At 38.8% G+C, this 72,089-nt stretch overlaps 2 protein-coding genes across 2 annotated transcripts in view; one reads left to right on the top strand and one right to left on the bottom strand.

Annotated features, from left to right (window-relative positions):
* Positions 1-33,183: 33,183 nt before the first annotated feature.
* CTSO (cathepsin O) lies at positions 33,184-62,750 on the top strand. The gene is made up of 8 exons (XM_002815244.6): positions 33,184-33,416; positions 43,802-43,910; positions 44,612-44,751; positions 47,472-47,639; positions 49,524-49,645; positions 57,174-57,337; positions 58,452-58,544; positions 60,797-62,750. The coding sequence occupies exons 1-8, from the start codon at positions 33,282-33,284 to the stop codon at positions 60,829-60,831; spliced, it is 966 nt and encodes a 321-aa protein (XP_002815290.4). The 5' UTR covers positions 33,184-33,281; the 3' UTR covers positions 60,832-62,750.
* Positions 62,751-66,452: 3,702 nt separating this feature from the next.
* TDO2 (tryptophan 2,3-dioxygenase) overlaps positions 66,453-72,089 on the bottom strand; it is a 16,545-nt gene continuing 10,908 nt past the window's right edge. Inside the window, exons 9-12 of the mRNA XM_024246341.2 lie at positions 70,752-70,809; positions 69,472-69,551; positions 68,707-68,797; positions 66,453-67,007 (exon numbers count right to left, since the gene is read on the bottom strand). Of these exons, the coding sequence (XP_024102109.2) occupies positions 66,854-67,007; positions 68,707-68,797; positions 69,472-69,551; positions 70,752-70,809 (383 nt within the window). The 3' untranslated portion in view covers positions 66,453-66,853. The remainder of the gene's footprint in view (positions 67,008-68,706; positions 68,798-69,471; positions 69,552-70,751; positions 70,810-72,089) is intronic.

Genomic DNA, 72,089 nt, shown 5'->3' with positions numbered 1-72,089 from the left:
ACTTCCTCCTGCCTCTCTTCTCCAAGGCTAGTCCTGCTCTTAAAAACCACTCCCTGTCCCTGGTGCTCTTCTAGTTTCTCCTATAAGAATGATTTCTAGTACAAATTTCAGGACTCTGTTCCTTTCTTTAGGCACCCATCTCACCAATCAGAAAGCCATAATTTTTGCCCAAAGCCCCATCAGTGGGGGACTATCTGGAATTTTAGGATCCCTCTTCAGACTAGCAGGCCTATCAAAAGCTATTCCTGAAGCTAAGATATGGCAAGCCTCAGAAATTATATTCTGTTAGTATGAGTAGTACAAAAAACGTCACTCTTCCAACCCTGGAGATACCTTCCCTCCCTCAGGGTATGGACCTGCACTCCATTTTGAGGCATATCATCTTTATAGAACAAGAGTAAGGTCCCAATACCAACAGGATAAAATGCTTAGGACTCTAACTAACAGGTTTTTGAGCATGTGTCAGTAAGGGCCACTAAATCTGACCTTCCTCAGTTCTCTTTGTGGTCTAGGAGGAAAACTAGTGTTTCTGCTGCTGCTTTGATGAGTGCAACTATTCCAAACAGCAGGGTCCAGGGACCATTGAGGGTTCTTGGGCAGTGAAAAAGCAAACAAACCAAAACTGGGTGGTTTTTTCTTTGAGATGGGAAGCACTCAGGCATCAACAGGCTCACCCTTGAAATGCATCCTAAGCCATTGGGACAAATTTGACCCACAAACCCTGAAAAGAAGTGGCTTATATTTTTCTGCACTATGGCCTTTCCCTAATATTCTTTCTCTGATAGGGAAAAATGGCCACCTGAGGGAAGTATAAATTACAATACTATCATGCAGCTTGACCTTTTCTGTAAGAGTCAAGGCAAATGGAGTTAAATATCTTATGTCCAAGCTTTGTTTTCATTGAAGGATAATCCACAACTATGCAAAGCTTACAATCTACATTCCACAGGAGGATGTCTCAGCTTACCTCCATATCCTACCCTCCCTACAGCTCCCTTTCTTATTAATGATGAATCTCCCCCACCAAGAAGGAAAGAAGCAAAGAAATCTCCAAGGGACCACAAAACCCTCTGGCTATCATTTATGTCCGCTTCAAGCTGTAGGGTGAGGGGAATTTGGCCCAACCCAGGTACATGCCCCTTCTCCCTCTGTGATTTAAAGCAGATCAAGGTAGACCTGGGGAAGTTTTCAAATGATCCTGATAGGTATATAGAATATAGATGTCCTACTAGGTCTAGGGTAAACCTTTGACCTCACTTGGAGCGATGTCATGCTATTGTTAGATCAAACCCTGGCCTTTAATGAAAAGAATGTGGGTTTAGCTGCAGCCCGAGAGTTTGGAGAAACCTGGTATCTTAGTCAAGTAAATGATAGAATGACAGCTGAAGAAAGGGACAAATTCCCTACCGGTCAGCAAGCCATCTCCACTATGGATCCCAACTGGGACGTAGACTCAGATCATGGGGACTGGAGTCACAAAAATCTGTTGACCTGTGTTCTAGAAGGACTAAGGAGAATTAGGAAAAAGCCCATGAATTATTCTATGATGTCAACCATAACTCAGGGAAAAGAAGAAAATCCTTCCACCTTCCTCTAGTGGTTATGGGAGAACTTAAGAAAATATACTCCCCTGTCACCCGACTCCCTTGAGGGTTAATTAATCCTAAAAGATAAGTTTATTACCAAATCAGCAGCAGATATCAGGAGAAAGATCCAAAAGTGAGCCCTAAGCCCTGAACAAAATCTGGAGGCATTATTAAACCTGGCATTATTAAACCTCATTATTAATTATTAATAATGCCTGGCATTATTAAACCTCAGTGTTCTATAATACCGACCAAGAGGAATAGGCCAAAAAGGAAAAGTGAGATCAGAGAAAGGCAGCAGCCTTAGTCATGGCCCTCAGACAAACAAATGTTGGTGGTTCAGAGAGGACCAAAAATGGAGCAGGCCAATCACCCAGTAGGGCTTGTTATCTGTGTGGTTTGCAAGGACACTTTAAAAAAGATTGTCCAATGAAAAACAAGCTGCCCCCTCGCCCATGTCCACTATGCTGAGGTAATCACTGGAAGGCACACTGCCCCAGAGAACAAAGGTTCTCTGGGCCAGAAGCCCCCAACCAGATGATCCAACAACAGGACTGAGGGTGCCTGGGGCAAGCACCACCTCACGTCATCACCCTCACTGAGCCCTGAGTAACCTTAACCATTGAGGGCCAGGAAATTGACTTCCTCCTGGACACTGGTGTGGCTTTCTCAGTGTTAATCTCCTGCCCCAGATGGCTGTCTTCAAGGTCCATTACCATCCAAGGAATCCTGGGACACCCTGTAACCTGGTATTTTTCCCACCTCCTCAGTTGTAATTGGGAGACTTTGCTCTTTTCACATGCCTTTCTTGTTAGGCCTGAAAGTCCCACACCCTTATTAGAGAGGGACATATTGGCCAAAGCTGGAGCTATTATCTATATGAATATGGGGAACAAGTTACCCATTTGTTGTCCCCTACTTGAGAAGGGAATCAACCCTGAAGTCTGGGCATTGGAAGGACAATTCAGAAGGGCAAAAAATGCTCTCCCAGTCCAAATCAGGCTAAAAGACCCCACCATTTTTCCTTATCAAAGGCAATATCCCTTAAAGCCAGAAGCTCATAAAGGATTACAGGATATTGTTAGACATTTAAAAGCTCAAGGCTTAGTAAGAAAATGCTACAGTCCCTGCAACACCCCAATTCTAGGAGTACAAAAACCGCATGGTCAGTGGAGACTAGTGCAAGATCTTAGACTCATCAATGAGGCAGTAATTCCTCTGTATCCAGTTGTATGCAGCCCCCATACCCTGCTCTCCAAATACCAGAGGAAGCAGAATGGTTCACTGTTCTGGACCTCAAGGATGCCTTCTTCTGCATTCCCCTGCACTCTGACTCCCAGTTTCTCTTTGCCTTTGAGGATCCCACAGACCACATGTCCCAACTAATGTGGATGGTCTTTCCTCAATGGTTTAGGGATAGCCCTCATCTGTTTGGTCAGGCACTGGCCCAAGATCTAGGCCACTTCTCAAGTCCAGGCACTCTGGTCCATCAGTATGTGGATGATTTACTTTTGGCTACCAGTTTGGAAGCCTCATGCCAGCAGGTTACTCTAGATCTCTTGAACTTTCTAGCTAATCAAAGGTACAAGGCATCTAAATTGAAGGCCCAGCTCTGCCTACAACAAGTCAAATATCTAGCCCTAATCTTAGCCAGAGGAACCAGGGCCCTCAGTAAGGAAGGAATACAGCCTATACTGGCTTATCCTCACCCTAAGACATTAAAACGGTTGTGGGAGTCCCTTGGAATCACCAGCTTTTGCCAATTATGGATCCCCGGATACAGCGAGATGGCCAGGCCACTCTATAATCAAGGAGAGCCAGAGGTCAAATACTCATCTAGTAGAATGGGAACCAGAGGCAGAAACAGCCTTCAAAACCTTAAAGCAGGCCCTAGTACAAGCTCCAGGCTTAAGCCTTCCCACAGGAGAAAACTTCTCTCTATATGTCACAGAGAGAATGGGAATAGCTCTTGGAGTCCTTACTCAGACTCATAGGACAACCCCACAACCAGTGGCATACCTAAGTAAGGAAATTGATGTAGTAGCAAAAGGCTGGCCTCACTGTTTATGGGTAGTTGCAGCGGTGGCCATCTTAGTATCAGAGGCTATCAAAATAATACAAGGAAAGGATCTCACCATCTGGACTACTCATGATGTAAATGGCATACTAGGTGCCAAAGGAACTCCATGGCTATCAGACAACCACCTACGTAGATACCAGGCACTACTCCTTGAGGGACCAGTGCTTCAAATAAGCATGTGTGCAGCCCTCAACCCTGCCACTTTTCTCCCAGAGGATGGAGAACCAATCGAGCATGACTGCCAACAAATTGTAGCCCAGACTTATGCCACCCGAGAGTATCTCTTAGAAGTCCCCTTAGCTAATCCTGACCTTAACCTATATACTGATGGAAGTTCATTTGCAGAGAATGGGATACGAAGGGCATGTTATGCCATAGCTAGTGATGTAACAGTACTTGAAAGCAAGCCTCTTCCCCTAGGGACTAGTGCTCAGTTAGCAGAACTAGTGGTGCTTACCCGAGCCTTAGAACTGGGAAAGGAAAAAAGAAAAAATGCGTATACAGATAGCAAGTATGCTTATCTAATCATACATGCCCATGCTGCAATATGGAAAGAAAGGGATTTCCTAACCTCTGGGGGAACCCCCATTAAATACCACAAGGAAATCATGGAGTTATTGCATGCAGTGCAAAAAACCCAAGGAGGTGGCAGTCTTACACTGCCAAAGCCATCAAAAAGGTGATGGAGAAAAGGCAGAAGGAAACCATCAGGTAGACACTGAGGCCAAAATTGCTGCTAGGCACAACCTCCCATTAGAAATACCTATGGAAGTACCCTTGGTATGGAACAACTCTCTCCAAAAGATTAAGCCCCAGTATTCCCCGACCAAAACAGAATGGGGACTTTCATGGGAGCATAGTTTTCTCCCTTTGGGGTGGTTAACGACAGATGAGTGAAAGGTACTCATACACAAAGCCAGCCAGTGGAAAATACTTAAGACCCTCCACCAAACTCTTCATATGGGTATCGAGAACACTCATGAAATGACCAAATCCCTATTTACAGGGCCAAATCTCCTCCAGACCATCCGACAAGTAGTCAAAGCCTGTGAGGTGTGCCAAAGGAATAATCCCTTGGTCCATTGTAAGGCCCCTCTGGAAGAACAAAGAATCAGACACTATCCCAGAGAGGAATGGCAGTTAGACTTCACCTATATGTCTAAGTCAAAGGGATTTCAATATTTGTTGGTCTGTGTTGATACCTTTACAAATTGGATAGAAGCCTTCCCCTGCAAGACAGAGAAGACTCAGGAAGTGGTTAAAGTCCTAATTCATGAAATGATTCCTAGATTTGGGCTTCCACAAAGCTTACAAAGAATACCCTAACAGGATGCGCAATCCAGCTTTTATGCTTTTACATTTCCAATCTCACCTATTACACGAGCAATGAAAAACCCATACACAGCCCTGTGACTATGAATACTGTCTTAACTTTCCAAGACCCTTTATGCATCTAACACAACCTTTTATCAGGCCTGCCCCTGGGGCACCTACTATCCCATCAGTGTAATAACATCCTACAACTTCAAGCCCCAACTGATCATAGTAACTTCAGAGTCACCCAAACAGCTCCATTCAGATGGCTTGTCTGCTTCTCAGGGCCTGCAAAAATCATCACCTCCTCCCTGCTTAACAAACAGTCCAGGTTTTGTAATGGTACACATATTCCCTGCATGGCCATTCACCCCTGGTCCCCTGCAGCAGCACCACCACCACTAATGAATGGCTTCTCATCCCCTCTTTCGATTACTCTCTTGAATGGTTCCTAGTAGATACAAAATGGTTTTTTCTCCAATGGGAAAATGGAACACAGGGAGCCACTCAGTTTGCTCCAACACCCCTTTCCAGCCACTCACAGGAGCTACCTTTGCAAGTACACTAGGAGTATGAGAAAATGAAAACAACAAACTCACACACCTTTTTAATATACATAATCAGTTCTGTCTACCAAGCCAAGGCATATTCTTCTTATGTTCAACTTCAACCTATACCTGCTTCCCCACCAACTGGACAGGCACTTGCACCTTAGTCTTCCTAAGTCTCAACATTGACATTGCCCCAGGAAATCAGACCCTATCAGTGCCCCTCAAAGCTCAAGTCCATCAGCACAGGGCGATACAACTAATACCCTTACTTATAAGGTTAGGAATGGCTACTGCTACAGGAAGCAAAATAGCAGGTTTGTCCACTTCACTAGCCTACTACCACACATTCTCAAAGGATTTCTCAGACAGTTTGGGAGAATAACAAAATCTATCCTTACTCTCCAATCCCAAATAGACTCTTTGGCAGCAGTGACTCTCCAAAACCGCCGAGGCCTAGACCTCCTCACTGCTGAGAAAGGAGGAATTTGTACTTTCTTAGAGGAAGAGTGTTGTTTTTACACTAACCAGGGATAGTATGAGACACTGCCTGGTGTTTATAGGAAAAAGCTTCTTAAATCAGACAACACCTTTCAAATTCTTATACTAACCTCTGGAGTTGGGTGACATGGCTTCTCCCCTTTCTAGATCCCATGAGAGCCAACTTGCTATTACTTTCCTTCGGGTCCTGTATTTTTAACCTCCTTGTCAAATTTGTTTCCTCCAGGATCGAGGCCATCAAGCTACAGATGGTCTTATAAATGGAACCCCAAATGAGCTCAACTCACAACTTCTTCTGAGGACCCCTGGATTGACCCACTGGCTTTTTGACTGGCCTAGAGAGGTTCCCCTCCGGAGGACACTACAACTGCAGGGCCCCTTCTTTGCTGCTATCTAGCAGGAAGTAGCTAGAGCAGTCATCGCCCAATTCCCAACAGCAATTGGGGTGTCCTGTTTAGAGGGGGAATTGAGGTGAAGCCAGCTGGACTTCCAGGGTCGAGTGGGGACTTGGAGGACTTTTCTGTCTAGCAAGGGGGTTGTAAAATGCAACAATCAGCACTCTGTAGCTAGGATTGTAAAAACGCACCAATCAGCACTCTGTAGCTAGTAAGAGGATTGTAAAACACACCAATCAGCACTCTGTAGCTAGGATTGTAAAAATTCACCAATCAGTGCTCTAGAGCTAGCAAGAGGATTGTAAAATTTACCAATCAGCGCTCTGTAAAAAGCACCAATCAGCACTTTGTAATATGCACCAATCAACAGGACCCTAAAAGTAGCCAATTGCAGGGAGGATTGAAAAAAGGGCACTCTGATAGGACAAAAACAGAACATGGAGGGGACAAATAAGGGAATAAAAGCTGGCCACTCCAGCCAGCAGTGACAACCTGCTCGGGTCCCCTTCCAAGCTGTGAGAGCTTTGTTCTTTCACTCTTCACAATAAACCTTGCTACCACTCACTCTTTGGGTCCATGCCATCTTTAAGAACTGTAACACTCACCACAAAGGTCCGCGGCTTCATTCTTGAAGTCAGCAAGACCACAAACCCACTGGAAGGAACCAACTCCAGACAAACAAGGAAGTGCCACACTTAAAACCATTAGCTCTCCTGAGGACTCCCTCACTATTACAAGAACAGCATGGGGAAACCACCCCCATGATCCAATCGCCTCCCACCAGGACCCTCCCCTGACACATGGCGATTACAATTTGAGATGAGATTTGGGTGAGGACATAGAGCCAAACCATGTCACTAGCTACAGATTTCTTCTGGGTTTACAGCAGCAATATCATTAAAGAAAAAAAGAGAGAGAGAGAGATACACTTCTATATAGTGGACCACACTATTAATGTTTATAGATACCATAGAGAAGTAGCCTGAAAAAAATGTCTTCACCCTCCTATAATGTCAAAAAGACACTTCCAGCTAAATGACAATTTGTTTCTCCTTTAGTTTGAAAATGGGAAAGGTGACTTTGAAAGCAAATAAATGATCCATTTGTTCAGGATTGGATATCAATATATCCTCTTTGCATTTAGATTGCTTTTATTTGTGCAGACTTGGGAATAGGCATGTCACTGCAGCACTGAAAAGGAAGATACAGACATCATTTAAAATCATCTTATATTAAAAAGTTGTCTTGCATTCTTTGGCCATTTGCAAACTCCAGATCCTTCTTCTCACTTAAGTTGCTGTAGAAATTACTATCTCTAATCCTACCCTTGTACTTCTGCAAGGGAAGTGCAGATAGTTTCTATGGAAGATGGGGATAAATCTAACTAATGTACCCTAAGTATCAGAGATGACTCAAATACAAGCCTGGAGACAGCTACTGCATCATCTCCATGCTTCCCTGACTCAAAGAGAAGCAGTCTTACTGCTTCTGGCTTGCCCTTTGTCCTCCTGCCAACTGACAGCTGTGGTGAGAAAGATTCTGTACTGACCCTTCCTCCCACAGTCTCCCTAATCATTAGTACGAATTGTGAGAATATAAAAAACAAGAATCCCATTCCACAGTCTCAGTCATGTTAAGCAGCATTGTGTACGGAGAAGCAAAACAGAACTTCAACAAATAGTCCTTTACTAGGCAAAAGCTATCCTGAGGTAACCCTATTCTAAATTGCTCAGTTACACTAATACAGGAATTTAAGAGAAATGAAAACATTAACACTGATTACAGCATCTCTAGAATATGTAACAAATTGTATATTGAAGATCCCCTGAAGAATGCCATCTCTCTCATGGATACAGACGGGTCTGTAAAATAGCTGTGGCATTTTAATGCTAGTGCATTCTAAAGTTCCAGATGACAGCTGCATAGCCAACATTTTAAAGTGATCAGAAAATTCATGCTACACAATGGTCACAGCTGGACCCATCGATCAAATTGTTTTTGCTCAAATGACACTCAGTAGTTGTTAGATAATTAAACACTGCATGTTCTGGACTTCAAGATTTTCGTCATGGGAGCTAGATTTGGAAGGAAACAAAATATAAAGCTTTCCCTGTTGCTTTAGCCTGAGATAAAGATTCTTAAAGCCCTGCATGATTATAGGACATTTAACAGTGTCTCCTTGCAGAGCTGTGCCCCATAATTGTTATTGGCTATACTGGTCATTAAAATTGAGAACATTTAACTGTTGAGGATTGAATTAAAATACTAATATCCATTCTTGTGAAAGCAGAGTGTTCAGTATGATTAAGAGGTTTTTCTCCATTCTCATGGAGGCTCCAAACTGTGCAGAAAGAAGCTTGTGGCCCCAGTGGTCTCATATGTGATGAACACTGGTTCCACTACTTCCACATTTATGTGCAATATGTCAGTTAAGATGACTTTCACGGCTGGGCATGGTAGCTCCTTGTAATCCCAGCTCTTGGGGAGGCCATGGTGAGGGGATTGCCTGAGCTCAGGAGTTCTAGGCTGTAGTGAGCTATGATTGTGCCACTGCCCTCCAGCCTGAGCAACAGAGCAAGACTCTGTCTAAAAATAAATAAATAAAAAAGACTTTCACTGGAGGACACACAGAAAACTCTGATTTTAATGGCTTAAATGATGACAGTATAAATTTTTAAAATCTGATATAAAGGAATGGTCCCAAGTTCAGTACAATCAAGGTTCAGTTCTGCTTTCATGAGATTGTCTTGGCTCTGTCCTCCCACTATTTTGTTTTGTTTTTAGCTAATAATTATTAACACCATCTATGTGCCAGCCTTAGTTTAAGTGCCTCAGATATGTTTTAATTCATGTATTCTTCACAATAGTCCTATGAAGTTGACCCCTTATTTTTATTTTTACAAACGAAGGAACTTTAAATACATATTAACTCATGTATCCTCAAATATTCTCTGAAATAAGCACTAATATTATCCATTTTACAGAAAGGGGAAATAAGGCACAGAGAGATTAGCCAACTAATACAAGACCATGTAGCTAGCAAGGGGCGGTGTTGGAATTTGAAGCCAGATTTTGACTCCAAATCCAGTATTCTTCACTATTAGGCCATCTAACCTCACTGTCTCAAGATGTTACTGCAGCTGCAGGAATTCCTTTCATACCTGACCCTGTTGGTGCATAAGGGTGGAGGGGCTCACTCTCTTGTTTACATTTTTAAGAACAAAAAGACCTTTACCAGAGGGTGCCCTGCAGAACTTCACTCAGGTCTCAGTTGCCAGGACTGTGACACTTGCCCAACCTGAATGATCAGCAAGGGGGACAGACTGACTGTGATGGGCTCACGCTCTCTCCACTCACTACTGAAGCCTCCTGGAGAAGAAAAACCAGGGCAATATTAACGCTCTGCCAGCAAGAAAACAGGGCACAATGGATGCTTGCTTAACAAGCAAAGATGTTGCCTACAGGCATCCGCTGTAATGCTTAGGTTCAGGGAATATTGAAATGTGGGCTGAGTATATGAAATCAAACACTCCTTAGCTGCCCTTTCTTTGGAATTTCAAATCATGAAATCATTGTGCCAGACAAATACCAGGAAAGAGTAGTGCCTGGAGCAATTTTATTCTCCCTTGAATACTTGTTACACCAGAAATTCATTCTTTCCTTTAATACATGTTTGTTGAAAACCTTCTATGTGCCATTTTTATGGTACTAGAAATACAATGGTGAACAAGCAGATATAGTCAGCCTTTGCAGAGTTTACATTGTATTAGAAGAAAAACATTAAGTAAATATATAAATGAACACTGATTGCAATTGCAGAGTAAAGCATCAGAGAAATGGGAGTGAGGTTAGTCAAGCAATGCTCTGAGAAGGTAACCTTTGGATCAAGGCTTAAATGATATGAAGAGAAAAAATGAAGGTGGTAGCTTGAGTGTTGGGCTTCAGGGCTCTGAGCACCAGCTACATCAGTTCCAATCCCAGCTCCACAACCACTTGTGCATGACATCACAGCTCTGTACGTCAGGCTCCTCCACCAGAAAATAAAGATGACTCATCAATTTGTGGGGAGGATTAAATGAGTTAATACATTTTACAGTGTATGTGCTGTCTGGGTCCTGGGACATTGTGTGTCCTCAGCAAATATCAGCTGTTATTATTACCTCAGAAATAATAGTCCAGGCACAATGAGTCATCCTTAGTAAAGCTGTGCTTTAGAGGAAAGAAGCTGTTGGGCTAGAGGGAGTGGGGTCAGCAGATGGCAGGAGCTAAATGAACACAGAAGAATGTGATAGGAAATAAGACCTGAAAGGCAGGCCAGGGCCAGATCACTTTGATGAGTGAGTGTCAGCTCTGGTTCTATGTTAAGGGTTACCTTGGTTTGAAATAAATCAGAATCTCTGGGGATGAAGTTTAGGCATCAGATTCTGGAGTTCATGAGTTGGATTCTGACCTTCAGCCAAAGAGGAAAATCACTGACCTGGGCCTTGGATGCTAAAGAAAGGAGTTTGAATTTTATTCCAAGCCACTGGGATGTTTGTGGTGTCCCACCCACTTCCTTCCTCAACCTCATTTCTGTGTGTCAAATTCTTAACTATCTTTCGAATATGTTACACTCTCTTCAATTAGAAGAGTCCTGTGACAATCTCTCCCTCCCCTGCGCCCTCCCACACTCTCTTACCTCTTGATAACACAGTGCTGCACAGATTATGTTGGAGTGTATACATGCTTATTCCTCACTAGAAGATAAAATGCTCAAAAGTAGGAATCATTTATCCTCAAACAGTGTCTCGTCCATTAAGATAAAATGAAGTATTTTAAAGAATACATTTAAGGGCTTTGCTTAGAAACAATTGCTTAGACTAAAAGCTCATGTTATAACAAAGCCCCCATGCTTTAGTCAATCAAAGCACTCAATAAACACCCAAATGTTAGGCACTGAAAAATAAAGAGACAAAGATGGCTTCATCAGGTTACAGCTGTTTGTTCAAATTGGGAACACGTAGAATGTCATAATACAATTAGGAACAGGACAAAACAGGAATAGAAGCTTCATGTTTCAAATGTAATTTCTTCCCCCAAGTTATGAAGCCATGAAATTATTTTCTCTAGCAATAGATGAAGTAACACATATATAATCAAAATTCTAACTTTTATATTATCATGGTAGAAACAGTATCTAATAGTAATGGATTCAAATTTGGAACAATTTCAAAAGTATCAAGAAAAATCACTCAAAAATTATATCATTCATTTAAATGAATATAAAGCAGAACTCTTTGAAGCCTCAAGTGTACATGTACTTCATGGACAAAACTACACCTACTTTTATGTGCATAATTTATATGTATTCATCAAGTATCTGATTCTCATTGCTGTGATGGACATCTCATTTGTCATAAACTTACAAATGGACAAATAGTGAATGGAAAATAAGGCAAAATTACTTTCGTGGACTCCTAAAGTGTTTTGCAACGTAATAAAAAACAAAAAATTATATTGCCTAAGAAATAAAACTGAATTTCATGAAGAACAAAGGCAGTCACTTTACATAGGAACTTACCTTGAACAGCAGTCTACAAACAAACTAGAAGCTAAAAATGGCCTTGTGAGTTCAGGGCTGGTAAGCATTGAAATGTCTGGCCAACTCTAGTTCACATTGTGATATACAGTTCTATTGGGTATGGACTGTCAAAGTGAGTTAGTGTCAATGAAAGAAAATGGGAGATGGACTTTCAGATGTTCTCATTCAGCTGAAAAGAAAAAATACAGTTCAAAGAGCTTTTCCTCACTGAGCTTTTCAAATAACCACTCAGTAAGAAGGACACACTGTTTGGAAGGGGGAGCTCATAGGAATACTCAAAGAACTTGATAGCTACCATCATTTTTAAAGGTGAATCCAGGCGGTTGCTCCTGTCCTTTCACCTCAAAAAGAGTAAACAAGTGCTAAAGATAATATAATCACCCCTTTCACATTGTCACTTGACTGGTGATGTGAATTTAAATAGGTGCTTTTAAGCAGTTTCATCCAACCAACTATGCATTAACCAATTCACGATCTCCAGCTTCTTTTAATACACACCAGCCCACGATGGCCATAGCCTGCAGCCTTCTGCAGATATTAGGTCACGAATAGCACCACAAGTCGCCCTTAAAGTTGACAGCAGAGGCATTCAAGATCATCTAGGTGGGATATTTGTAACTTTTTTTCCTCTACACGTATCACCAAATCTAGACTTAATGTGGTAAAATGCAAATGTAAAATTTGGACTAAAATTTTCTGAAGTTCAACTTTCATACAAACTATACTTGTATATATTATGTATTGACAACTCTAAGTCACCTCCCATCTGTCAAATTCAGACATTATACAATACGTGGCATTCAATATTTTGAGCAATCTCATTTTGCATGGTCTTCTGACCAATGACTTCCTGTCGGAACGTCACCTTCTTTGTCAATAAAGCAGAGTCTGCGTCATTATTTGGATGATTTCCTTGTTCATTGGGTTTTATAAAGCATTTGTTCCTACACCATCATAAAGATAGAATGGAAAATAAAGATAGAAGTACCGATGCTTATAATAAGAAGGACAGCCACAAAAACAACAAGGACAGATAAGATTAAGCTGATCTCGGCCGGGTTCCGTGGCTCACGCCTGTAATACTGGTACTTCAAGAGGCCGAGGCAGGTGGATCATTTGAGGTCAGGAGTTTGAGATCAGCCAGGCCAACATAGTGAAACCTCGTCTCTACTAAAAACACAAAAAAAATTAGCCACTTGGTAGTGGCGCATACCTGTAATCCCAGCCACTTGGGAGGATGAGGCAGGAGAATCGTTTGAGCCTGGGAGGTGGAGGTTGCAGTGAGCCGAGATTGTGCCACTGCAATCCCATCTGGGTGAAAGAGTGAAACCCTGTCTCATAAATATATATATATTTATTTATTTATTTTTATTTATTTATATAATATACATTGTATTATATATTATCATATTCAATATATTTTATATATTATATTTAATATTACATAATAAATATATATCTTGTGTGTGTGTGTGTGTGTGTGTATATATATTTAAATATATTAAGCTGGTCTCCTGCCTCAATAAATCCACTCATCAGGCCTCCAGTTAGAGTTTAATTGTGAACACAGAATCAAAATGTAAGACTTGTATGGAATGCTAGAAGTATGCTAAAGTTTTAAGATAAAACTTTAGAAGTGCTAAAGTTTTATCTTAAAACTTCCAGGTATAATTACAGACTTTATTTACATTTCTTTCCCCCCTTTTATTAGTCTGAAGTACAGATGTGAGTTAATTCAACCTCTCAATTTCTAATACATTATTAATAAAGTCTATATTGACCCCTTCTTTTGTTTTATTCATTTTTTTCCTCTTCAACTCAGAGATGTCTTTCTGGGTGTTGATGAGAGACTACTGCTATGAGACCAGCTATTTACTGCTTGGAATGAATCCCAGGTCAAATAAAAGAATAAGGTCCAAATGAATATAAATGATATGAATAAGAGCATATGAGTTCTTAAGATATAAAACTACTGAATATCTGTAGTGTAAGAGAAAATGTCCTTGATTGGTTCCAAAGAGAAGGGTAATAAAATACGGAATGTAGAAGACGCATTTGAGACTTAGGTTCAACATGAATGCACTAGTAAGACTTAATCAGATATTGAGCACAGAGTCAAATATTCACTCTCAAAATTGGGCAATTATCAAATTTGAGGAAGCTAAGGGAGTAGATAAATATCAGAAAAATTGATCTGTGTTTTTAGGATCATGGAATTCTTCAGATGGGAATATCTGAATAAACCACTCACTCAATGTTTGCTGTCAGAATTGTTCTATTAAAAATCTCCAGCAGAAAAACATTTTTAAAAGGCCATCTTCTCTGCCCAACCTACATTCTGCCTCCTCCTTCTCCCACCATTCACTTTTCCAAATGGACATTGAAATATGACCTCCGAAATCTGAACCAGAAGCAAACAAAAAGGAAACTAGTCATTCAGAGTGAAAACGTGTCAGGAGAGAAGGTTTGAGTCAAATCCAGGTGGCGATGTGCCATGAAATACTAACAGAACTCTTCATTTTCCTGAGAGAGCAAGAACAGGCAGTGTTTATAATGACGCATTAACATCTGTCTGCGAATATCATCTCCATGGCACCAAAGTACACCACCCAAACAAAGGAAATTCACGGTAAAGGCAAAACTGTACCTTTTTGTTTTAAAAGAGGGAATTAGTATTTGAACTGACAAAGAATCATCATATACCATTGACAGGTTCAACTAAAGTATACTATTACCATAAAGTGTCTTTTCATACTAGATTAGACATAATTAAAGCAGACACAACGGAAGTTTTAGTATGAAAAATGTCTCACAGTCTGCCACAGTTGGTGGCAGTAGAGTACAAGTGGAATAAGTACTGCCTTTGACACTACATTTACCTATATTTAATATCAGATTTATCATTCATTAGCTTTGTGTTCCTGAGCAAGTTTTAATTTCTCACAGCTTCGGTTAAATTGAGGAGAGTAATACACTGTTCATTGTAGAAATTAAATGAGGTAATAGACATAGACCCCTTGCAAATTACTTACCTATTAATGTCTGTACAGTAAGTGTCAGCGTTCTTTCTGCTTTCCTTACAAAATCGTCTCCATTACTCTGATCTAACTTCATAATTCCACTTTCATTTTGAAAGCAGTTTTTTGAGCCTATAAAAATGAAATGGCTTTATATTTTTTTAGTCACTACTCTCAGCCCATATCACTTGAATTTCCTTTCCCATCCTTGAATGTCATCTTGGGCAGATATTAGAAATTTCTGAATATCTTTCTGTTTAGAATTAACAAATTAGAATTCAGTCCTGTGCATATTAAAATTCCAGTCTCATACCTAATTCAAAGCTTTCCCTTCTGCCATCTCCGGCTATGCTTGTGAAGTGAGCGAAGAAAAGGGACATGTTTTGCTCTTTCCCTATCTCCTCCATGCCCTTGACAACTTTGAGCCCTGGATAATCGTGAGCAGGAGGCTGGATTGTGGGGAGCAGGAGGATATCACTGTTTAACAGGACTCAGCTCCAGGGCTCCCAGGCTGGGTCGTTGTTGCCTCTCCAGCTCTCACTGACTGGCCGTCCAGACTTCTGCGAGGCAGACCCCTGTGCTGACCCTGTCCTTGAGCACATGTGTGTGGTCCATGGAACGCCCTCCATGGGCTCCTGGGGCACAGTTCTCTGAGATGAGAAACCTGGGTCTAGTCCAGTCTCCAGCCCTAGACCCTCATAGTCCACCCTGAGCCCGCTGCTACTGGGTTCCCCTCATGCAGTGGAAACTCCCTCTGGAGGGTTCCACTTGACTCATGAGAAACACGCTTTCTTGCCATGCCAGAGTTGTGGGTGCCCCCTGCCTTATTCCTCTCCCCTCTCTCCATCTCGCCTTTTCCCCTGTTCAGGAGGGCATAAGGAGAAAAGCAGGAGTGTGGCCTAACCAGACATCTAAATGCAAATCAGAACACGAGGCTTCCTTTTTTCCGTTTTTTGCAGACAATCCCCCCATCTTTCATTCCCTCCTCATGAATCTTCACTGCTACCAGTAAACCTGAGCATTGGGAAGGGAGTGCCTCTTCCTTAGATGAAGATGAGAGACTCAATACTCTCCACTAACACTGTAATTCCCAGACGACTGGCCACTTTTTCTTCCCCTCCTGGGGCACCTCCTAGTATAGTCTTGGAGGGGTTCCCCTTTTCATGGGGCTGACTCTGCAGGTGTCTGGTTGCAATGGTTCATGGTTGTCTTTACAATGTAGGGTAGGTGCTCTTGCTAGTTTTCAGGCATGAATTCAGGCTAACAGTTTTAGGGTAAAGGGAAAAGTTTTCATCAGTGCTGAGTTGCAAATGGGAAACAAAAGCCTGAGAAACAATGGAATTGAATAAATGGCAAGAAGCACAAACTTTACGTGTACGCAGATTCTGCTTTTTCCTCTGTGATGTGGTCACAAACTTACTCCAACTACAACTTTGTAACTAACCCAGTCTTCACACCTCCTACACAAGGCAGTAGAAAGGCTTCAGTCTATTATTTCTGCTCTCTAGCTCTCCGTCATGTTCCTCTCTAGACAGTGTTTGATGTGTGACAGCAAGGACAAGTATGGGATTGTGGGGAGGCACAGGGAATAGACCCTCAGGTCTGTCCTGTGTCCTTGAGGTCCATGCCAATCCTGGCTCTACATCTGATATTTCTTGGGGAGTATACAGCCCGGTTTCTTCTCTGGATCTTCTGATTAGCATCTGTGGCTGAATCAGCAGTTGACTAATGCACCGTGCTCTGCTCATTTAGGGCCAGCCACTTCTCCCTGCAGATCCACACTTTGCTTGGCTTGTGCAAGGCTAGACACACACTCTCTGTCAGGTACCTCACCCCGATAGCCTGTGAGGCATGTAATTCTGCCCTCTTAACGATGCAGTCTTCCCCGTCCTCTATGGAATTGTTTTAATAATAAGGTGTGTTTTTCTATCAATTCTCTATACTGATAAGTTTCCTTTGGAAATTTCCAATTAACTATGGGGCTAAGAGAGTGATCTATTAAATATTTAGTTCCCCGAGATGGTTCAGGACCGTCATCATCTCAAATGTAATTGATAGAAGAAAGAAGCCATTATTGTTTACTTTGTCATTTTCAATAGGCATTTTGTTACATTATTTGTTGCTTCAACTTTTTACAATTTTAATTTTAATTTCAATGGTGTTTGGAGTACAGGTTACATGGATAAATTCCAAGATTTTGGTGCACCTGTCACCTAAACAATGTACACTGTATCCAATGTGTAGTATTTTATCCCTCACTCCCCTCCCACCCTTCCCGCCGAGTCCCCAAAGTCCACTGTATCATTCTTCCACTTTGCATCCTCATAGCTTAGCTCCCACTTACAAGTGAGAACATACAATATTTGGTTTTCCAATCCTGAGTTACTTCACTTAGAATAATGGCCTCCAGTCCATCCAAGTTGCTACAAAAGACATTATTTCATTCCTTTTTATGGCTGATTAGTATTCCACAGTGTATATACACCACATTTTCTTTATCCACTCATTGGTTGATGGGCATTTAGGTTGGTTCCCTATCTTTGCAATTGCAAACTGTGCTGCGATAAACGTGTATGCATGTGGGTTTTTCATATTATGACTTATTTTCCTTTGGGTATGTACTCAGTAGTGAGACTGCTGGATCAAATGGTAGTTTACTTTCAGCTTTTTAAGAAATCTCCAGTTGGGCACAGTGGCTCACACCTGTAACCCCAGCACTTTGGGAGGCTGAGGCGGGTGGATCATGAGGTCAAGAGATTGAGACCATCCTGGCCAACAGGATGAAACCTTGTCTCTACTAAAAATACAAAAATTAGCTGGGCATGGTGGTGTGCGCCCGTAGTCCTGGCTACTTGAGAGGCTGAGGCAGGAGAATCACTTGAACCCAGGAGGCGGAGGTTGTGGTGAGCCGAGATCATACCACTGCACTCCAGCCTGGTGACAGGGCAAGATACTGTCTCAAAGAAAAGAAAAAAAAAAAAAGAAAAGAAAAAGGGATCTCCATACAGTTTTCCATAGTGGTTGTACTAACTTACATTCTCACCAGCACTGTAAAATATTCCCTTCTCATCACATCCATACCAACATCTACTGTTCTTTGACTTTTTAATAATGACCATTCTTGCAGGAGTAAGGTGGTATCACATTTGTTTTAATTTGCATTTGCCTGATAATTTGTGAGGTTGAGCATTTTTTTATATGTTTGTTGGCTGTATATATATCTTCTTCTGAGAATTGTTTATTCACATCCTTTGACCACTTTTTGATGGAATTATTTGTTTTTGTTTTTTTCTTGCTGATTTGTTTGAGTTTCCTGTAGATTCTGGATATTAGTTCTGTGTCGGATGCATAGTTTGCAAATATTTTCTCCCACTCTATTGGTTGTCTGTTTACCCTTCTGATTATTTATCTTGCTGTGCAGATGTTGCTTCAATTTAATATGAACAAAAATCTTACTACAATATGACAGTATTGCCCTCATTAAAATAGAGAAATTATTTTTTTAAGTTTTCAATAACTTTAAAGCTGGCAATTGTGTTAGCATTGTCTTGAAAGGTGTCTCTAATAGGTGTATATTATGGAAATCTATTATACAGAGAATAGAAGTGACACTTAAAAGTAATTTCAATCACTACAGAAACTAAATATCCCACCATAATACACAAAAGTTTATTCCTTTTTGGATTTTACAAATACATGATCTGTAATTTGATAGTTGAAAAAAATTTGCATTTAACATCTAGGAACTTATGCAGTTGAGTTGAAGGTTTTTTAAGAAATTATATTAATATCATAAAAATCAGCTTATAAAAAAACTAGTGCCATTATTCCCCTGGCCCCTTTAATTCATATTACAGCATGAACTGTATAGTGTATAACTTTGAAAAGCCTCAGAATCAATACTTCACAGTTGCAGGTGGGGCAGATTTTTAAAGTATTTATGTCTCAAACTATCTTTGAAAATGTGCCTATGTTTATTTAACTGGTTTATTTTTAGTGTTACTGAAATTTTCCGGGTTTGGGATAGTTATGCTACTTTAAAAAAACTGAAAGCATCACTTACTGATGTGTGAAATGATCATATAGATCAAGACAATCACATAAAAATGTTTTTGAAACTCCAGATTGTCTGAATTTTCAGAGGAGTAAAATAATTTGGCCTTTAGTTTACATTGTTTTAATGCATGTACTAACTACAGCTTTCCTTCAATGTGTGAGGCATACTTAGTGCTTGTTTTTAAGACCAAAATTCACCTCTTCCAAAAGGGTGATTATTAGCTTAGCTGGAAAAAAAGACAGGATTCATTTAAACAAAAAGTCTTTGGCCAGGTCTGTAATAGCAAAGTGTAGAAAAGAGGCAATCAGCAACAATGACTTAATACTCACTTTCCACAAACCTTTCTAGCATGTCCCATGGATAACTTTAAAGGCAGCAACAGTCTCTGCCTTCACCGTATCAAAAATTAAATAGGAAATCTAAAGAAAAGCATCAACACACATGAATAAAATGCCAGCAATTTGGAAACGTAAACAAATGCAGCCAACATAGCCTTTATTTGTGGCACGCATGCTTCCTTTTTTTTTTTTTTTTTTTTTTTTGAGACAGAGTCTCACTATGTCACCCAGGCTGGAATGCAGTGGCACGATCTCTACTCACTGCAACCTCCGCCTCCCGAGTTCTAGCGATTCTTCTGCCTTAGCCTCCTGAGTAGCTGGGATTACTGGCACCTGCCATCAAGCCCAGCTAATTTTTGTATTTTTAGCAGAGACGGGGTTATGCCACGTTGGCCAAGCTGGTCTCGAACTCCTGACCTCAGGTGATCAGCCTGCCTCAGACTCCCAAAGTGCTGGGATAACAGGCATGAGCCACTGCACCCAGCCAGCACACATGCTTTCAAAGATAAGAATATTGCTCTAATTCTTTACCTGTTTGGAAGAGATACAGTCTAATAAAGAAGAATGTAGTACAAAAAAAATCATAGGATTGATCTATTATAATACAGAGGAATAATGAGAGGCTTTCCACATTAGAAGAATCAACAGTTTCATACATAATTTTGTACATGGGACATGTACTATTCTAAAGAACTCAGTGGAAAAATCAAATTCTATGATCACAATGTTCAGGTACCAGTGTCCTGGTAAATTTTACTTCTCTACCCTTTCCTAAAACAGAATCTTACCACAGAATTGCTTTATGGCATTAAAAAAAAAATACAGTGGCTCAAAGACCAGAGTTGCCCCATCCAACCTGGTTGTTTTTAGATATTGTCACCAGTAAATTCTTAGAGTCATCCTATAGAGCTCTAGCACGCTATTTAAATAAATGCATAGTCATTACATCATTTTTGTCGATAATGTTCAATATTAATTCCTATAAGTACTCTTTCTATTAATCATTTTATCTTTTCTTCAATAAATTCACTATGTTATTCATGGTACTTTATCAGTTGGTGAATAAATTAGATTTCTTCTGAATTAATCAGGTTTCTTCTGTAATCAGATTTTTCCATAGGTTACATCAGGTAATGCCCACTGGTTATAAAAACAATCCTTTCGCCACACTCCTATGTTAGTGGGGGATCTGCCACTGGGCTCATCTCAATTGGGCTTGCCTAGGCTTTCAGCCCTAGTGTGGATCACAGACCTCAGATGGGTTTGGGTTTTCATTTCAGCACCCAGGCTGAGAAAACAATAATTTCCTGAGACTTGCTCCACTTGTGGCAAAGGGCAGATACCCCAGGAGCATTGGGGGTAACTTTATGTGTCTCTCAAGGCATCAGTTTGGTACAAGCACATAATCATTTCTGGTCACTATTTCATTAGCCAAAGGAATTATCACCTGGCCAAGCCCTAAGTCAATGGGGTAAGAAAACAGACTACACACAGGGAAGCTATGGAAGGTAGGGGAGAGAAGGGAAAATTAGGGACTCATAATACAATCTACCCCATGTATGTAAGTAAAGAGACAGAGAATAAAACCTAGTATCTCATAATAACTTATAAACACTACGCTAAGAAAATCATGATTGCAAAAAAGGTCAGGATGTGGCAATTTAAGCTGGTTAATAAGGATGACTCAGGCTCATCTGATCCAGGCCAGGGAAGCCCCATGACTGTTCAGTTATTTCTTTCAGGCACTGATAGGGATGCTTCCACGACTTGGTTACATAGCACACCCTCCTGGCCTTCATTTGGTTTGGTATTCTGGCAATGATTTACCAAACAGCAGCTTTTCTTCTGGGTTTAGCTCTGGCTCTCCCTCACATATTCACTCTTACCAAACCCTTTATTTTTACTCACTTAACCTGGGTCAGGTGTTCCCAATAGCCAAGCTCTCACCATAAGCATCTGGCACCAAGAACCTGACAACCATGACTACAGAGTGTTTCCTGCCTTTAAATTATCCAGCTTCTTATGGAGGATAGTGCTTATTCTCAAAATAGGAAAGTCATAAATCAGCAAAAATGTTATTAATCTAGACTACTTAAGCAATATACTTGAAAATATATGATCTGATTTTAAATACTACATTTTTATTTAAAACAAAGAGTGAGTGGCCGGGCGCGGTGGCTCATGCCTGTAATCCCAGCACTTTGGAAGGCCAAACACATACATATATTTTATTCATAAGGAATCCCAGTACCATAGACATACACCTCTTCTAATTTGAAAGTACAGAAATTCCATAAAAATTTAGCCAATAAATTTAAATAATGGCACTATCTGATTTAAAGAACATTTAGTTAAAGTTATACTTTTTAATTTAATCTTGAATCATTTTCAGATTAGCATCTCAAAGAAGTCTTATTCTCATGATTGTATTTTCATATAATTTGTTCATTGAATCAAAGGTCAGTCATTTCAGAGAACACTTATTGATCATCTACTATATATTAGGCATTGAGTACTCAAAATGTAAAGGCCAGCAGTAGAGACAGCTTCAGTCATCATGGACAATATAGTTTACAGATACTGTCTGCCAGTGATATCAACGGAAAGAGCAAACCAAATTAAAAAGAAAGGCTGGGTGCAGTGGCTTACACTTGTAATCCCAGCACTTTGGGAGGCTGAGATGGGTGGATTACTTGAGCCCAAGAGCTGGAGACCAGCCTGGGCAACATGGCAAAACCCAAGCTCCACAAGAAATACAAAAATTAGCTGAGGGTGGTGGCACATGCCTATAGACTTAGCAACCCAGGAGGCCGAGGTGGGAGGATAACCTGAGTCCAGGGAGGTGGGAGATGCAGTGAGCCTTAATCACACCACTGCTCTCCATCCTGGGTGACAGAGTGAGACCCTGTCTCAAAAAAGAAAAGAAAATATATTTTTGGATAAAGTTTTATGAAGAATATAAACTTGGAAACAGGATAGAAAATGACTCGCAAGATGTGCACCACTTGAGATAGGGAGGTCAAGGACGATATCTGAGTGAAATCTAAGGGAAAAATAAGAGAAGAAGCCAGCAATGTGTGATACTGCAAAAAGAGATTTCTAGGCTCTGCAGAAAAGAGGAAAGAGGCCGTCATGTGTGAATGAGCCTGTGCTGTTCAAGAGACATGGGGAAAAAAAGACTCTTGCCTGACACCCCCGGAGCAAGGGTGAGCGTGGTACTTGGGGGTTCAGGGGAGTGGGCAGGGGCCGGGTCCCTGAGGGAGTTTTGACATAGATGATGGTGACTTCCAGAGCAGTGTGCCCATGAAGAAACAGCAAATACTGGGTTTCTAAAAATCACTCCCCCACCGTTCAGTAACTATACATACCACAAGTAAACCACTCTTTGGTTCTCATTTTTATAACCTGTAAAAAATGGGAATCTTTACAGTCATAGTATCAATATAGATTTTAATAGATTTATTTAATCAAAAATCTCAAGATCTAACATATTGACTGAAAACTAACATATATTAAGCCTCTTTATTTTATGTTAATCATACTTGGAACTTGTTTTGTCCTTTGTCCTAAAACTATAATATACATACCTTTGTGGCTGGACAAAGTGGTTTCCTAGCAACAAAATGATTAGCACTTTCTTTGCAAGAAACTAATCACCTTAATATAGATGGAAGAAAAAACGCTGGCACTCCAGTAGAAGCAAAAATTCTTTCACAAGATAACTGATGGAATTTATGTATTCACCCATTCAACACATATTTATTAAATGCCCTACTAAACACCAAACACAATGATGACCATTGAGGACTAAAAGTTACTGCTTAGCATGATGTAGGGGTTCCATACTTAATAGATTACTTGTTGAATTAGTACATAATCCTACTTCATAAATTATTGTACAAATGGCTGTCTGGTTTCAAATGAAAATATATTGAAAACAGTATAACGGTCTGTATTAGGTTCTCCAGAGAAACAGGACCTATAAGATATATACATGTATATATAGAGGGAGATTAAAAGGAATTACCTCATGGAATTATGAAGATCTGGAGGGCACGTCAGCAAGCTGGAGGCCCAGGTGAGCTGATGGTTTAGTTCCAATCTTAGTCAGAAGGCCTGAGAACCAGGAGAGTCTACGGTAAAGCTCTAGTCCAAAGGCCAGCAGACTAGAGACTCGGAAAGAACTGATTTATCAGTTGGAGTGTGAAAGCAGGAAGAAAGCCTGTGTCCCAGTTAGAAGGCAGTCAGAGGGGAAGACTTCTCTCTCACTCAGGGAAGGTCAGCCTTTTGTCAGAGTCAAACCCTCAACCGATTAGATGAGGCTGCCCATATCACCTTGAATTCAAATGTTTCATTCAAAACCACCCTCACAGAAACACCTGGAATAATGTGTAATCAACTCTCTAAGCATCCGATGGCCCGGTCAAGTTGACACATAAACTACCCATCACAGTGTCCAATTTCTGAGGCTGATGAAATAATACAGATGAGTGATAATGATGGCAGTAGAAAGGAAAGATCTGCAAAGAATGAAAAGATATTAAGGAGGTAGAGAGAAATGGAGAGAGTGGTATTGTAGAGTAAGCATATTCTATGTATCCAGATCATCTGTTTATTTGAAGTTTGAGAAGGGATATGTACAAGAACAACTATAGTTGCAAAGTTAAAGCATCCCTCCTTCCAAAGCACTCCCACTGTGGTGTTGGTAGGGGAGAGTATGGATTTGTTTGCATGATTCTGGCTTTATATGTGTATGGATTTGTTTGACTATGGAACTGGGCTGGGAATGACAAGAAAAAGTAGGTGAAAGAAAGCTAGAAGATTTCTAGCCAAAACCAATAAGAACCCTTCTCGTTTGCTGCGGCTTCTTGGAGACAGTGCTGCACTTTCAAGGCAGCTCACAAACACACGGTTGTGAGCAAAATATTAATAACAACCTTGAAAAATCACGCAGTTAACTCTTCTGCCTTCAAGAACATATTTAAGTCCTTTTAGAAATAAGATTCTGTTTATTTTTCTCTTTCTTCAGAAAGGAACATTCCTCTTGCTAATTCATTATCAGAAACATTCGATTGCCTCTAAAGTATTGTCACACAAAATATTAGTGCTTAATAAAAAGTCTCTTAAAGTAACTAGGTGCTCCAATAATGCAATTATTATTGCTACTATTAATGTTGAATGGTTCTTTGCTCTACCTTCAAAACACATCAGTTGTGTGATTGGACTTGCTAATTGTCCTCCTTAGACCTCAGTTCTTTCAATTGTAAAATTAAAGTTTGGATAAGAAGATCATTATGGAGACTTCTAGTTTTAATTTTGTACCCATGATTTTTATAGCTTTAATACTAGATTTTTTTTTCCCCTCCACTTAGGCTACGCTCTTTGTCTTAAAAGGTACCATGCTGCCCTCATGTGGTCAGACTTGAAATAACACATAAACGATTACTAAAACTGGTAAGTGCATTTTCAAATTTTGTTTTAATGAATGATGAATGAAATCCTACATTTGAGCTTAAAATTCACAGCCAATACTCAAATCAATCTGAATCATCTATTTACAAAAGTGCCAAGCATTAACTCACTCATAGTGATGTAAAATTTTGATGTAGAAATAATATTACAAATATGAATACCAATATTAGTTAATTTTAATGAGCACTACTATGTGCTAGGCACCATAAATATTTTACATATCTCATCTCATTTGATTTTTCTAAGATAGGTTTTTTTAATCTATTATTTGTCAGATTAAGAAATTAAACCATTTTTGGGGAATGGGCCCAAGACATCACAAATAAAATGGTAAGGCCATTATCAAACTCAAGTTGTGTGACTCCATAGCCCAAACTCCTTCATCACTAGCTTCCCACTCAACCATTTTATATTTATAAGAGCTCGTTCCTGTTTCCAGGACATATTCACAAGGAAATGCACATAGAAAGCTTGAAATGTGATGAGGTAACATACATGAAAACTGCATTAACATAACGTCTGATATAGAATTAGGAGCTCACAGAATGTTCACGCTTTTTTTTATTTATTATTATTATACTTTAAGTTTTAGGGTACATGTGCACAATGTGCAGGTTAGTTACATATGTATACATGTGCCATGCTGGTGCACTGCACCCACTAACTCGTCATCTAGCATTAGGTATATCTCCCAGTGCTATCCCTCCCGCCTCCCCCCGCCCCACAACAGTCCCCAGAGTGTGATGTTCCCCTTCCTGTGTCCATGTGTTCACATGTTTTTAAATTATGTATGATACTCTTTCATTTAATAATTAATATTCACCTTGTTGGTCAGGCTGGTCTCAAACTCCTGACCTGAGGTGATCCACCCGCCGCAGCCTCCCAAAGTGCTAGGATTACAGGCATGAGCCACCTCACCCGGCCCTATATTCACTCTTAATCATGGCATGAATAAAGAGATAAAACATGTTGCCGTAACAAATGAGTACCAGTTTTCTAAGCAGTTCTAACTTTATCACTTGTGAGTGTGAATAGGTCTATGTGAAGTTTTGTAATTCAGGAAAACTTTTTCAAGTTTATAACTTTATGTATGACTTCCTGGGACGGATGAACAATGGCTGTGTTTTAAATTCCATAAAGGAAAATAAATGGAGTAAGTCTAGTTTTAAAAGTGAGAGGGGCTTATCCACTCAACAAGGCACCCTAAAATATCAGAAGGAGGTGGATGGTAGGACGCAGGATACTGTGTCAACCCCTGGCTCTCCAAGCGCCAGCTCTGTGATTTTAGGAGCATGTTCATCTTATTAGGAAACTTCTCATCTGCAAATTAAAGAGGCGGGCTATAGGATTTGGACATGCTCTGCTAGCCTCCACATTCCATTTTTCTAGTAATCCTAAAGGTCTTAGGTTCTGAGCCACTTTCTTTCCTTGGGCCACTTTGTTGAATTATGCTACAGTCACTCCCTGGCTGTGTGGATTAAGCCTCAGAAAGCCCCCATGGGAGGAGGACTTGTGCTTGGTTAGGCTTTGGTTAACTTACTTTCCTATTTCTTAACTACCTCTGTAAGACTTGAAGTTAATGGTCTTATCTCTGCCCATTATAACCGAATGCCAGAGCACGTGCCATTAGAGTCTCTTCTTAAAGCACTGCGCAGATACAGGAAGCTAGCAATTCCACTCCAGTTACTATTCTCTCTCCCCAAATTCCATGGCAGAAATCACACTTCCCTCTCTGCCATCCACATTACCTCTCTTTTCTATTCCAAACCCCCAAACCTTATTTCCCGAAACATCTCCAACCTTAGAAACATCACCTTAAACAAAAATTCTCTGAGTTTTCTGGATCAATGAGTTATCTAAAAAGAAATTATGGCTAGGGAGGAATTACTGTATTTATAAAACCTAAACAAGTAAAGTCATTAGAAAATTGCCATATTCCTCCAGTATTAATGATACCTACCTCTAATATGATATAATTATTAATACAATGTTGATGTTAGTAAAGAAAATCATTAAGCAGAATAGACAGGGAAGGGCGATGATCCTCAAATATAAAATTATTTTTGTCCAAGGACTTATCAATGAAGAGAGTAAAGTCTAATAATGTTGATCCTAAATCTTACCACAAAAGGAAACTTTATCGCCAGTTATAGCTGCCATTATGAATGAACACCTATGATCCAAGCATTCTGTATTCATTGTCTCTGACCTTCAGAACACCACCAGAACTAGAAATTATCATTTCCAATTTACAGGTAATGAAATAGAAGCTAAAGAAGGATAACTAACATTCCTAAGGTCACAAAAGCCAGTAAACAAACAAGAAGAAGAATCCATGTTAATTGGAATTCAAGAATGTGTTGTATCTACTATATTATATCATTTGACATTACCTGGGGTCTTAGCCCGAAGATTACCTTAGAGACTATGAGGTGGACCAATATGATATTTAAAATGAAGATCAAATAAAAATCATTTAAACCAAATAGTTCTTCAAAGCAATGAAACAAAATTTGACTTTTTTTTTTTTGACAAGATCTCACTCTGTTGCCCAGGCTGGAGTGCAGAGGTGCAATCTTGGCTTTCCTCAGCCGTGATCTCCTAGGATCAAGAGCTCCTTCCACCTCAGCCTTCCGAGTAGCTGGGACTAGAGGTGTGCACCACTATGCCCGAAACAAAATTTTTCTAGAGCTAACTGCCTCTGTGGCTGTCTTTCTCATATGCTGCCTGAGCTACAGGGTTTTCTATAATTGTTAGTTGGAAGGCAGGATTTACAATTAGGATGAGCCACCTTATTTTATATGAATTCAATCTAAAGACAGTTTTTTCTATGTGTATGTCTTCCCTGTGAGTCTTGCTTTCTCTTGCATCCCTTCTTTGGGATAATGTGATTTTTGCTCAGGCAATAGAAGTCAAAAGGTGTGTAATTCTTGCAGGCTCCATCTAACTTGAGGGAAATGGAGGGCTGTTAAAGCAGAATGGAGCATTAGCATTAATGACATGCATTAGTGTTAATGACACATTAAAGATACTGGAGTTATTTTCTTAGATCATGAAAATGACAAATTTTGGCTCTTTAAAATTTTTACATGAGTAGGAGAGCGAGTTTTTGGAGCCTACAAAATAGTAGTCGTGTCAAAAGTGTTGTTTTGCCTACTGATCCCAGATTTTTCAGAAGTACTTAAGACTGTGGAATAGTTTAAGTCTATGAGGGGAGAACTGATGCGATTTTGCTCTGAGTAGTTAATAATGGTTCTAAGATAAACCCATTAGCGCTGTCTCCACAGTGTGTGTAATGTGACTGAGCTAAAGCATGCGTCGGCTCACATTTATTCAAATGTCAGCAGAATAGAAATGGATTGAGGTTTCCATAGAAACTGCTCTTGAGTTCAGGTGTTTCTTGGGGCTTTTTGTTCCATTAACTGCTTGGAGAAAGAGGTATACATTATGGCTTTTCATTTATGCTATTTACTTTGTCGTTAGAAGTTGGCTGACGGAGTTACCACGTCTTCCTTTGTTTTACGGCATTTTTGCCAACCCCTCTTACAGCCTTTCCCCTCCAGCTGAGAAACGGGAATGAGCAATTTCTACGACCTGACAAATCCTGCCCGTTGGCTGTTCAGACAGCATTTCTTCAATTTCAGCCAGGAAGGAAGTTTGAACATCCCTTACCTAGAAATTTGTGTAACTCATTTTCTTATTCAAGATTTACATTATCCCTATGGAATGTCACCATTATAAGAAGTTAAGAACAAAGCAATGACTATGAACATAATTAACAACCACAATTAAAAAAGGATTTCCTGGCATTAGTAAAATATTCAGGTGTAAAATCTAAGATTAAAGATAATCAACTTTTTCAACTCACACACAAGCCAATTAGTTTCCTGGAGAAATAATGTCCCTTCCCATAATATAGAAAAAAAAAAATTAAAAAGGGGAAAAAAAAACCCGAACAATTCAACTCAGAGGGACTACAATGACTCATGTCCATTACTGAATGCCATGCTGGCCTGTAAGTTAAACTAGAACATAAAAAGCTCACAGTGTACTACCAAAGGTATGTTAATAAAGAAGAGCCAATATAAAATAGAAATAGTAATGACAAATAGCAAGATAGGCCTTGGACTTCCCGAGAGCAGGCTGGTGTAGAAGAAAACGCAGGCATGAGCTCTGAAGTCTGACAGCTCAATTTACATCTCACCATGGCCACTTACTACTTAGGATCTTGAATAAGTCCCTAATCGCTATACATGTCAGTTCCCTCATGTGTAAAGTGAGAACAATAATTTCTACCTTGCTGGGTTGTTGTAAGGATTAGCAGTAATAGACATGCTTCCTTCTTATCGGTGTATTAAATATCTGAAACCCTGCAATCATGAGGTTGCGGGGATGCAAAATTCTTCATATCGTGAAAAACTCACTAAATACCTCATCTCTTATACAATTAGTGTTCATTCCAATATTTTCCCCAGATTAACCCTAGCATTTTTCTCAGTTTATGTTTCAAATTATTTAATAATTTCTAGCTGATTATATGAGGTTTCCAATATCTCATGCAATTAGTACTTAACTTTTCTCTGCCTCAGTTTTCTCATCTATAAAATAGAAATGATGATAATACTACCTTCTGCAAGGGGGAATTAAGGTTAATATTTGCAAAATGCTTAGCACAGTGGTAAATCATAAAAACACATGAATGTGTTGTGTATCAAGCAAAAATAAAAACAAGGCTGGGTGCGGTGGCTCATGCCTGTAATCCTAACACTTTGGGAGGCTGAGGCGGGCAGATCACCTGAGGTCAGTTGTTTGAGACCAGCCTTGCCAACATGGTGAAACCTCGTCTCTACTAAAAATACAAAAAATTAGCTGGGCGTGGTGGCACTTGCCTGTAATCCCAGCTACCCAGGAGGCTGAGGCTGCAATGAGCCGAGAGCACGCCACTGCACTCCAGCCTGAGCAAGAGAGATACTCCGTCTCAAAAAACAAAAACACAAAAAACAGGCAAAAAAAAGAAACAAAGAAACAAAATAACTCCGTAGCAAAGTCACTGAAACATGAAGTAGCATGATTAAAAATGGAAGAAAACCCAGAAGGTGCATAACGGGATAAAAACAACAGTAAATATTGATTTGTGTATCATAAAGGTTAAGAGGTATTTGTGAAAATGGTTAGCTCTGGAGTATTTTCACACATAAAAAAATGACTGCATTTGTTACTGGGCTTATAATATCCAACATGAGGCTGTGGTAGCAGTCCTCCAAGATGGTACCTGATGACCCCACCTTATGTCAGCTCCACCTCCCACATCTTACCAGACTGGCTCTGTGTAACCAATGGCAGAAGAGATGATATGTTTCAAGATAAGGTTATAAAAAGACACTGCTGTTCCCACCTCAGTCATTCCCTGGTCCACTGTCTTAATTTCTCTAGTCACTCGTTCTGCAGGAACAAAGAGCAGGCAGGAAAAGCCCAGCCTTCTGATAAGGTTCTGAGGATTTTGTCCAAAGGCCTAAGAGGAGCTGAGGACTCTTGCTAACAGCCACATGAGCTTGAAATTGAATCCTTTAACCTTGGGAAACCTTCAGAAGATGGCAGCCATATGCAACAGCTTGTCTGCGACCTCATGAGACACTCTGAGCTGGAACCACCCAGATAAGCTGCTCCTGCCTGGTCCACAGAAACTGTATAAGGTAAGAAAAATTCGTATTTTTAAGATGCTAAGTTTGAGGGTTATATTTTATGTGGCAATAGATATCTAACACAGAGTTGAGGGAAGTTCCATGTGCTATTTTGCAAATTTGATGAAAAAAATACATCTCCACGTATACATGTAATTTGTAGTGTTTATTCTAAGAATTAGCAGATACTTGCCACCTTCACTTTTCAAGACACTTTTCAAAAAGTTTGTTTTACTACTTAATAGATGATTCTGATCTCCCTTTTAACTGACCCAAAATTCTTCGCAATCTGTGTGCTTCTTACTTATCTCATATTCTTCTCTCCCCCCACCCTTTTTTTTTTTTCCCTTTACTCCATCCATGCTGACTTCTTTTATGTTTCTGGAACATGCCAAGCAAACTTCCATCTCAAGGCCTTTGTGTTGACAGTTCTTTCTATCTTAGCTTCTCTTTCCCTGGATATCTGAATATCCATGTGGCTCACTTTCTTCTCCTTCAAATCTTTGCTCAAAAGTCTCCTCATCAGTGAGGACAGTATTGAACAGCTTATTTAAAATAGCAACACCACCCCTCACACTCATGACTCTCCTTATCTGGATTCATTGCCCTTTAACACGTGTACAGGTTGAGCATCTCTAATCCAAACACCCAAAATGCTCCAAAATCTAAAACTTATTGAGTATTGACATCATGCCACCACATCTAGAAAATTTCACACCTGACTTCATGTGGTGGGTCATAGTCAAAATGCATTCAAAGCCTTGTTTTATGCATAAAATTACCTAAAATAGTCAGTAAGATTACCTTCAGGATATGTGCATAAGTGAAACACAGATGAATTTTGTGTCTAGACTTGGGTCTCATCCCCAAGAGATCTCATTATGTATATGCAAATATTCCAAAATCTGGGGGAAAAAAATCTGAAATCTGAAACATTTCCAGACCCAGGCATTGTGGATAAGGGATCCTCAACCTGTACTAATTTTATTGCGTCTCTCCCCCTCACTGAAATACCAGCTCCAACAGGGTGGGGCTTTTCATTGCTTTAGTCACTTATGCACTTGATGTGTCCTGATGACCTAGAACAATGCCTGACACTTAGGAAGTACGCAATAAAATATTTGTTGATGTAAATCAATTGAAATATCAGTCCCATAGGGATAGGAATTTTCATCCCTTTAGTCACTTAGGCACTTACTTGATATATCCTCATTACCTAGAATAATGCCTGACACTTAGCAGGTACTCAATAAATACTTGATGTGAGCTCCTGAAATGAGTTTAGTTCAAGGGGCTTTTTTACAATACCAATTATCCTAAAGTAAAGATGACTGCGTATATTTAAATTTCCTGACTCAGTAGGTTGTCAATAAACAGGGACTATGATCTGAAAGCAAAGCTCAGTTTAAAAAGAAAAGTATGTTCTTGTATGAGTTACAAGAAAGGGCTAAGTACAAAAGAACTGCTGAGGTTAACATGAACATCTTTCTGTGAACTTATGATTTAAATAAAATCTTTATCACCACACTTGCCAAGAGCAATATATCTTATCATGAACGTACATAAAAAACTCTTGTGCCTTTCCTCTTAATATTCGGAATATTATTTTTATTTTTATTACCAAGTTTGCATTGGAGAATATTGTAACTCACTGCACCTAGTTTGTAAAAACTAAAGACATAAACCTGATGTTAGTTCTAAAAATCTACAAGGGTAATGATACGAACTTCACAGACATGGAAGCCTTGTTCAGAATAGATTATAATAGAAAGGCTCGGTAGAGCCAGGTTCATGAGTGTGTGACCTGTGCAGAAGTGGGTGCTTAGAAGGCCCATGGCTTGGGTTAATGCTCTGCTGTTGCCGTCTTGAAATTCTTCACAATTTATGAACAAGGGAACTTCATTTTCAGTTTACACAGAACCCTGCAAATTATGTACCTGGCTCTATCTTCCTTTGCAAACGTTGAAACAGGCTTCAAGAATTTTGAAACTGCCATAATAGATCCAAAAACTGTGTATGCTTTTCACATCTGTACAATTTTGTTACATATTTATAAACATCTGCTGAATGGATCACTCTACGTATTGGCCCACATCACTTCAGAACCAGGTCTTGAACTTAGGGATTGTGGCAAGAAGGAAAAAGGCAGGTTCTGGTGGCTCACAGGGCAGGCCAGGTGGCTCACACCTGTGAGCACTTTGGGAGGCCAAGGCAGGTGGATCACTAGAATCCAGGAGTTCGAGACCGGCCTGGGCAATATGGCAAGATCCTATCTCTACTAAAAATACAAAAATAGCCTGGCATGGTGGCACGTGCCTGTAGTCCCAGGTACTCTGGAGGCTGAGGCAGGAGGATCACTTGAACCTGAAGGTCGAGGCTGCAGTGAGCCCTGATCTCAACACACACACAAAAATAATGACTCTCAGGCTTCTTTTTTTCTAATGGATGGAAATGAAACCTCGAAAGCACATGGTCGAGTGCCTGACTCTTCCAAAACAAAAACAGAAACAAAAAACTAGCCTCAGTAACGAGGTCCATAGCCTCCAGCTGACCGGATTTTAGTCACAGAACACCGGGGACCTAAAAAAGGGTCAATCTCAGCACCATGCACTCAATCCGGCTCCTTCCGCCCCTCGAGCCCAGGATGGGAGGAGCCGAGGAACCGAAAGAGAAAACAGGCCGCGCGGGCGGCGGAGGAGCCGGGCGCCGCAATGGACCTGCGGGCGCTGCCGTGGCTGCTGTGGCTGCTGTGGCTGCTGTGCCGGGGCGGCGGCGATGCGGACTCCCGCGCCCCCTTCACCCCGACCTGGCCGCGGAGCCGCGAGCGTGAGGCCGCCGCCTTCCGGGTACCGAGCGCGCGCCTCCTTGGGTCTGTCCCGGCTCCCTCACTTCCTGTCCCGGGTCTGGGCTGCGGAAGAGGGCCCCCGAGAGCTGACCTTGCTCTTGGGCACCCGTGGCTCTGCGATGCGTCTGGGGCCCTGAGCTGCGGGTGCAAAAGCCAGCTTCTCTCTCCCCTCTCCTTTTGCCATGGTGTCACTCCCGCATGCCTTTGCTAACCAAAAGACTTGATTTTCCAGAAAAGATTTGTCGCTATGGATTTTTGGAACGCACCCAAATAAATCCATAGATAACGTCCAAAGTGTTCTTGGTGGGAAGAAGCACCCCCTTTTAGCAATCCCCTCGATCGTTGCCACTGGCTTCCAAAGCTCGTCTATTTCTCTTTTATGAGAACCAGAAACAGGGAGCAGCCTGTTAGTGGAAGAAACGTGTCGTGTTTTTTTTCCCGAGGAGGGCGCTAGTGATCAGAAGTTAGAGACAAAGAGCCTACCTTTAGCCAGATTAAAGAATCCTGATGGTTTATGATTCTCCTTAAACTGACGCACCACCTTGAAAGTTCTTCCTGCCTTGGCGGAGAGTGAGTTGAAGAAAAGAGAAACATTTAATTTCCTTTTCATATTATTATGAAAAAGTCTTTATAATAAATGCTTCGATTTGAGTCTAGCATGAAAACTCTGGAAGGGACCAGTTAGCTGAACACAAATAATGATTTTCCTGAAACCAAGGAAACTGCAAGGGATGCCGATTTAGTGTTCGCCTCACTATGTTCTAGATAGCTGATACTATTTAACAGATTTTTAAATTCATGAAAGATGCCATTATCATGATTTAATCTATTGGAAAAGAAAATTTTTTCATTCTGAATCAAACATAAGTCTGAGTTGAGTAATATTGCTCAAGGAAGTGTATCTTTTTTCCTGGTGTTTGTTGGAATTTCTCATAGGATTTCATAGCTGTGCTCTTTTCCCCCCACTCTCCTGGAAAACTCCAATGTTTAGGAAGGTCAGCCTTCTCTGACACTGTCCACTCCTACCTTTTGTCCAAACCGAGATGTGTACTGTTATCTCCACTTTATTATTCTTGAGTTCAGTTCTAGCTTTCAAAACCAGAAGTCCTCTTACTCTTTCAAGAACAAAATTCTGGCCTGTATTCTATCCCTATCCTCAACTTACGTTCGTTTTCCTGGTAAACCAAACCCCTTAGGGGAAAAGTCAGTCTCACCTTTACTGCTAACATATTCATTGGCTAAATAAATAAACACACTGTCAGGCTCCTAAAAATAATATTTCAGGACAAAGCTCAAAGGGCTAGACTTATAAATATATTTTTAACATTTATTTAGATTTTAGATAATTTATAAATATATATGTATATAATTTATGTAGTGACTCATACTGGTCCTGTAAAGAGGCCATACCCTGATGAATATCTAGAAAATGTAACTTTTCTCAGGAGAAATACAAAGAACCAGGTTGAAAGATGGAAAGTTGGAAGTGGAGGAGGATCGAATTATGAAGACTCTTAGTACATTTTAAAAACCTTGGGTTAAGAAATACTGAAAAAATTTTTAAAGCAATTGCTGCGTGTAAGAATTTGCTTCGTGAGATGGATACCCAAAAAGGAGAACACTGAGGTTTCACAGTTGCTGGAAACTGAACACCTCTCGGTGCTTAGTTGGACTTTATCCAAGAATGCTTTAAAACCGATTTTCTACCTTAGTGGTCCCCAATCTTTTTGGCACTAGGGACCGGATTCATGGAAGACAATTTTTCCATGGACGGTGGGGGTGGAGGAGGGAAATGTGGGGATGGATGGTTTTGGGATGAAAGTCTTTCACCTAAGATCATCAGGCATTAGTTAGATTAGTTAGCTGGAGATTGCTGTTTGGACTTGGGATAGAGAGCTGGACACTGGGAAAGGTGGAAAGGGCCTTGCCTCCTTGGTAACCATGAAACTTCAAGATAATTCATTGGTGAATTGATGATTCAGGGGTTTGCAGCTGAAGATGTGGTTCAAGAAAGTCCTTGATTAATTAGTAATGTCTTTCATGGTCATAGGTTTAGAGAATAATGAAGGTTTTTTTTAATTTGTTTTAATCTTAGCCTTAGATAGTTTTGTAAGTTTCCCAGGAATGCATGTTAAATGAAAGTTAGGTTAGCCCATGACTTTCCCACAAAATATTAATTATTGTTCAGTGAAAACTAGACTCCTCTGTGGTTTATTATGGGATACCTCACAAGACCCCTGACTTTGGATGGCATCCTTTATCTCTGCACGTTCACTCCTTTAGAAGCTTCCAGTGCTCAGGAAGCTCTTAACTATTGGGTTCGGCCTACTCTCCTTTGTGCCAAAACCTAGCTATGCCCTCATATTTACTGATGCTCATTATTTTACCACAGAACATTTGGTATTCTTATCCTTTTGGGAGGCACAGACCCAATATTGGATCCAATAAAAGTTGCTTGATACTCTCACTTTAGAATAATATCTATGCCAAAGCACATGTGATTTTACATAAAATTTCTGAAGCTTCACCTTAAGACCAGTTGCCATAATGACACAGGTTATATTATTATAAGATTATTTATATATTTAGGAATATTTATTTATGTATAAATAGATGGCCATAGCATCTTTATAACAAGTGATCTACCTAATGAGCCACTTATATGTGCTTGCTGTAATCAGCCCCTTGAAATCTGGAATTAGGTCCTCCAAATAGGCTTTATCCAAGAAAGCTTTAAAACCTATTTTCTACCTCGGTGGTCCCCAAACTTTTTGGCACCAGGGATTGGTTTCATGGAAGACAATTTTTCCACGGACTGGGGTGTGGGGGTGGGGTGAGGAGGATGCGGGTGATTTCAGAATGAAGCTGTTCCACCCTAGATCATCAAGCATTACATTCACATAAGGACTGTGCAGACTACATCCCTCACATGCGCCGTTACCAGTAGGGTTTGTGCTCCTATGATAATCTAATGCTGCTGCTGATCTGACAGAAGGTAGAGATCAGATGGTGATGCTCGCTTGCAGGCCCCTCACCACCTGCTGTGCAGCCTGGTCCTTAACAGGCCACAGAGCAGTACTGGTCCGTGGCGCAGGGGTTGGAGACTCCTGTTCTACCTTATATAAAGATAAAAACATGAATTTGATGTTAGATGATGTTGTTCAGCAGATTTTTTCTGATGATTCTCACTTAAAGCGTACATTGACTAAATGGAAATATATCATAAACTTAAAATCATAGATTATAATTTATTCATTCATTTATCTTCCCATACATTCATCCAATACTTTATTTAATTTCTACTGTGTCTAAAGAACTGGTCTTGGTTTTCTGAGGGATACAGTGGAGAATAAGACATGTGCTATCCTCTAAGAAATGTACACAAAAAATGAATATCATTATGTTTAAACATTGTATCCTGTAAATAAACATTTTCCTGTAAATAAAAAGAATGTAAAGACTTCTACACTAGAGAAATAGATTCTCCCAAGTAGTTCACAAAAGAATGTATTTTTAATTCAATCTTTTTGTGTACATGCTCACACAAATACTGACTACACATTTCTTATCATACATAGTAAATATATATCTGCAATATGTTTACACACACTTCAGTACACTGTATAGAAAATACTTTGTCTAAGAAACTTTTCAAAAGCAGTAATTTATAAAAGTGTATCCTTTAAAAAGCTTTATTATTCTAATCCAGGGCTTCTCAACAGTGGTACTATTGACATTTGAGAATGGATAGTGATTTGTTGTGGGGGACCTTCCTCTTCATTGTAGGGCGAGTAGCAGCATGTATGGGCTCTATGCACCAGATGCCAGTGGCATCCCACCAGTATGACAATCCCCAGTATGACAAATGTGGGACAAAATTATCCTCAGTTGAGAATCACTCATCTAAAGTTTACAACTCCTAAGTCTTCCAAGAAATTCTCAGCAATGCTCTTTGTATACAAATATTTTACCTTTTTTGCTCATCCTCAGATTTACTGCAATTTCCAGAAACTAAAGCACTCCCAAGGAGAACATTTTAAATGTATGTGTACAATTTACGATTTGTCCTATGAAACTTCAAAATCTGCAAATGAAAGTTGTTAAAAGTCTGAGTAATGGAACTGCAAGACAAACAATGAGTTTAAAGTGCTGAAGATAAAGTGAGCTTCCAAAATACCTTAGGCGTCTCTGATAATTTCAATATAAAACTTATCCCATGGATACATGGGATTCATTGTAAGGGAATACACACATCATTGCATATATTGATAAGGGCAAATAAATCATCATTAGTGGAAGGAAACCTAGATATCAATGGGGAAGAATAATAGATGTTCACTGCCTTTTCAGCTGATAAAACAGACATGAAGTCCCTTAAAGTTTATAACGCTTCGGTAGATTTCTTGCAGGCTAAATAACTATACCCCTCCACCAAATACTAGTTGTGTGACCTTAGGCAAATTATGTATCTGTTTCCCAGATTTATTCATCTGTGAAGAGGGGGTAATGTTAGCAATTACCTTTATACAGGGCTAAGTTAATTCATGTAAAACACTTAGAATGAATACTTGCATTCAATTTAACAATCCCTTCAACCCTTTGTACTTAGTGCATTCAGTGGCTGAGAACTTTCCTTGTAGAGAAATGATAACTCAACAGTTTGCTCATAAAAGATTCGCTTACTCCTTTAGAAACAGTTGAGTACATGCGAGAAGAAAATATGTGATTTCATTTACTCTTACTTGGTGGCAGTCTGTGAGAAAGATTTCACAGATTTTTTCCCCTCAGGGAAGTAGATTAAAGAAATATCTGAGAACCCCTCAAGCCACCCTCCATGGGTTTCTACTCTTAGATCGTTTTGAACATGACCGTTTTCCTCTTAACTTACCCTAGCTGGAGCATTGTCTAAGACTGTGGTTACCCACAGCTGGAAAGGTAAGAGGGCCAAGATGCCTGAGATAGCTGGAAGGGCTTTCTGATCCTGTAAGAAAAATGTCGATTTCTGAGGAATTTTAAAACTGCAGCCTAACCTCCTCATGAGACTGGTTCAGGTCTCTTGTCAATAGAGTTATCCTGTTTTATGATCAGACTGAACCCATCCTCTGTTTGTTATTCGGCCTTGTTGGGATGTTTCATGACTATTCTGCAGTTCTTATCAACTTCCTTTAGAGTAGTCATGAAGCATCCTAGCTAGACTAACAGGAGGGAAATTAGAATATGGAAGACATTGCTTAGAAACATATTACATTTAAATAACAGTTCAAATATGTGATCAACTCCAGTACACATGTGCACACACACACACACAAAGGCAGCTTTAAGAGATTCTACCTCTTGGAAGGATGGCTGCTAGAAGTCATAATAAGGATAGCTTTAGGGATAGAGTTTTACAGGGACAGGGTCCTAGGTATAAAGTTGAGAGGTTATACCTATAATAAATAGAGATTTAGTATGCACAAGATGTACTAATGCCCAAGGGACATGTTTTTCCTAGTTTTATAATCAGGATAATTTCTTCAAGCTCTTGGGTTCTGAGTTATCCTTCTGTTCAGGAATCTGGTATCTCCCTTTGTAACTCATTAAATTAAACACATTTAACAACAACAACAAAAAAGGTGAAGGTAGTTATTTTTCACCAAATCTGTTCAAAGGCTGTTCTGATTTATCAGCTCTAATTTTTCTCATGTAAGATCTAATTTTAAACATCTGCACTTTTGAAAAGTATCAATGAGAAGTTTCCTATGTATTCATCAAAACTTTATGTCTTTCCTCTCATAAATGAAGTTATGGTTCAGGTCTTTAATATGTTATATGACTTTAGAGATGGCTACTCTAAATTTGCTCCCTATCATATCCTCTGTTGAGAACATGTGCTCACTGATCCTTTACCTACCGGAGGTTGTTGGATGTAATGAGCAGCAAGGGCCTCATACAGACTTCAGTTTGTGATGCTTCTATGAAATCTTTAATAGCCAGAATCAAGAGAGACTGGAAAAGTCACTTAAAAGAATTGATAATTCAAGAAATGAAATACAGGGCTTTTTAAATTTTAAATGATGTGAAACCCATGTTAGTGAACTTGATAAGTGTATAGCAAACAAGAGAATAAATAAATAAGAGAATAGATATTCTTGGATATACTGATAGTATTATTTTACCATGAAAGCAACAGATTGCTTTCAATAGATAATATTGATCCTCATTTCTAATGACATGAGAAATACTTGCTCCAAGTGAATCTGAAAGTATGGTCTTTGAGCGCCATTTCTATAATCCAAATACTCTGTTTAAAGGAAAAGGAAGATAGAGTATGAGAGTATTTTAACTGAGCATTTATTTTGCCAGTCTCTGTAATATGTGTTTTCCAATTATTATTTTATTTAATCCTTACATTCTTCCAGATCAGTATTACTCCATTTGTTGATGGAAATAAAGCTCAGAGAGGTTGAGTATATAGCCAGAAATTGCACAGCAATGGTAAGACATTTCAAATTGTTGCAAAGTTAAAAAGAGGCCGGGCGCGGTGGCTCATGCCTGTGATCCCAGCACTTTGGGAGGCTGAGGCGGACAGACCATGAGGTCAGGAGATTGAGACCATCCTGGCTAACACGATGAAACCCCATCTCTACTAAATAAAAATACAAAAAAAAAATAGCCGGGCATGGTGGCGGGTGCCCGTAGTCCCAGCTACTCGCGAGGCTGAGGCAGGAGAATGGCGTGAACCCAGGAGGCGGAGCTTGCAGTGAGCGGAGATCACGCCACTGCACTTGCCTGGGCGACAGAGCGAGACCCCATCTCAAAATAATAATAATAATTATTATGCTGTGTTCAGAAGCCTCCAGGGAAGTACTTTTAATGTTATTAATGGTTTTGCAAAATCAAAACAAGTGGGTAGAGATTAGTGGTAGGGAGAGGACGAAGCAGAGCCCTTAGTGGTTTAGAGTATTTTGCTGTTGGCAAGAAATCAACAATTTGTATAAAGATTGAGCAGCCCTGACATAGGCTATGGAGAGCTGTGAAATGACAGGAGTCATTACACCAGAATAGCAAATGGAATTCTTTTAGAAGTTGGCTCCTGGTTGAACAAGTGGAAGACAGCAACATTTTCAGAAGTCCTGCAGATACTGTGCCGCTGACATAAATCAAAGAACAGTGTATCAAGTGGTAACAAATAGAAAATATATGTGGAGATATTTGTCTTTTCAAACACATGGCACAAGACCATTGGAATCATCATTGAAAATTAGGGACATAAATATTTTAAATAAATAAATAATACATTCATTTATTTCATTATTAAATTGGTGTTATTGTAACTACTTCACAACCAGAACACCTAAACTTTGGATGGTGAAATGACACTCATAAGGCAACACAAAAATTAAGAGAAGTACATGGGAACTCCCTGCCAACGATGTGTAAGTTTGTTTCATCTGGCATTTGCCAACTTGAGTGGCAATATATTGTTTTTCTCATAGATGTCACAAATGATCTAGTAAGATAAACTTGCATTAGCTCTCCAACTAAATAGAGTATGTGGCTCAACTACTGCCTCCCCTCCCAGACACACGTGTAGAACCCACACGTATAGCATTGCCTACACTCAAGAGTCTAAAATACATTCCTAGAATTAGATTATCTTAATTAAACAATTTGTGTAATTTTACAGATCTTGAAAGGGCGTACCAGTGTATACCTCATGTGCATGCGTGTGTGTGTGTGTGTGGTGTGGTGTGGTGTGTGTGTGTGTGTGTGGTATATTCCTTTTTTGTTCTGTTAATATGATGTGTCATACTGATGATTGATTTTGAAATTTTAAACCAACCTAGCATTTCTAAATAAACTTCACTTGGTCACAATGTATTGTCCTTTACATATATTGTTAGATTTGATTTGCTATTTTGTTAAGGATTTTGTATCTACAGCATATTTATGAGGGATACTGGTATGTAGTTCTATTTTATTTAGATATATTTTTCTGGTTTAGAATCAGGGTAACACTGGTCTTATTTAAGTTGCAGCGTATTCCCTTCTTCTTGATTTTCTCAAAGGATAATATTGGTATTACTTCTTTCTTTATTATATAAAGTTCACCAAAAAGCCACCTGGGCCTGAAGTTTTCTTTGTGAGTCAGTTTTCACTTACAAATTTAATGCCTTTAGCTGATAAAAGGCTGCTCAAGTTTTCTATGTCTCCTTTCATCTTTGGCAATCTGTGCCTTTCAAAAAGTTTGTCCATTTTGTACAGTTTGCCAAGTTACTGTCATAAAGTTGTCAAAATATTGTTCTTCTAATGTCTGAAGCATCTGTAATCATGGTTCTTCTTTCATTCCTAATATTGGTAAATTGGTTATTCATGTCTTCCCATTCTATATATTTATTTATTTATTTATTTATTTTGAGTCGGAGGCTCGCTCTGTCATCCAGGCTGGAGTCCAGTGGTGTGATCTCGGCTCACTGCAACCTCTGCCTCTGGGTTCAAGCGATTCTCCTGCCTCAGCCCCCTGAGTAGCTGAGATTACAGGCACCCACCATCATGCCCGGCTAATTTTTGTATTTTAGTAGAGACAGGCTTTCACCATGTTGGCGAGGCTGGTCTCGAACTCCTGACCTCAGGTGATCCACCCACCTCGGCCTCCCAAAGTGCTGGGATTACAGGCATGAGCCACTGCCCCCAGCCTTTTTTTTTTTTTTTTTTTTTTTATCGATCACAGGAGCAATTCCTGTGAACGAATAGGGAGAGGTCCAGGTAGAGCTATCTGATTGCAATGTAATTCTGACCCTGAGTGAAGGAAAAAAGAAGGAAGATTGGGGAAGAGTTCCATGCTGTCTCACAGTCCAAGGAGAGTTTGGTTTTGCAAGGCCATCAGGGAGTCATTAATCAAAAACCAGCTGTCAGGGGAGTCCCATTTGTCCCCCAAATAGCAAGCCTTAGCACTCAGTCATGAGCTAGGTGCAGCCCATAAGAACTGTGGCTTCCCTTGGTGTGATCATGGAGATTTCAACTAGCACCAACTAAACTCCCTATAGAAAGAAGGCTGGGAGGCACATTCTCATGGCTGCCACATTCTCTCCTGTGCGTTCTTAACATCCTACATTTTCAGTGCCTTCCTAACTACTCCAGCTCACAAAGATGGCCAGGCAGTACTTACTGATTGAATGAATCCTCTGAATTTCTTAGCAGTTAATAGTCTCTGGCTTATATTTGTCATTTGCCATACACAGAATTACCTTGTATTCTAGTTCTATTTTTACATTTATATATCCAGGTTATATCGAAAGCCTTGCTTCATCAAGATTATTTTTAAGTACCTCAAAAACTTTATTAATTTGTTGATCAGCAATCTTCCTAGTTATGCACAAAAGGAAAAAAAAATAAGATTATAACAACTTCCAGCAATAATTTACTTAAAAATAAACAGCTTAAAGTTATTAAGGGCATGATATGGAAAATGTCACTTATCTATTTATTCAACAACAAACACTTATCAAGGATCTATTGTGTGCCAGGCATGTGCTAAGTGAGGGTATCACCGTAAGGAATAAGACATATAAGCAGTCATCATTTTGCTTATAGATTTTTGATACAGACACACAATAAACACATAAGTACATAGACAAATATGTAGAAGTGCTAGGGTTGGAAAGGTACCAAATGATAGCCCCCTGAAATTTTATTTATTCTATGTAATTTGTTAGTATTACGAAATTGAAGCATGTTTATATATAAAAGATAAGCTTAAGATAAATTATCACAAAATTCAAAGTTGAGAAATCAGTAAATAATGGTCACATTTCCCCTCCAGATAGAGAAACCAGGCTATCTTCTTCAAATATTTCCAGAATTGCATCTGTCACAGAGCCTTTGTACCCTACATGAGATAGAGATATCTATAAAGCTTTAATAGAATCAGATTGATTTATTAATTTATTTACACAGTCTGTTTTTCATGCTTCATTACTTAGTTCCGGGAAACACAAAGGTGAAGAGGACATATTCCATATTCATAATTGTTTAACCACATGAGTGAATGTCTAAAGGTGACAATTTGCTTCTAGTATCTAGTGTTTATTTGCAGTCTTTTTTCCCACTATGTCAATACTTTAACAGCTGTATATGGAATGCTTTCAACAAGCCTGGTGATGGGGAATTATAAATGAATAAAATACACTTTTCTCAGCCTCAAAACATGTCTGAAATTAGATAATAATTCTAATAGAAAATATTTATGAATCTCCTATGGATATCCTATACAACTTTACATTGTAGTCTGAAGGAAGTCAAGCTTTAACTTTATAATTGAAAAATATCTCCAAGTTAGTTATACACAGTTTACTTTGGAAAACTGACATAGTGGATATGAAATAGTTTTTGTTTTTGTTCTAGGAAAGTCTTAATAGACATCGATACTTGAATTCTTTATTTCCCAGTGAAAACTCCACTGCCTTCTATGGAATAAATCAGTTTTCCTATTTGTTTCCTGAAGAGTTTAAAGGTATGGTCTGATGGTGCTATTTTGGGTGGTTTCCTGATTTTAATTTGCTTGCTTAACTTTTGATAAATATTTCATTGTAAGTCTAATATATTGAGTAATAGTTAACATTTATTAACTATTTATCTACTAAGTGTCAGGCATGTACCATGTGCTCACATAAGAAAATAAATTCATGGCCAGTCTCTTCTAATTACTGCTTAAGAAATGAATGTTATAATTATGCACGTTTCCATGTGGCTATAAAGGATAATTGTCTAATCAATTCTGCAGTTTTCTAGTGCTATTTCTCTTCAGGACACACATGGTTCCACGGGTTATGATAGAACAAATGATGTCAATTATACTTATTTTTATTGTTGACCTGGTTTTATCAAACAAGTCATTTTATGTGTCAACTCCAGCCTTACTGTAGGAATTCTCTTTTGTAGTTTTTAATGAATGCATTTTATGTTATAGAAAAGCACAAAGGAAAATCTAAAATAGCAGATCTACTAGAAGGCTACTGTTTCTTCTTTAAAAGTTCCTCCCAAAGAATCTCAAGGATATAATATAATATAATATTCGTTGTCTTTTAGTATATTGGTTGTCTCCCTATAATATAATATTGATTGTCTTTATATATAACAAATATATATGGTATATAGAATATAATATATTGTAATATAATATTGGTTGTCTTTTCATTTTATGTTTCTACTCAGCCATTTATTTAAGAAGCAAACCTTCCAAGTTTCCCAGATACTCAGCAGAAGTACGTATGTCCATCCCCAATGTGTCTTTGCCATTAAGATTTGACTGGAGGGACAAGCATGTTGTGACACAAGTGAGAAACCAGCAGATGGTAAGTTGAAATCCCTCTTCTTTTCTAGTCATCTAAGCATTGAAAGGCAGCTTTGAGGTCAAGTTTAATCAAACTTGTAATGGAACCATCATTTCTCTAGGAAAATCACATCTCAGTCATCCAAAAATGACAAAGAAAAGAGAACTCTGGAGGAATGAGAGGCAAATGTCAAAGCCCTGACTTTTATTTCTGAAGATAAACCTTCATTGCTGTGTCCTCTTACTAATTGCCATTGCCACCAACACAATAACTCAGGGATACTTCCCAGTAGCTGTATCACAGATACCAAGCTTTCTGTACAATAGCAGATGGAAGGCTGGAGAAGGTAAACATGAGCACTAAAGGCTTAAATGGTTCAAGAAAAAAAAGTGAAAAAGTAAAATGAAAATGGATAAATTTACCAACAGTGTGGCCGAATCTCCTGGGTTCTCAAGCCTCATCTTGCAAGCTCTGTCAGAAAATCTGCCCCCATCTTCACAAGATCATATACCTTTGAATCTGTGGGCCTTAAAAGTATAGTTAGTAGTCAGTTCAGCCATAACGTGACACATACATTCCAGAAAATCACCACCTATGCAGAATTGAGCAGTAACATGACAGGGATTATGGGAGAAATGAGGTTAGGTCACGCTACCTAGGAACTTAGTCAATGACATATTTTTTGAAAGACAGAAAATTAATAGACACAGTAGCACAGTTTTACACATGTTTACTGATTAAGAAATATGTAAGTACTGCAATAAATATAGCAATTTACCTTGAAAAAAGACTCAAAATGTGCTGAGGACATGGGAGTTGGCAGGGAAGCAGCTTGTGAGTTATTCTGAAGTGGTGGAAGGAGGTGCCTTTGAAATAGGAAGGAAAGTGGTAGGAGCAGATGTGAGTGGGTATGACCTATAATACATGTAGTGAACCCACCTAGCTGGCAGACATTTGAGGGGGGTGTGCATACTTTGCTGACCTTCCCTACCCATCTGCACCCCCAACTGTTGGCATAGGGAATGCCTGCCAAATAGGGAAAGTCAAACCCCTAACCAGAGGGGATAGTCTCAGTTTGTCTGCAGTGGAAACCTCAACAGATCATTCAGTCTTCCCTTTTATGGAAAGTGTTTTGGTGCCAGCTGTTTCTCAGTCAATGTGTAGTTAGAATGATTTTTGCTTCTCAGATTCTATATTTATTTTTGTACATTAAGTTTTACCACCAAATCATTTGCTTTATTATTGGATTTGTAATAACATGTCAATTAGACATAAATCGAATCCTTTCAAAAATTGTCCACAGCGTATTAAAGAGGGAACTTTTAATTAGGGATCTTTAATTAAAGGAATATACAAGAGACTTTTTTTTTTTTTTAAGGAGGAACTGCCCTTGTGGCTTGACTAAAGCTGGCTATAGGGGTAGTGTTAGCAGCCAGTTACCTTTTCTCTTTTTTTTTTTTTTTGAGACGGAGTCTCACTCTGTCACCCAGGCTGGAGTGCAGTGATGTGATCTCGGCTCACTGCATCCTCCACCTCCCAAGTTCAAGCGATTCTCCTGCCTCAGCCTCCTGAGTAGCTGGGATTACAGGTGCGCACCACCATGCCCGGCTAATTTTAGTATTTTTAGTAGAAACGGGGTTTCACCATGTTGGTCAGGCTGGTCTTGAACTCCTGACCTCATGATCTGCCTGCCTTGGCCTCCCAAAGTGCTGGGATTACAGGTGTGAGCCACCCTGTGTTCACCTTTGTCAAAGTTTGGAGACCCTGCTATATAGTCACTTAGTGAGTGTTTTTACTATGCCATAGGCACTAGAAATATAACCTTTAAAAAAGCACTTAAAGCCATAAAGTTGCTCAAAACTTAACTCTGCAAAGATATCCAATTGTCATTCCTTTTTTTTTTTTTTTTTGGTCTAACTCTGCCACACATGGCCCTCCGGTTATGTTAGTTTCATCCAATCTCAAGTCCTACTCTTTTCTGCCTTTTCTGTGGATCCTTCTTCCTTTTACGTGATCCTATGATCCCTAATTTCATTCCCTCTGTCTCCTCTCTTTCTTTCAGGACTAGTTCTTTTATTCTTTTGTTCTAGTTTGTTAAGTACAAGCAAATTAAGAGATCCACTATCAGCATGATTGGCAGCCAATACTGGAGTAATGACTAATATGGGTTTATATCCTTAGGACATTTCATGTGCATCCACTATAAGCATACTTAATAGGGCATCTTTACAGCCTAAAAAGTAATTCATTAATGTTTATTAATTCTCTTATCTCCATCAAATAATGAGCACAACATATATCTTTCCCCTCCTCACCCTTAGGATGGAAGTGGTATATGGCCATGGAAGCAGAGTGTCCTAAGAAAAGCAAGGGGGATGGAAGGATGGGGTGGGAGTCAGCACACACTCTCCAGCAGAAAAGCCACTTACAAAGAGAAGTCACATATTCAGTGAACTGAATAGTCTTTTAGAAGATCATCAGTTAGCCCAAGTATTTCCTTGGTCTCTACAAATTCACTTTTATCTCGCATTGCCAAATTTAGAATAGTAATAATGCTGACAACATGAACTAATAATTAAATGATGCTCAAAAGAGACTTTTGGTTTTCTCTACAAAATATATATTTTGTAGGTTTCCAGAATCTGGAAAACTTACTTAATTTGATAACTTGTTACATTTAGAGATGTTGGTAAGTTGATTTAAACCCTATAAATACCACCCCTTTTTCTGCTTTTAAACAGTGTGGAGGATGCTGGGCCTTCAGCGTGGTGGGGGCAGTGGAATCTGCATATGCAATAAAAGGGAAGCCCCTGGAAGACCTAAGTGTCCAGCAGGTCATTGACTGTTCGTATAATAATTATGGCTGCAATGGAGGCTCTACTCTCAATGCTTTGAACTGGTTAAACAAGGTGACTAGTCTCTCAACCTCTTAAACTCTTTATTTCCTTTTTTGCTTGTTTACTGTGTGTTCAAAATTCAGTTTGTTCGCATATATTAAATAATGTTTCCACGTTCGGAAATGTAGATGATCAAAGCATGAAGTAGTTAATCAGAATATTTAAAAATGAATCACTTCTAGGCAAAGCAGTTGTCAAGAAATCAAAAGGGGAAAAATCTGAAGTCTGTCTTCAGAGAAATATTTATATTTATTTCTTAACATTTCTTAATACATACATGCTTTTTTGCAGATCTGAATATCTCATAATATCCCAGAAAGATGAGAATATATTATTTTTTTATTTTCATAGAATTTCTGAATGTCAAGGTTAAAAGGAACATTAGAGACTAATTTTTTAGCTCTTTTTTTGTTTGTTTGTTTGTTTTAAGACAGAGTCTCACTCTGTCACCCAGGCTGGAGTACAGTGGCGCAATCTTGGCTCACTGCAACCTCCACCTCCTGGGTTCAAGAGATTCTCCTGCTTCAGCCTCTGGAGTAGCTGGGAACTATAGGTGCCCACCACCACACTTGGCTAATTTTTTTGTTTTTTGTTTTTTGTTTTTTGTTTTTTGTTTTTTTTAGTAGAGGCATGGTTTCACCATAATGGCCAGGCTGATCTCAATCTCCTGACCTTGTGATCCACCCGCCTCAGCCTCCCAGAGTGCTGGGATTACAGGCGTGAGCCACCGCACCCAGCCTGTAGCTCTTTTTATAGATGAAGAAATGAAGCCTGAGAGGTGAGATCATTTTGCCAAGTCAGTAGCTGAGCTGGAGTTGTACCTTCAGTCCCCAGCCTCTCACAGTAGGGCTTTGCTCAGTATACCCCAGTGTCCCTCAGTGTTCTTAGGACTTGCCCTGACAGTGTCCCAGATCCGATATCAACTGCATGAAATTTGCCAATGAGGGTGCTATTAGGTTCTGTAAAACATCATCAAACCAGAGTTCCCCAAAGCTGAATTATCTTCCATTATCCATTGGTTGCATTTTTAATCACGTATTCGAGGACCTGCTCTGTACACACTGTAGACAACAATGAATTATGAGTCTCCTCCCTTTCATTAGCCTAGCATTCAAAAAGGGAGGATTTTGTACAGATAACTATGAAGTATTTGACACATGCTATATGAATGGCATAAAAGCGAAGTGATAGAATGCTTGGCATAACCATTGCCTGTGTATAAACCACTGGATGGAATCTGAAAGACTTGGCAGAACCAGAAGCACTGGGAGGAAAGTGAGCTGCCCCATAGCACCGTCAGGAGAAAGATGACAAGACTGTTATTAGATCCATGGAGGATCTACAAAAGGATGCTGTAAGATAAAGAGAAGTAAGGGAGAAGGAAAAATAATGACTCCAAATGTCTAGACTATCCAGAACAAGCACCTAAAGATTTAATTTATAATATTAAAAACTCAAAGCATAGGCTGGGCACAATGCCTCACACCTGTAATCCCAGTATTTTGGGAAGCCAAGGCAGGTGAATTTCTTGAGTCCAGGAGTTTAAGACCAGCCTGGGCAACAGAGTGAGACCCCATCTTTACAAAAAATACAAAAAATTATCCTGGCGTGGTGGCTCATATCTGTAGTCACAGCTACTGGGGAGACGGAGGTGGGATGATCACTGGTGCCCAGGAGGTGGAGGTTGCAGTGACACGAGATCGAGCCACTGCACTCCGGCCTTAGCAACCAAACAAGACTCTGTCTCAAAAAAGAAAAAGAAAAACAAAAGAACACAAAGTATATCCACGTGATGAAGGTGTGTGAAATTGAACCTGTTTTGACACAGTGAAGTAAGTTCTATTTGATTTATAAAACAATTGACAGTAAACATTTTCAGTGATTATTTTCTTTTAGATGCAAGTAAAACTGGTGAAAGATTCAGAATATCCTTTTAAAGCACAAAATGGTCTGTGCCATTACTTTTCTGGTTCACATTCTGGATTTTCAATCAAAGGTTATTCTGCATATGACTTCAGGTAAAGATCTTACTGTATTGTGTTCTTCTTTATATATTTTTAATTTATGATCTATTGACTGGTTAATAATTTGATTGAAGGCATCACTGCATACTCTTAATTGTTGTAAAACCTACTTTTTACTAGAAACAGTAGCAATTACAATGAAATGTTGTAAATGTTGTTTCTTAATTATAATCTACTTATTTTTCCAAGTGTCATTACGATAGAAATGAAAAATTTTAATTCTGTTTAAGGTACAATTTATATGTATATTTATTTTTTATATTTTATATTTTATTATACTTATAAATTATTAGTGCATAATTTATATTTATATATACCACCTTCATCTTATCAAATTTAGGTGTTATATTACAATTAGCATATTTCAGTCTTAATGGTGAGTCCATCCAGAATTGCTTTGTACAGACTATGCAGCTAATATCACGTAGGCTACATATCAGGAAGCGTATTTTGAATACCTTCTATGTTCTTTGCATTTTTCAAGACATCAGCCGTTTGAAAAATATAACACAAAACTTCAGATTAGAAAAAAGAGGGAAGCGTGTACTACTGAAGATAAATTATGTAGCATACACTATAAGCATGATGGGAATGTAGGGATAGATAAAGACAGGCTGAGGAAAAGGACTTGTGTTGGAATTGAAGGGCAGGATAACTTTGGATAGGTTTGGGGGAAACAATCATTAAAAATGCTTTAAAAATACATGAAAAACACAGAGCTGGCTGGAGACTCATCATCACCATTTGTTAGAGTGCAAAATAGGTGTTCATGGGTGAAAAGGATAAAGGAAGAACCAACCAACTCCTGGCTTCATTAAGAAAATATATGATGGGAACTTCACAGTCTTTTGAAACAGAGAAAACAGGAACTAAATTAAATTTGGATAAGGTAACAGAATCCCCTGTGACTTAGTGGTCCTGAATATAAAATAATCCCTTGGTCCAGATGGTATCTACCCATGGGATCTGAAAGAAATCAAGGGTGAAATTGCATCCTTGAACAAAATATACCCGTTTAAATGAGCATAAGTGTGCCAGAGAACTGGCAGGTTGTCAACATAGCTCTGGTCTGCAACAAGGGTCCTCAGGGTGACACTAGGAACCATATAACAGACAGCCTTAATTCCACAGCTGGCAGGCTACATAGGATTTATAATAAAAAGTGCAGGGTCACTGAGTACCGTGGTCAACATCTCATTTGGGGGTAAAGGTAATGTGCTTTCTAAAATCAGAAAGTATGCCCTATAAACTGTGACTTCCTTGAGAATATAAAGGGAAGGATGTGTACAAGAAAAAACTAGATTTACAAAATATCATCAAAAGGGATTATGGGAATCCCTTGTCATGGTAGGAAATTGAAAAAAAATTTAAGAAGCAGCAAAAGAATAATAGGCTTTAGTCTGAATTAAGGGAAAGAGAGAATGCAGGAGTTGTTGGCATTGGGCCTTTGATGAGGAAGGAAGAGGTCCCAATCAAAATCTCTTGTTTATATTGAAGATTAACAGTACAATGCTAAACTGATAGCATTTGACTGCAAGAAGATCTTTCTTTGATTTATTTATTCATTCAAATATTTACTGACTTTTTTTTAAGTTCTGGGGATTTGGCAGAGAACAAAACAGACAAAAGCCTTGCCCTCATTAGTAATTGAGACAGACAATCACAAAAAATAAAAATACATGTGGCATGTTAGCTGTAATAATTAACAAAGAGAACAAAAGAAAACAGTGGGAGGAAGAGAAAAGATCTGGTAGTAGGGGGAGTGTACAATTTGAGAAAGGGTTGCCTGGCAGGGCCTCACTCACTGAAAAGGTTATGTTCAATGGAAGACTTGGAGAAGTGCATGGACTTAACCACGCAGATATCTGGGGGAACATGGTTCCAAGCAGAGAGACTGTAAATGCAAAAATCACGAGGCAAAAACATGTCTGGCATGTTAGAACAATGATGAAGCCACTGTGGCTGCAGTGTGGAGAAGAAAGACAAGACTAGTAGATGAGGTCATACTGTCCCTTTATTAGTCTGCTTTCGTGCTGCTGATAAAGACATACCCAAGACTAGAAAGAAAAAGAGGTTTAATTGGACTTACAGTTCCATGGCTGAGGAGGCTTCAGAATCATGGTGGGAGGTAAAAGGCACTTCTTACATGGCGGCAGCAAGAGAAAATGAGGAAGAAGCAAAAGCGTAACCCCCGATAAACCCATCAGATCTTGTGAGACTTATTCACTATCACGAGAATAGCATGGGAAAGACCAGCCCCCATGAATTCAATTACCTCCCCCTGGGTCCCTCCACAACATGTGGGAATTCTGGAAGATACAATTCAAGTTGAGACTTCGGTGGGGACACACCCAAACCATATCATTCTGTCCCTGGCCCCTCCAAATCTCTTGTCCTCACATTTCAAAACCAATCATGCCTTACCAACAGTCCCCCAAAGTCTTAACTCATTTCAACATTAACCTGAAAGTCCACAGTCCAAAGTCTCATCTGAGAGAAGGCAAGTCCCTTCCGCCTATGAGCCTGTAAAATCAAAAGCAAGCTAATTACTTCCTAGATGCAGTAGGGATACAGGTATTGGGTAAATACAGCCATTCCAAATGGGAGAAATTGGCCAAAACAAAGGAGTTAGAGGGCCCATGGAACTCCAAAATCCAGCGGGCAGTCAAATTTTAAAGTTCCAGAATGATCTCCTTTGACTCCAGATCTCCCATCCAAGTCATGCTGATGCAAGATGTGGGTTCTTATGGTCTTGAGCACCTCTGCCTCTGTGCTTTGCAGAGTACAGTCTCCCTCCTGGCTGCTTTCGTGGTCTGGCATTGAATGTCTGTGGCTTTTCCAGGTGCATGGTGCAAGCTGTCAGTGGATCTACCATTCTGGAGTCTGGAGGACAGTGGCCCTCTTCTCACAGCTCCTGTGGGACTCTGTGTGGAGTCTCCAGCCCCGCATTTTTCTTCTGCACTGCCCTAGCAGAGGTTTTCCATGAGGGCCCTGCTCCTGCAGCAAACTTTTGCCTGGGCATCCAGGCATTTCTGTACATCTTCTGAAATCTAGGTGGAGGTTCCCCAATCTCAATTCTTGTCTTCTGTGTACCCACAGGCTCAACCCCAGATGGAAGCTGCCAAGGCCACAGCCTGAGCTCTGTGTTGCCCCCTTTGAGCCATGGCTGGAGCATCTGAGACACAGGGCACTAAGTCCCTAGGCTGCACACAGCACGAGGACCCTGGGCCTATCCCAGGAAACCACTTTTTCCTTCTGGGCCTCCAGGCCTGTGATGGGAGGGGCTGCCATGAAGGTGTCTGACATAACCTGAAGACATTTTCCCCATGGTGTTGGGGATTAACATTAGGCTCCTTGCTACTTACACAAATTTCTGCAGCTGGCTTGAATGTCTCCTCAAAAAATGGGTTTTTCTTTTCTACTGCATCATCAGGCTGCAAATTTTCTGAACTTTTATGCTCTTTATGTTTCCCTTTTAAAATGGAATGCTTTTAACAGCACCCAAGTCACCTTTTGAATGCTTTGCTGCTTAGAAATTTCTTCCGCCAGATACCCTAAATCATCTCTCTCAAGTTCAAAGTTCCACAAATCTCTAGGGCAGTGGCAAAATGCTGCCAGTCTGTTTGCTAAAACATAACAGGAGTCACCTTTGCTCCATTTCCCACAAGTTTCTCATCTCCATCTGAAACCACCTCAGCCTGGACCTAATTATTGTTCATATCACTATTGGCATTTTGGTGAAAGCCATTCGACAAGTCTCTAGGAAGTTCCAAACTTTCCCACATTTTCCTTTCTTCTTCTGAGCCCTTGAAACTGTTCCAGCCGTCTGCCTATTACCCAGTTCCAAAGTCACTTCCACATTTTCAGGTATCTTTTCAGCAGTGCCCCACTCTAGTAGTACCAATTTACTATGAGTCCATTTTCATGCTGCTGATAAAGACATACCCGAGACTGGGAAGAGAAAGGGGTTTAATTGGACTTACAGTTCCACATGGCTAAGGGAGGCCTCAGAATCATGGCAGGAGGAGAAAGGTACTTCTTACATGGCAGCTACAAGAGAAATTGAGGAACAAGGAAAAGTGGAAACCCCTGATAAAATCATCAGATCTCATGAGACTTATTCACTATCACAAGAATAGCACGGAAAGACTGGCCCCCATGATTCAATTACCACCCCCTGGGTTCCTCCGACAACACATGGGAATTCTGGGAGATACAGTTCAATTTGAGACTTGGGTGGGGACACAGCCAAACCATATCAGTCACCAAGCAGTGGCCTTAGAGCAGGGTGTTAGGAGAATGGCCTTGGAGATGAGAGATGAGGGGTATGTACAGATTAATACCCCTCACAGAGGGTAAAGCCCTACACAGTTTTTTGTCGGAGAGGAGATAAGAGAGAAGGGAGTCTAGGAGGATTCCCGGCCTTTTGATCTGAATGACTGAAAAATAGAATTAACATTAATGAAACTTGAAAGTCTAAGACAGGAACAGATTTAGAAGGAAACAGTAAGAGTTCAGTTGGAACATCTAGGAAGTGATCCCAGGAAAGACTGGTAATGGGGTGGGGAAATGAGAGAACTGGGGCAGCAGGGTTTCTTGATTAAACCAGTTAGTGCTGTGGCTAACCTCGTGCTTAGTCCTGCTGGGGAACTCTGGCAGCCAGGGTAAAATGTACACTTCAGTGCCATCCCACCCAAGTTAATGATTGACATCTTCCCTGATTCATTAGTTGAGAGTGCAGCTGGGGATGGAGATGGGGACTGGGCTTGCTTTCCTGTCTCTAGGAGGAAAAGGGCTCAGGGAAAGAACTGCAGGATCTCATTGTTGCAAGTTGGGTGAGTGTGCATTGCAGTGGTGACAGCCTTAGGATGTGTGAAGGTCTTCCAAAGCATTTGCTATAACTGGGTACAAGACCTGGTCCTTTGTACTTCAATAATATTATTTCCGTGTATGGTGGATGCCTGAGACTCAGGGAGGGCCATACAGCTAGTAAACTGTGGAGTCGGATTAGAACTCGTATCTGTTCAACTCCAAAGCTTGTGCTTTTACTCCCAACACTATTGGTAGCGTCATGTGGTCTTAGGTTTTCAGCCAAACGCTCCTTAAAACATTGTACAGAACCTGAAAACATCTAAGAAGGGAAAGAAATCCTCTAAAATATAAAAACATGACCTAATTTTAAAGCAAAATGACCATTCCTACCTAGCGTTCTTCATGAACTTTATCAGACCCCAGAAATTTCAAGACTCAAACTAGAATATGAGAATGACTGTGTAAATAAACAAAAACTGTAGGAACCTACTACATATAACAATAGTCAGAAAAATTCAGACACAGTATAACACACTGAATTCTAGGGAAGATGAGATGGAAATCTACATTATGAAGTGTCAGTAACAGGTCAGACTTGCCTTCATCGCTGCATCTTGATGACAATAAAATTTAGGAAAGTTATTTGAAGACTGTAGGTTTTGGAAATTATTAATCTGTGAAATGAAAAATAAGCTCATGGAATCAGTGTTTGATAATATAGCCATTATCATAACAATGTACATGTTGATAGTAGTTCTATATTGGGTTAATAATGGAAATTAAAATGCTGTCTGGAGCATTATTTGAACTCTCTAAAAGCTGACATCTTTCTGAAAGACAAATGATAGCAATGCCACTCAATTCTGGGGCAAATGGAACATTTGCCTCTGCTTGTGACTGAGGCTTGTCCTTCTATTTCTTACTTCTAATCTTTGATATCTTTTTTCAGCTCTGGCCCAAATCAGGGATTATTACTAAATTGTTTCTTTGATTCTGCAATGTCAGTTACCCTTTGCATTCTAAAAATATTCCTTCTTCTTGATCTTTCTGCTTTTCTCCTGGTATCCCTGAAACTGGATCTTTGATGAGATGAACTTCCAGTAATCCTTTGTTATCTTAAATTGATGGAGACAGCTGTGTTCTGGTTGATAGAAAGATTATTATATATATATCATGTTTAAATCATGAAATATGCTAAGAATTTTGATACAATAAGATGTACTTTATACACTAAATCCTGTGGGGAACACAATTAGGTATTAGATAAGTTAGAAATGAGGGAAATAAATAATCCTTATTGTAAACTTGGAGTATAACTTATGTGCTGAGCATGCTACATAATTTATGTCTTGCAAAATTGTATGCCATAATTTTATCCTTATATTGATTCTACATGGTAGGTTGAATGGCTGCAGTGTATAGTTGGAATTTGAACCCAGGTGTGGGATAATTAAAAACCTATAACCTATCATGATGCCTTTAAAAAATTTTGCAATTTTGCCTGTCTCAGGATAATCTTGGTTAATATGAACTGTTTTACAGTAGCAAAAATTAGAAATATCTACTTATAGATCTCAAAAAGCAGATATTCATGTTAATAGGTAACGAATAAATGTATAAAATGAATATATAGTTTCTATTTCAATCAATTCCATTATTATGCAGTCAACTTTTTGCTCCTCTGTGGACAAAATATTCCCTCTCTAGAAACTGGTCTCCAGCTGGTCGTCATGAAAGGTTATTTACTTACTTATTAGTGGATTATTACCACTAATCCACCCATGTCTTGCTATAGCAGTAAACTATCAAATGTTATCTTAATAGTTTGAACTATTAGGAACTTGGTTTCAGTATCCTTCACCCACAAAGCTGACCTTTGAAAAATGTAAATAATGATTTGATCACTCACTTGTAAGATCAATGAAGGACAAATGTTGTATAATATGAGACTTTATGTCCATGTGTGAAAGCAATAATTGTGTATTTTGCAGTCTTCACAGTTGAATACCTAGTTCTCCTGGCATCCTAACATTTCTTCTCTTTTTAAAATATTGGCTTAACATTTCTTCTATTGTATAATTATATTAGCCACTTTTGAGTTGCCCTTCCCTATAATTTCTGTATTTGACAATGACTAACATAAGTTAGTCTCTTGATTCTCATGGTGTGGCAGAGATGGCAAGGTATCTCCAAATATCTAGTCTTTCCACTTTCCTTAATAAAAGAAGCCCTATGTCTTAACTAATTTTCCAGCCAGCTACAGAACTCATTCCCCATCTTCCTTTAAGCTAGACTTAGCCATATGACTGAGTAATGACCAATGAGATCCGCGAAGCTATATGTGGAAGTGTTGTGGGTTATTTCTGGGAAGTCTTCTCAACAGAGATGTACCACTTCTCCTTTCTACTTCCTGCTGTCTTAAATATGTGTTAAATGGCTGGAATCCCAGAAGCCATCTTGGACCATGAATGGACCCTGAAAATGGAAACCTTTGAATAGCAGGACAATGATAGAGAAAGAGCTTGGGTTCCTGATATCCTGAAACCCTATCCCAGCCATAGACTACCAGTCTCTCAGACTTAGCTTCCATTGTTTAGGTCCTTTGTAACTGCAACCAAACCTACTCAGAATCATACACAGATTATATAGATCATTGTTATTTTTACCTTAAAAACTAAATTTTCTAACCAAATATTTCCTCTTTTGGTAGTAACCAAGAAGATGAAATGGCAAAAGCACTTCTTACCTTTGGCCCTTTGGTAGTCATAGTAGATGCAGTGAGCTGGCAAGATTATCTGGGAGGCATTATACAGCATCACTGCTCTAGTGGAGAAGCAAATCATGCAGTTCTCATAACTGGGTTTGATAAAACAGGTAAGTGCTGATAAGACACAGTTGACTGCTTTCCAGCTTGGACGCCGATTGCAAAATGATCACCATCCTGTAGAACGTTGAAATTTGGTTCTGCTATGATTAAGTCCTCATAAGACCTTCACAACTTCTCAACAATCTTATAGGTGTAAATATGCCAAGACCAGCTCAGTTGTGGAGACCCTAACCCAGCGGCGCTAGAGGAATTAAAGACACACACACAGAAATATAGAGTGTGCAGTGGGAAATCAGGGGTCTCACAGCCTTCAGAGCTGAGAGCCCCGAACAGAGCTTTACCCACATATTTATTGACAGCAAGCCAGGGATAAGCATTGTTTCTATAGATTATAGATTAACTAAAAGTATTCCTTATGGGAAATAAAGGGATGGGCCGAAATAAAGGGATGGGTCTGGCTAGTTGTCTGCAACAGGAGCATGTCCTTAAGGCACAAGATCGCTCATGTTATTGTTTGTGGCTTAAGAATGCCTTTAAGCAGTTTTCTGCCCAGGATTCAGCCAGGTGTTCCTTGCCCTAATTCTGGTAAACCCACAACCTTCCAGCATGGGTGTCATGGCCATCACGAACATGTCACAGTGCTGCAGAGATTTTGTTTATGGCCAGTTTTGGGGCCAGTTTATGGCCAGGTTTGGGGGTCCTGTTCCCAACGTGAATGTCTTGGCAGATTGCACCTGTCAGTTTTTGAGTGGATATCTTGTTAAAATGATGATAATTTTTATTGATATAAAATTGTATCTGGAACATTTAGAATAATTGTTGGGAAAAGGTAAGTGCATATTATTTTATCATACATATCTAAAAGTTCTTTGTTTCTTTTTCTGATTCCTTGGAAATTAGTGTTTGTTTTCATTTTATGCAGTCCCTGTATAAAGGGAAGTGAATTCAAACATGTATTTCTACTGATTGGAGAGTGTCTGTAAGTACTGATCAGGTTTACTTAGTTAAAATAAAGTAGTTTAAGTTACCATTACATTACATTTTTAATCTTCTTCTCAGAGCTACTATCCTTAGCAAGAATCCAACTTAAAATAAAGAAACTTAAACATTCATAACAAATTTGAGTTTTCAGGATTTGTTACCATTTATGTTTCATTGTAGGAAGCACTCCATATTGGATTGTGCGGAATTCCTGGGGAAGTTCATGGGGAGTAGATGGTTATGCCCATGTCAAAATGGGAAGTAATGTTTGTGGTAAGTCGTGAGTTTGTGTTTAAAACCTCAATATAAATATTAAGGAGATTATTTGAATATTTTAGAGTTATAATCTACTCAAACCACTTTAGCAGTAATAATTTTTGTCCTTTAACCAAATGATAAAAAAAAAAGTGTTTGGCAAGAGGAACTGTTAAACATATTAGTATTTGAAAAAGGAAGAGGGACCTTACTAAAAAATATATATTACATATATATCTCAAAACATAAGATAAAGTAATAATTTACCAAGGTTAATTGCTTTAAAAATGAGATAAACACACAGCTTAGGAGACTGGACTCCTGCAGAAATGTCTTCTTGTTCCAAATTTACATTTCATAACTAGAAATTTTTCTTCATTTGTGTATTATAATATCTTCTCAATGATTATTGAGAGTTTTTCTTTGTTTTAAAATATACGAAAACTAGGCATTAGTATTGTTTGTGATTTAATATGCCCCTTGCCACCTACAAAATTCTAGCAAAACACCCACTAGAATTGAGAGGCTTAGGCAAATACCAAACATGCTCTTTTATTGAATGACAACTTTTTTTTTTTGAGATGGAGTCTCACTCTGTCTCCCAGGCTGGAGTGCAGTGGCGTGATCTTGGCTCACTGCAAGCTCTGCCTCCCGGGTTCACACTCTTCTCCTGAGTAGCTGGGACTACAGACTCCCACCACCACACCTGGCTAATTTTTTGTTTTTGTATTTTTAGTAGAGACGAGGTTTCACCGTGTTAGCCAGGATGGTCTCAATCTCCTGACCTCGTGATCTGCCTGCCTTGGCCTCCCAAAGTGCTGGGATTACAGGCGTGAGCCACCGCATCCGGCCTGAATGACAGCTTTTTAAATGAACCACCAACCAAACTAAAATAGCTAGTTAAGAATTTTAACTGTGTTATAAAACTATATTTAAACCTATATTCTAAAACTTTTGGTCTAGAAATCAACATATTTTCTGAATCAAGCTAGACCCAAACTAAGTTACATATTAGAGCAATCATGTCATTTCTTATTATAATTTGTTTCAACATATATAGTTTTTTTAAAAAATGCAGAATCTTTCAGATTATGAGACTGATTAAATAGTTACAGAAAAATTTGAAAGTTTATGTTCAATGACTATTAACCAATCATTCCATAAGGCAGAATCCATGAGAGTTCATGAGTGATCTATTCTATCACCCTGATGAGACAGTTTTAATAAGTTATTCATTGAAAAAAGTCAACATCACAGAAATATATTGGCCAGAGTACTAGCAACCCCATCAGGCCTCCACTTTTCAGCATCACTGGGGACTCGTACATCTTTGGAACTTGCAGATAAATTACTGATGCTAATCATTGAACCCTTTGCTGCTGAACATATGTTATGTCTGCCTGCAGCAGTGGTGGATCCTGGATTTGGGCTGAGGGGTGACTGCTTTCAGACCTCTTACAGGAGTGTTAAAATAACATAATTCAAATATTGGTTCATAATTGCCTCAATTATGACTACGTCCCTCACCACAACCTTTCTCCATCCCTCAGCTACTAAGGGTGAGTGGAGATAATTTCTGCTCTCTACCTGCTTTCATAATGTAAATCTTTAAGGGCATGCCTGGTTAGTAATCATACAGGGATTCAAATTCTTCCTGAAAGTGAGTATTCCCTGAAAGTTACAATGATGTCGTATTACTCTTATGAACAATGGTATAAGGCAGGTAGTATTTCATAACTGCAAGAGATTTCGAAGATACGGTTAGTTACAATAAAAGCCAGTCTCCAGATAGGCTATTTATTGCTTTTGCCATGTTGTTGCAATCTGTGTTCTTATATGTAAAGAAAGCATAGCACACTTGTGATTTACTAAAGTTTTACCCACATTCAAATTTTAGAATTTGAGTTATAAAATTGTATTTAAAATAATTTCTTAAGTTATTTTGCCTCTAAGAAATAATGTATTAGTTTAATACAGCTTCCAGATGCATTAATTTATTCAGTTAACAGGTAGTTTTTGTTGTGGATTTTTAAAATCTTTAAAATTATTTTAGTTTCTTAAAACAAAAATATTAGGCATACTTCTAATATGCCTAATCTCTTCTACTATCTGCTTTTGATGATACCATGTTTACATTGACAAGCTGTGATAAGTATTACATTATTTTCTCAGTAGATACTCTTTCTGAACCCAAATGAAAAATTGCTTTAACTTACAATTTCAAAAGCATCTAAAGAGGAAATAGACTAATAATTCCTTTTTTCCCTTAGGTATTGCAGATTCCGTTTCTTCTATATTTGTGTGACATGTTGGGCAGATCAAGAGACAGCTACAAAAATGAAGGTTTTCATAATGCAATGTAACATAGTACTTCAAAGTATTATTCAACTTCAAGTTTCAGCAACTACCTACAAAAGATTCTAAGGCCTAGTAGTATTTAAACTAAGTTTCAGAATGTTGCCTTCTTGTAGAGAGATGGACAACCAAAGTCAGTGGGACAAACTCCAGCACAGAAGCCTGTGAGGAAGCCTGTGGAATAGTTTTCTGCCCTGAGAGGAAATTCAGATTAGGAGATATTTTAGGCCCCTGCAACTGGGGAAGGCTACTGTTTGTTTTTCTTTGCTTATTATTTATTTGTTTGTTTATTATGAGATATTTCAGGTGGGATCAAAGAGATCAAAGGAATTTATTTTCTTCTGTGGAGTGTAATTACTAGCTTTAGATTACCCCTATACACAAGAATGGCCAACCTAAAATTATGTGTGCCTTGTACAGTTAGTTATATTAGCAGCCCCCTGAGATGGTATATCAGAAGGATGTGAAACACCAATTGCTTTACCTGAACAAATGGTGCTTACTGTTTGAACAGCAGAGTGACCACATAGAAGGAAGGAAAAGGGCAAAACCCCTTCAGTTAAACTGAAATTAAATGAACAATAAGGCAACTAGGTAAGTAACTTCTAGTAGCATTGCCTGAGAAACAAATTATTGTTTGATAATTTTCATTTTGAATAGGAATCCAATAGATCATATTGCTTACTTTGTTCTTTTTATACTACAGAATAATATTTTGTTCTCTAGTGTATCAAAATACCAAAATATTATCTCATATTTTCTCCCTCTCTTTCTCTTACTCTTTACCAAGTTTTCCTGGTGGCTTGGCTTCCCTGACTAAAGAATTAAGTCTCATTTTTACTTTCCATTTCTATTTTCTTACCACTTAGTTGGCTCCCTTTGTCTCTGTACCTTTACCAACATTAGCATCTCACCTCTTTCTTCCTCCCCTAATTCATAAGCACCACTCCTGTAAAAGTCCCATCTCTTAACCCTGGGTATCAATCAAACTGTGAGTTTTCCAGACTCTGTTTCCCAGTTTTCCCCTTAGCTTTCCTGGTCTCCCGTCTGAACTGCTTCTTTGTGCACCTCTTTTTCCTTCCCTTGGCTCCCAGTCTTGATTCCTGTGATCACTCTTGCATCACTAATTGCACAAGTGATTTCAGGTGCAATTCTGATGAGCCTGCGTCCACCCAGTGATCAATGATCCTGTGTGCCTAGAAAGGACACTGTGTGCTGCTCATGACCTGCAACAGGAAAAAAGCCATTTTCTTGTTAGCAGTGTAAGAACCTTAGAGCAAACGAGCTTACCTTCTGATTGAATATAAGCACAACCATATTAAATGAGTCAATACAAGAAAATTATTTCTGATACTATGTATGTACATATTTCTTCTCTAAAATGTATCATTCTTTTCTAATGTATATACTCTAACAAAAATAAAAACTGAAATGCAGTAGCAACCACTAAAAAAAAAATTCAAGGGCATCTAACTTTTTCTCTCACTTTTGCCCTTTGTTTATCCTTCCCTGTGATTAGATAAAAAAAATAAAAAACAAAATGCTGTATTTCTCTTCTTAGGCCAATCAGAACCAATCCCAGAAGAATGTGTGTTGACTCAGGTTTAGAGTTATTTCAGGAAGACAGATATTGACCTTTTAATTGATAAATATTCTTATTATCCAGGAATGCCAGAAAAGAACTATGTCCTGCTTGTCTAGTTTGTATTTGCTACTGACTTTCTATGTGATATAAATGCATTTGTAATACTCTTTTTCAAGTGCTAAAGGATTTCTAAAATTTCAAACTGATTAATATGTTTCTGCTGTTCTGGATTTTGATGACATTAACAATAAAACAACCTACGTTTGACTTTGGTTTAAAAAGAACCTCTTCTTAAGTGTATGGCTTACATTTTGTCAACACTGTATTCATGTGCTTTATATTTACACTGTTTTCTCAGCTCTAAATTAATATATCCAGCTTTTGGTTTTCTCCATAGGCACTTTAACCTCAGTGTTTCCAAAACTCCATTCATCATCCTCCCTAACTTCTCCCACCACCCCCAACAAAAAGTTCCTTTACCTCCGAGAGCCTCTATTTTGGTTAACAGAATCAACATTATGGAATCACCCAATCAATAAAGTTAAGACAAATCCTAAACATTTAAGCAGGTCATCTACACCTTGGTAACCCATCAATGAATTACCTACCTCCTGTGGCTACTGTCATTTCTTAGTTGCATGTTCTTTAGTGTCATTTATCTCCATTATTCAGTAGCCTACTCATTATTCTGTATGCCCCTTAGTCCAGACCCAAAGTCTGGTGATTCAGATTGATGTTCTTATAGTCCATCTACTGTATTTCCCCTGCATTTATATTTCTCAAAGACATTATCAGTTTTTCTGTTCACGACCGTTCAAGGGCTCCCAATGCCTATATGATACCATGTGAGCTCTTTTAAGTGAGCTTTCGTGAAGAAGCCCCTCTCTACCTTTTCAACCATGATTGCTGCTGTGCTGCATAGTTTGATCACTCTTATGCTGTGAACCAGCCATAACAAACTACTTGAAGTCAAAGCAACAAAATCCTCACCTAATAATTAGAAGTCATAATGAAAGTCATCAACGTGTTTCTGGATGTACTTTCACAAAGATCTCAAAGTGAATACTAAATTAGCCAACCTTACAGTGATTTTCTAACCAATTTAAAAGTTATAAAGTGGGTCATCAGCACTAGAAGCAAGTGTGACTGGGGAGGGTGGGAACTTGCAGTCTAAATTATTTTGATATTTACATTAAGAATGACTGATATATCCTTTGATAAAACTCTTGCAACTTCTAGCTTAATCACACCAAGAAATATAGGTGTAAAGAACTAAATATAACCATACAGTCTATGATATGGTTTAGCTATGATATGGTTTAGCTGTGTCTTAACCCAAATCTCACCTTGAATTGTAATAATCCCCACATGTCAAGGGCAGGGCCAGGTGGAGATAATTGAATCATGAGGATGTTTTCCCCCATACTGTTCTCATAGTAGTGAATAAGTCTCACAAGATCTGATGGTTTTATAAATGGGAGTTTCCCTGCACAAGCCCTCTTGCCTGCCACCATGTAAGACATGCCTTTGCTTCTCCTTTGCTTTCCACCATGATTGTGAAGCTTCCCCAACCATGTGGAACTAAGTCCATTAAACCTCTTTCCTTTATGACTTACCCAGTCTCAGGTGTGTGTTTATTAGCAGCATAACAGCAGACTAATACAACAGGCTAAGAATGGAGTTACAGTATTGGCCAGGGTGATTGACCTGTACTATGAAGATGAAATCAGTCTACTACTCCACAATGGAGGTAAGGAAGAGTAGGCATGGAACACAGGATATCCCTTAGGGTTTCTCTTAGTATTGCCATGCCCTGTGATTAATGTCAGTGGGAAATTACAACAGCACAATCCTGGCAGGACTACAAATGGCCCAGACACTTCAGGAACGAAGGTTTGGGTCACTCCACCAGGTAAAAAGCCACAACCTCCTGAGGTGCTTTCTGAAGGCAAAGAGAATAAGGAATGGGGGTAGTGGAATAAGGTAGTCATCAATAGCAGCTTCAGCCATGTGACCAGTTGCAGAAATGAGGACTGTAATTGTCATGAGTATTTCCTCCTTATTTTGTTGAGAACATGTTTGCACATATATACACTTGTACTAAGAAAATATATCCATTTTATTTCCTTTGTTTTTCCGTTATCATGTGATGTAAGATTTGTTGACTTCATATCAGCATTTAAGTGTTGTTAACTTTAGGTAATAGCATTTGGATTGGGGATTGGTACACTTCCAGTTGTACAAAGGATAGCTGTATTGTGTTAGGTGTAATTTTGACCTTATTATTGGCTTTAGTTGAAGATTATGTGTGATTTCAGGAGATGTGGATGGGTTCAAGTTGACAAAGTTGTGATGGTTAATATTGAGTGCCAACTTGATTGGATTGAAGGATGCAAAGTATTGTTCCTGGATGTGTTTGTGAGGGTGTTGCCAAAGGAGATTAACATTTGAATCAGTGGACAGGGAGAGGCAGACCCGCCCTCAGCCTGGGTGGGCCCTGTCTAATCAGCTGCCAGCGTGAACGCAGGCATGGAAAGAACAGACCTGCTGAGTCTTCTGGCCTCCATCTTTCCCCCATGCTGGAGGCTTCCTGCCCTGGAATATCAGACTCCAAGTTCTTCAACTTTTGGACTCTTGGACTTATATCAGTGATTTGCCAGGGGCTCTGGGGCCTTCGGCCACAGACTGAAGGCTACACTATTGGCTTCCCTCCTTTTGAGGTTTTGGGACTTGGACTGGCTTCCTGGCTTACAGACCTATGGTGGGACTTCACTTTGTAATTGTGTAAGTCAATACTCCTTAATAAACTCCCCTTCATATATACATCGATCCTGTTAGTTTTGTCCCTTTGGAGAATCCTGACTAATACAGTCTATTAAAATAATGGTAAACGTTGACAAATAACATTTACACCAATATTCTAAGGCACTTTGGTGACAGAACCTCTATTAACACATTTTTTTCTTGAGAAATAGCAAAGCTTATAAAATAAGCACTTTTATCCCCAGATGGATAGGAAACTAGGCTTCAACTGGTGATTGTACCAGACAGTTAATAAATGGCAGAGCCAGAATTTGCCCTCGAGCTTGTTGACTTCAAAGCTAGTGCCTTTTAGCCACCATGCCATTTGCCTCTGTATTATATCAGCCTAGCCACCACCAGATACTGTGTATACACACATACCTGAGCACACAACAGTCATGGAGACAAAAGCAATTATATGCAATTCTGAGACAAACTATATGATATAATCCTTATAAGAAAAAACTTGCAATTGAAACCAAAGAATAGTTCAATTCCGTCAAGAACTTACTGCTTGCTAGTGATAATCACTCTAGGTCAAGGTTGACATACATTTTAGATTTTTAAAATAATATTATGTACTTCCTCCCATAACAAAAATTTAAGTTTTCCCAATAACCTGGCCAAGCTAGAAAAAGAAGACTAAAACTCACGTCTGATCTAAACTCTTAGCTTAGTTAATGTCTTATTAGAAATGAACTGGGTCACTGTCCAGTCTGTGTACTTTCTTCTGGAAAGCACATCTTCTTTGAGGGGACTGTTCCTTGCTTCTACCTCAGTTCTGCATGCATTAGAGTTCACTCCACCTCCCAGACCACAGGCATGGGAGCTGGGGGAAAGAGAAGCTTTGCCCTGTGTGAGTCTGATGGTGCTGGAAACTGGGACCCAGCCTGAGACAGAAGCTGTTCTACTACAGGAAAGAATAAAGCCAACACCTACAGAGAAGAGGAGATGAGACAAAAAAGATCTCAGAGTGTTCCAGGAATATAGCACTCCAGGAACTGGACCCAGTCCTTGTGGCATCAAAGTTTCCAGGCTCCTCTTTCAAGGCTTTTTGGGCAGTGTTCATTTGAATTCTGCAAGCTAGTAATTCTCCAGTCTATCCCCTCTAGACAAACTTCAGATAGATTTCTGTCTTTGGTCATTAAGATTCCTAACAAATACAATCAATATTTCAAAAACAATACAGGGAGAAAGATTAATACTTTATTATTTTAAAATTTTTGTTTGAAAGTCTTTGTACAGAATAACATAGTGTATTGCATAAAATATTTGAAATAGCTGAAGTTTACAAGTTTATAAAGATGAAACAATGAGATAATGATTACATTAAGTCCCAGGGGAAATTGAATTTTTAGTAGGAAAACACCTTATGTACAATGTTACTATTTAAATGAATTCTTTCTCATCTTAACGCTTAGTCTTGTCACAAACGAGGTAATCAAATTATTTCTAGAATTAAATCAGAGCATTGTGGTGCTGAACAATATCTGTATACATATATTAAAACTGTATTTATGAAAATTCATAGAAAATAAAAAATAGACTGTGAAACCAGTATTCTTCATAGATTTTGCAGACGATTTTAATCTGATTCATCACTGCTGAAGTAGGAGCTATCACAGTATTCAGCTGTATATAAAAATTTGTGAATGGTTGGGTTCATCTTCGGTATCCAGTGTCGGGGAATCAGGTATGTTGAAAGATTAAATAAATCTACGAATACCTTGTACCTATCACTGGAAAAACATACATGAAGATATGTTACACTGGTTGACATGAAATATTTAAAATTTTCAATTAGAAAATTTATTTCTCAGATATTTTCCATAATTAGTATTCAATATTATAATATATATTGCATGTTGTCTATATCATATAGTAAATTAGGTATTATGTAGTATTAGTATTGATTGCCTACTTTTTATTCCATTTTCAAAGTTTATGCCCATAAAACAGTATTATGTGTTTTAGAACAGGGTGTTTCCTATTAAAACTGAGAGTCTTATTGCTGACACCTTCATAAAGATAAGGATGTGTTCTCATTTCCTACTTCTGAAGGATGCTATGCAAGGTAATACATTTAAAGCATACAGAGTCTTAGATGCTCATTTGGAAATATTTCCAACTGAAAAGATGCCAAATAACTGCCCTGAAGGGTTTAATAAATTGAAATGCCATCTTAGACTCATAATAAATGTCCATGAAGTAGTTTTAACACTAAAATTGCTTTTGTGTTGTTAGTCAACAATTTTAACTGTTGCAGTTTTATGGAGGAAGAACATTTGCCTTTGAAGTCAAATAAATCTGGGTTCAAATTCTGGATCTATCACCTACAATTCAAGGACCTTTGACAAGTTGTTTAAACTTCAATGCCCCAGTTTCTAACTCTATAAAATGAAAACTTCAGTCCTTCCTTTTGGTCAGGTCTTTTTAAAACTGAGATAACAACACACTAGAGATGTCGTTTGTGTTAATTATTCCCACCACCCACTGATGTGTGTGCTCATTTGGTATAGGCAGTTATCAACTGTTTAGTGCTTACAGAATTTATTTCCAGGGAAAGTGAAAATGTCTAAAAATGATGAAAATTTAAACCTGTGTATTTTAGAAACCAACCAATCTGGTAATAACAGTAGGGATGAAAGCAATGTGCTGTAAAGATTTGAGGTGGGGCTAAATGCAAATGTCTAATTTATTCTTGAATTGATTCTTCTTTTTCAAGGGACCATAGAAGTTTTTCAGTTTCCAGATGTATCCATTTGTCCATTTATCTATGATATTGTGAATATCAAAATAAGAATGTACATCCCTTAGAAACCTCTCTAGCATATTTTAAGTCCTCAATAAATGTTGATCTCTTTCCTTGTAAACACTTTAAAAGGGGCACTCTCTGGAGTAGATGGAAATAGTTTTATAATATAAAATAGAGTCATATCAGAAAACAAGACGCCACTTTAACTGTGTCATTTACCTAGCCAGGAAGACGTTCGTAGAATTAATGATAAATGTTTTAGTCTGGTCAGAACTTGAGCCACAATGAGTTGAAGACTTTTCTGCCTGGATGTAAGCAGTGTTAAACCCTTTGTGTCCTCACATATCATGCAGGCGTTGATACCATATCCCTTTTCATACAGGATCAAAACAGTGAAGGTTCATAATTAAAGATTTTATAAAATGACCACCGAAAGACTGAATTGGAATATTCTAACTACCATATCCCTTTTCATACAGGATCAAAACAGTGAAGGTTCATAATTAAAGATTTTATAAAATTACCACCGAAAGACTGAATTGGAATATTCTAACTACAAACATGTTGTTAGTAGTTCAGACAGGAGCAAATAAAATGGCTTTTTTTTAGATAACAAATGTATAGATGGAGAAACAAATTGTTGGTGACTGCCACCAGGAAGAAAGGAGAATTTCCCCACCTACCTCACGGTTGATCGCAGGTAGTGATAGCCTGAGGAACCACCGGTGCCAGCTTTGCTGCCCAGCATTCTGTGCACCATGCACACATGGTTGTCTAGGCAAACATACAAATTTACTCCATGGATATTCTTCCACCATTAGTTCCACAATGTTCTAACAACAAGGGGTTGGTAATGATAATTGCTTCTGAGAAAATGCTGACAACTAACCCTTGGCCATATGGAAGGCTCATACATGAGAGCCGGATGAGACTGTGAGGTTGCCTAGCGCTCCACCTGCTTCAGGCTACATGCATTTCACTCCACCCTTCATTGCATTTAGCCCATGGATACAATAGAAGAGACCAGGATCATAATATGACTCATGAGCCCATGCCACCTTTGCCTTTATGGGTCCTTCATTTAAAAAAATTAAAAAAACTATTAAAATTAAAAATTAAAAACTGCATTGGCATAAAGGCAAATATATTACTCTTATATAATAAAATTTTTTTGACCTAAAGTTTAATTTTTCCTTCAGATTTTAAAATAAAACATTTTCATGAGCCCCCAAAAGTATTGTGGGCCTTAGGTACTGTGCCTAGCATGCACATGGATAAGTTGGCCCTGGGAGAGAGTGATGGCCAAGCTGATCTGTATGAAAGAACACACCCACACACAAAGGAGGGGGAAAGAGAGAAAGTGGGCAGGAGGACACCCAGAAGACCAAGATAAAGAGCACAGGAACAGCATCTGGGGAAGCAGCATGGGGTGAGTGGGAAGGACTTACATCTCCATTTGGTCATCAGTGAATCCATGTCCATAAGAGAAGTCAGCAATTGAAAAGGCACCTGGAACCTAGGCTCTTCCCTAACAAAAGAAGAAAAAGAAGAATATATTCAAGTAAATTGAGTGTGTTAGAAGGAGCATGAGTTTGACAATCAGTTGGCCCTGGAAACAAATGTCAGCTTTGCCTGTGAGGAGCTGTGGCAGCTTTGGCTTATTTTCTCAGTCTCAGTTTCTTCGTCTCAAAGATGAAATAATACTACTCAACTTGCAGTGTGTGTTTGAAGCCTAGAAAAGTCCATGTAATATACATGAAGTAATCACCTAGAGTCACACCTAACGTTGGTTCTTATTAAAAGGGAGACAGGTGCACTATTACAGATTTCCCAGCCGAAAATAGTCAAACACTACTAGGCAAAGATATTAAAACACAAAAGGAAAAACCACTTTTCATTTCTTTTCATTTGTTTTGTTTTGTTTTGTTTTTTGTTTTTTTTGTTTTGTGTTTTTTTTTTTTTTACATCTATTTCTTCAACTTTCTCAGCATATTTTCTACTTAGGACACATATGCCTAACTGGCATGCATTTACTTGAGTTTAGGAAAAGAGTCAAAAGATTTTGTTTATGTTGCCATTTTGAAGAAAGATTTGAGAAGATTTTAAAAATTAAATACACAGAAGCATGACAGCCTGTAAATATAGGTATTTTTTCTAGTGTGATATTTATTGTTCTGACACATTTAGTTCATGAACTCTGAGGATGGGACCTTCATACAATAGAGTAGGAGTGAGTCAACATTTCAGGAATACTTCAAACATTTTAGACAATGAAGCTAATTTTACTTGAAATTGCTGAATAAGTGGTACAGTTTGCAAGTTATTTTCACTTCATGCATTTTTTATTTTCTTAAACAGGAATAATCTTAGAACATTGTTTAATGATAGAACACATTTCATGAGTGAATCTCTGAGAGAGTAAACTGGCCATTTAGGACACTTAGTGTTACATAGTGCTTTTTAGAATTCAGTTAAAAAGGATATTTGATTAATTTGTGCAGTGTTTAACCCCTTTTAACCCTGTTCAGGGAAAAAATTATGCCTTTACTATTTAAAAAAAAACAAGGGGGGGGGGCATAAAACTTCATTACTAATTATCTTCTAAGTTTTCTCCAAAAACTAAATTACTGCATTAAACTATGATTGTAATTTTTAGGCTTTATACTGGATATGTTATCCATATCCACCCCTCAATTTTAACTTCAATCTCTTTTCGGATTTGCTTTACCTGTAAAAATATATCATCAGTGCTCCCTGAAGTGCTCTGTATGACAGCCGTCTTTCACCTGCAAAATACATAGTAAATTTAAATCTTTTAGGTCATTTAAGGTAATTTTGTAATAATTTGGCATCGTCATCTTAAAAAATTTAATGGATTACATGTGTTTAGAAATCAATATAAGTTTCAGTTTACATTTTTTATCCCTTAGGTTGAATTTGTAAACATATCACTTAAGATACAATTTTAACATTTGATTTTAAAAAACAAACTAAAAATGTACATATTTTAAATTTTCAAAACCTTCAAATAGCATGTTAAGAAAACCTGATTTTTCTAGAAAATACTTGACTTTCATAATAAAATTCATTTTCCGAGTAAAATAATATATGTCTTTCATTTCAAAAAAGTAGTGATGTGTTATAAGCATCATTTCAAAGTAGTTTTCATTAATTCACTTGACATTATTTAACTTGTTTTTAATGAGCACTATTATGTAAAATCATATATGTGTGCTCTAATGAAAGACTTTCTCCTTGCTGCAGCAAAACAAGATTTTGCTATTCTTTACTGAGATTTGTTTTTTTTAGAAAACAGAAGCTAACAACCTTTAAGCTTATAAAACTTAATACCAATTTCATATATTGCTATGTTTTGTACTTGTGTTATAAAAATTAATTTTTACTTTTATTCTGCGTATTTCCAAAAAGGTTTGGGATGTTTTACAATAAAATTCTAAGTCAAAATGAACACAAAAGTTTAGAAACGAAAGTACTGATTTTATGGCTCAATAAGTTTCAGGAACTAACAGCTCAGTACCAATTGTGCCAAAAGTCTACATGTATGCTTTTCCTGGTCTCTTGGTCAGTCAAGCAGATTTGTATGAAAGAACTCACCCACACACAAAGGAGGGAGGTAGAGAGAAAGAGGGCAGGAACATTCCAAGCCCAGAGAACACATAAAAAGACTCGTTGGTGATAAATCCAAATAACTAAACTTAGCTAATAAAAGAAACTTAGTATGGCTGGACCACATGAATATGAGATCATAAAAGGCCTTACAGAACACCTTAAAGATTTTGTCTTAATCCTAAAACAATGGGGTGACATCAATACTTGCTCTCACGGTAGCTATTCCTTCCTTTTCTTACCTCTACCATAGTGCTTACTATTACAACGATTTGTCTTCATTTCTGTCCCTATTAGGCTGTGAACTACTTGAGAAACTATATGCAATTGATTTTGATATCCCTTATATCTGGCAGAGACTATAAAATTTTTTTTCTAATGTTTTTGAAATAATCTGGGCATGGAAACCTGTTAAAATAGGTTTATCACCAAAAACATT

This window comes from Pongo abelii, chromosome 3 (genome assembly GCF_028885655.2).
Source record: "Pongo abelii isolate AG06213 chromosome 3, NHGRI_mPonAbe1-v2.0_pri, whole genome shotgun sequence".
NCBI classification, from domain to species: domain Eukaryota; kingdom Metazoa; phylum Chordata; class Mammalia; order Primates; family Hominidae; genus Pongo; species Pongo abelii.
The sequence above is the reverse complement of the archived record's forward strand: the minus strand, read 5'-3'. Positions and strand labels throughout refer to the sequence as shown.

Bases quoted from the DNA above. Each gene is read 5' to 3' on its own strand.
- CTSO (XM_002815244.6), top strand. From the start codon at position 33,282: ATGGACCTGCGGGCGCTGCCGTGGCTGCTGTGGCTGCTGTGGCTGCTG. The intron at 33,417-43,801 runs GTACCGAGCGCG...TTTTTGTTCTAG, and splicing joins GTGAGGCCGCCGCCTTCCGG to GAAAGTCTTAATAGACATCG. The intron at 44,752-47,471 runs GTAAGTTGAAAT...GCTTTTAAACAG, and splicing joins AAGTGAGAAACCAGCAGATG to TGTGGAGGATGCTGGGCCTT.